Consider the following 72089-nt stretch of genomic DNA (forward strand, 5'->3'; position numbering starts at 1 on the left):
TAATCATAATGTAAAATACCATATAGTTATTTCCAATATACATTTAATGCACTGCTCGCCCTAAATTAGTGATAAAATAGTCACTCTTTTTGCACAGTGTTTATAATTGTGAGAGCTAGGAATATGACATGGCTTAAAGCAGTCATATCTATATGCAAAGATTATTTAAAATGTCTGTGGAACATGTAGTGACAGGAGCATATTAACATCACAAAAGATTTATGATATTTCTTTTTTGTCTTTCCCCCAGCCTGTTTTTCTCTATTTTATTCCCTTTGATTACATATGAATAATAATTCCTGTTGCATCATTACTACCAGCACAGGGAGCTAGACTGACTACAACAGCTTGGACCACCATCCATCCACAGATGGCTGTGGCAGCATCACCACCAGCAGCACAGGCACCCAGCACTTTTAGGTCATAACCTGGTAGTGTTGCCTCCACAACACCTGCACTACCTGTACCGGTTTACTATTGTTTATTCAAACGGAAAAGCATTTTCCATTCAAATAAACGAATAGTAATACCGAAAGTAAAAAAAAACTAACATTGACAATGTCGAATCAAATGCTCGACGCATTTGACTCAACATTGTTGCCGAATCCACCATGTGATAGCTGTATAGGAGCTGATGTAAATTAAACTCCTATACAACAAATCAAGTTTTTGCAGGGGTCAAGCCCCCCTGCACCCCACACCACCCTACTTATATATTCTAACTCCAAGATCGCACTACATTGGGGATATGGATGAATTTCTACTCCCCACTGTACTGCCATCTCCATGCAAATAGTCAACTTACACTTATTTGAATGCAGTGCTGCATTCACATAAGTGGAGTCGACTATCTGGTGCACAAATGTTTGTGCATTCGTCATTCTTATTTTCGGCACATCCTATTCCAGAGTCTGGGGAGACTCTGAGTCAGGAACCTATCCCTCCAGCATGTTTTGTTTATTGTGATGACAAGGTTTAGATCCCCAGAGTGTGTGGCTCTGTGGGATTGGGATTTCTTTAAGTGTAGCATGCCCAACAGGTCTGGGTTTGACATGGCCTTGTATGTTAAGCCAAGATCGTCTCTGAGTAGACGATATGTGACAGAGTATAGCTGGAGTTTTTTAAGGCAGTCAGTGTAGGGCATCTGCTTTAGGCCTGTGATTCTTTTAGTGAGATATTTCTGCGGCCATTCCAGTTGTTGCAGATATCTCAAGAGGTACATACCAAATGGGGTGCTGTATTCTACAATGGGTCTAATGAGGGATGAGTACAGTGGGACAATGACCTCCTTTTTTTGGATGAAAAGCCCTTAGTGATGAGGTGTGCCACATAGAAGGATTTCCTGACTGTTTTGGCGATGTGGTTATCGAAGGTGAGACCACTGTCCACCTGTGTCCCTAAGTCTCTTATCACACTTTTGGTGTTTAGTGTACTGCCACCTATGTGGTAATTCATGGGTACATGTTTTTTCCCAAAGGAGATAACTATAAATTTCTTGGCATTGAGCTTGAGCCCATGGCTCTGGCACCAAGCATCTGTTTCTGTAAGGCCCTTTTGTAGAGTATCAACATAATCTGGGGATTCAGTAATGGCTCCCAGTTTGCATTCATCTGCGAACTTTGTTAACCAGAGTCCCTTAGTGTTGGCCTGTACTTCAGAGAAGTAGATGCCAAACAAGAGCGTTCCCAGAACTGAAACCTGAGGTACTCCACTTGTCACTTGTCTGGAGCTGGATTTGTAGTTGGCTACTTTTACAGTGTGGGTTCTGTCAGTAAGCCAGCTGGCAACCCACCGAGTGACATAGGGATTAATGCCCAGCTTAGTAAGTTTATCTATGATTCCAGAGTGGGGGATTGTGTCAAAGGCCTTGGAGAGGTCCATATAGGCTGTGTGGACCACCTTACACTTGTTTACAGCTCTGGAGACTGATTAGAAGAAGTCAATCAGGTTCAGGAGACAAGATTGGCCCTTCACAAACCCAAACTGGGTGGGGTCCAATGTTTGAAGGTTGGCAATGTCTTTGTTTATAAGTTCCATGATAATATGTTCCATGGTCTTGCAGATCAGGCTTGTCAGACTGATGGGGCAGTAGTTCCCGGGATCCAAGGTGGATCCCCACTTGTGGAGTGCGATAACTGTAGCTGTGTGCCACTCAGTTGGCACGAAGCCTATGGTGATGCTATGATTAAACATGACACTTAGGTGAGGTGCCAGTTCTTTTTATAGTTCATGTAGTACACAGCCTGGGATGTCATCTGGTCCCATAGATGCTGTATTCTTAGCTTTGGAGAGTGTGTTGTTTACCTATGTGGCCATTATTACTGGAATTTGGCAATCTTCTGGTATTGAAATTGGCCATTTATCGGGTGAGAGGGAGGTGAAGTTGGCACTGAATCAATCTGCCAGGATATTGGCAATATCCTTGGGATCAGTATATTTAATGTCATTCTGTTGTAGCTCAGAGCAGATCTGAGCATTGTCATTTAGATTCTTGACATACTTATAGAATGCCTTGCGGTTGTCTTTGAAATCTTTGGCAATTTTACTTTCGTAATTAGCTTTGGAGGATTTTATGAGGGATTTAGCTTCTTAATGAGGCTGGTAAGGGAGTTTTTTGCATCCTGGGATTTTCCTCTTTTCTGCAACAGTTTCTTCATTTTGTTGTAAAGTTTGTTTATGGCAGGGGACCACCAGATTGGCTACCTTTTTTTGGAGGAGAGTATCTTGGTTCTATTTTGGATGGCACGATTCATGCATGAGTGGATGTGCTCGTGCAGTGCCTTAGTGTAGGATTCAGCAGTCGAATTTTCAGTTCCTGTTTGCATGTGTGTCATGAAGGTTGCCACTTCTGACTTGAGTAGCATGAAGTTGGCTTTGGAGAAGTTTTTTATGGAGGTTTCCTTACTGGGTGGTGGGGTGGGATGTGAATGTTAAGGGTGATTAGCCTATGGTCAGACCTGACCAACGAGGGGGTGACCATAGGTGTGGAGCATCGATTTCCCATATTGGTAATGATCAGGTCTAGGATATTGGTGCCCCTGGTGGGACTATGGATTAGTTTATCCAGGGCATTGGAATTTATGAATTCCAAAAAACGTTGGGCAAAGGTGTTGGTACACGAGTAGTTTTTCCAGTTAATGGCAGAGTAGTTGAAATCACCCAGTATTAGGGTGCTTGGTTGTATCTTAATAGTGTCCAGTATGTTTAGAAAGGTGTAGTGAGAATCTTGGGGCATGGTGGGGGATCTGTAGCAAGCTACAATTTGGATTGCAGTCTTACCTAGTGTTAGTTGCACCTGGAGAATTTCAGATGCATTATGTTGGGCAACTAGCCTGGTGGTGTGAATATCCTTGGTGAATATGGACACTACACTCCTCCACCTTTAGTGTTTCGGTCCTGGTTTGGTGGTCGAAAAGTGTGGTAAGAGTTTAGCCTGGTATTGCAGGGGTGCTCTCTGGAGCCTTGAACCAGGTCTCAGTTACTGCACAGATATTGATGTTCTCCATTTTTAGGAGTGCCTGGAGAGAGTGCATTTTGAGGTTTAGACTTCTAGCATTGAATAGCATTACCTTCAGATTTTGCATGCTTGTACCTGTTATGGTGGGGGTTTTGTCCTTTGAACTTTGCCTAAAAAAGACACTATAGGGGTGGCAAGAGCTGTAGCCAATAACCTGAATCCCAGGTGTGACAGCTGCAGACCATCTCTGGCAAAGCATCATGGTCTGTCGATCATGTCATCCCAGGCAGACAGATACTGGATCCCCCATTGAATAACACCAGAAGCTTAGCCAATTGTTGAAGTAATTAATTTCGTCCTTATATTGTGGTATCATTCCCGGCGAAGGCAGGATGCCACTCAGGCAAGGGTCATACCTGCCTGGGCCCCATCATCCGAGAGCTCTTCCATGTCTCTTTTCATGCAGTCCAGGGAGGTACGTCTCAAGCCATTCACTCCAACATGGAAAATGACAGAGTCACATTTGTACTTGTTGTGGAGTGACTTGAGTGCATGCATTATGTGGCGGATCCTGGCACCTGACAGGCAGCTGCCTGTAATTTTCTCCTTGTTCATCCTGGTGAGTGGGACATCAGTGTGCCTGACTATAGAGTCAACAATGACTAAAGTGTTAGGAATGTTGTCTTGCCTTAGGGCCTTTTGCTGGGTGGCATGCTGGTGTTGTGAGCTATGTGACACTTTGGTTGTGATTGGTGTTTGTTTGCATTTCAGCTTTGGAGGTATTTGTTGCTTGGGCAGGTTACAGTTAAGGGCCTCTGCATATGTGGATTTAGTGTTGCTATATGTGGGTGTTGGTGGTGTGGGTTTAGAAGGGCTACGTGTTGCTTCAGGTGTAGTGTGGTTGGTAACCTTCTCCTCTTGACTGTCTAGCACAATCTTGGATGGAGAGAGCTTTACTTCCAGTTTGGCTATGTAAGTGCATCTCTCATAGGTTGTAGTGTTGGGTGGTAGGAGGATAGGGTTGTCTTGTTACATGAGGCAATTGCTACATTGCCCCAGTATGCCCAGGTTCACCAGGTGGATAGTAGAAATCACCGGAAGCTGACCCTTGGACATGCCTGGTTTGGTGCTTTTTTTGTAAAGTACAGGAGCTGTTTTCCCTTACCTTGGCAAGGTACTTTGCAATTATAGGCTGTTTAGTACCTATGATTAATTTCTCCTTATTAACAAGGAGAGTTGAGTGCTTGTATCAGTTTAAGGCTACCTCCAGCAGGTATTAGAGCAAGTGCTAGTCACAGGGATGCCTAAAGGTAAAATGAAAAAAATGGTTTATCCTAAACACTACAGTGTGCACTAGAGAAGTTAGATGTGAAAGTTGGCAACTTAAGTTTTACCTGTCTAAAAAGCTAAGTTTTAGTGGAGACTCACTATTTTTAAAACAGCAAGACAGATTGAAAGGGGGTGGTCAGTTTTGTATTCTGGTACTATGAAATACAGTAGGATGGCCAATAAATTTAAATAGTTGAAGGGGAGTGATTTCACAAAATGATAATTTTGTGCTTACTCACACAAGCCAGTAAAAGCAGAGAGGAAATGAGATATATGGTCAAATTAACATAAGAGGCAGGCAACTAGAAAGACAATGGTATTTCAGAACATGACAGTAACAGGGTGGGGAAAAATTTCTACCTGACTCACAAGAGACAGTGCTGTGGTCTCTTTTGAAGTTTTAATATGAAGTTAAAAGCAGAATACAAGTAAAACACAAGTTGAAAAAAAACAAATCACAGTATTCAAAATATAAAAAGTCAATAAAGTAATACAAAATACAACAAATAAAAAGCAAACTAACCTTTCCTTCACAGCAAAGTGTAGCAGAGTCTGGGTGAGCCTTTCTAGTAAAGCTCTGAAATGTTTTAATTTACTCCTTAAATAGAAGGTTTAGTTCCTAGCTCCACTCTCTCAGTGCACAAATGACTGACCTTAAGTGACCTCTTCTATTTTATGTATGAGTCCTTAATTGATCAGTTCTAACTTCTGCCTGACTCACAAGAGACAAAGCTGTGGTCTCTTTTAAAGTTTTAATATGCAGTTAAAAGCAGAATACAAGTAAAACACAAGGTAAAGAAAACAAATCACAGTATTCAAAATATAAAAAAGCAATAAAGTAATAAAAATACAACAAATAAAAAGCAGACTAACCTTTCCTTCACAGCAAAATGTAACAGAGTTTGGGTGAGCCTTTCTAGTAAAGCTAGTGGATGAGATTATGGAGAGACACCTTGGGGTCTGCGTCGACTATATAGAAAGGATCTTACAGTGAATTGCCAAATCCTTGCCCATCCAGAACTGCCAAGGTATCATCAACAGGAGACAGTGGTGACTGTTCTGAGGGTGAGAACTAGATTCCCACTGTATTCACCCTGGATAGGGATGTACCTCTGAGGTTCTATACCTAACCCCAGACATGGTGTTTGCAGCCTTCTTGTGTCCATCACAATCCCTATCTGCCTTGTATGTCCTGTATATCTATGCCTGTTACCTAACCACCTACCCTACATGCCTATCCCTATTATTCCTTGATATCTTTAACAGAAAAACAAGCTTCAATAAACTAACAACTGACAAAAATAAAAAAGTGGAATGGACACTTTGCAATGAACTTGCGTGCACTTCAATAAATTTTAATGTAATAAAACCACAGACTGAGCACTTTCATCTTACAAACATGAAGACTTCATCAAATTTACTGTCTGCCATTAAAAAAACATTTAAATACAAACAATTCATTCAATCAAATTTGAATTAGAAGAATAAATTATGATGTCACTCAACAGCCAAGTGCAATTTCTTAAAGAGCCAGAGCTGAAACATCTAGTTGTGTTACATAGGCTAAGTAATGAAATGCAGCTAAATAAATCACGCCCACAGTTGTACACTGAAAATGTGTTGAAACTGAAATAAAAAAAAAAAAATCACACTAAATCTGTTTTCATCTTTAAAATGCTAGAAAGAGAAAATGCATAATTAATGCCTAGAGCAGCAGCTGCATTAAGTCTGAGTTGCTAAATTAATTCTTTGAACTCAAGTTGTGTATCTAAGTCCCCACTAAGGTTTGTTACAATTATCCTGCATATAATGAAGAACAAGATTTTTTTGTATTTTGGGTAATCCAAAGTATGTCTAAAATAAGGCATTGATGGTTTTCCTTTTCTTTATGTCATACATATGTTCACGGATCCTGCCCTTAAATTTTCTAATAGTTTTCCCTATGTAAAAGGAGTCACAGGAGCTGCAGGTAGCCAAGTATATTATGTGTATAGTGCTGCAGTTGCATCTCTCTGGACACGGGATAGAGCTGTTAATTTTTTTAACTGCAACATATGGACCCTCATGTATACATCTGCACATTTTGCAGGACCAACGTTTAAGCAAGGAACCATTAGTCACCACAGATTTTATACCACTAGTGGATAATTTTAACAGAGTATTAATGTTCTTTCCTTTAGAATACACTATCACTGGGGCATTTCCTAGAATCATTTTTGTACCTCCTCAGAAAAAACAATGTCCCATTTCAACCTCACTATGCTATTGTAGCCAAAAACATCTTTGCTGAACAGTAGAGAAAAAAATGGGGGATGAATGAATCAAACATACCCTTACTCATCCTGTCTGCAGTAGTCTCTCCTCACATTGTTTGTTTTGCTTGATTTAATCCTTAAAATAGGTGCAAATCTACAAATCTACCATAACACTGATGAACCACATCAGCTCAAATGTTCCTGAGTAAATAGATGATCAAGGAACATTGCAAACAATTGGTGTATCTCTTTTTCAAAAGTGCTATCATCAGAAATTAAATGGGAAAGCCTCGCCATTTGTCCTTTTATTACTAACTTCTTTTAGTGGAAACGGTGGAAGCTGTCAAAATGGAGATATGTGTTGGAGAATGTGTCCTTCCTGTATACTATGGAAACAAAACACTGATTTACTAGGTCCCTTGTCCAACCTAATGTCAAAATAGTTAATACTATTCAAACCAATAGTGTATGTGAACCTAAAAGAAAGGGGTAGAGTTTTGCCACAAAGCATGAAAGGATTACCGTTGTTCAATACATTCTTTCCACAATATGAGCATGTCATCCAGGAACCTGTAATACCTGTGAACTAAAGAAAGAAACTGAGGGATGAATACTCTCTTTTTCTCCCATATAATTAGTATGATGTTCACTTATTCGGCTGCACATGTGGCCCCTAAAGTGACGCCTGAAGCCTGATGGTAATATTCCCCCTCAAAAAATATATAGTTGCTATTCAATGTTAAATCAGGTATGGTAGTTACTACACATATTTCATGGGTTGTTAAAGTGGAATAATCAGATAGGAACTTGTTAAACTACTCAATGCCTGTATCATGGGGGATTACAGAAAACAAGTCCACCATATCAACTGTCATGAAAATGATATTCTCATCAAAATCCAATAGATTAAAGTTCTCTAAGTGATCTCATGAATCCTTTAAAATGTGTCTTGCAGATTGCAAAACTATCTTTCATTTAAAATCTACACATTTTGCCAGTGATTCAGTTTTGGCTCCTTTCGCTATGACAACTGGTCTTAAACAGGGGTCTGTTCTACACTTCTGTATTTTGTGGACACCGAATATTGATGCTATTTGTGGTTTGTTAACATTTAGGTATTCCCACTGGTCATGTTCAATTTCCCCTTGTAAAACCATATCCATCAACAAAAAGTCTAACTTGTCATAAGCAATGTTAATCTTGTTGAAGAGATATATGCACCCTCATTCGACAGCAGCAAAAGCATTTTGTGTGTGTGTGTGTGTGTGTGTGTGTGTGTGTGTGTGTGTGTGTGTGTATTTATATATATATATATATATATATATATATATATATATATATATATATATATATATCTTTACGTATCTATCTATCTGCACAATTCATCAAAGACCTCAAGTTCATAAAAATAACAAGGTTTTATTAAATTAAAAAAAGTTAACTGAAATGCAATGTTGGGGGAGACTGTTCTCTGACATAAAGTACTAGTTTTGTTAAAGTCCGAAAAATATACAGTATTTTTGCAACTTCTAGCATAGAACAATATACTCCCTCTTCTAAACTCCTTACAGGAAGAAGTCTAGGCTTCTTCAAGGTATTGTGGAATATCGTACCTTTAAGAGTGTTATCAGCTATGAACTCAACAGAAGCACATAGGTGATTCTTTGACACATGGACTTTATTTTAAGGACTTTGCTCATTGTTCTCAGTGAACCAACACTATTTGTTGCAGTGCAGATCTGTATGATATTTACAATAGAAAGAGCACCATTAGCTAATTGAGAAATCAACAGAAATGCATAGGTACTAGAAAAGGCTGTCCCTAGCTTATGCAGCACAGTTCGAGATTATTTGCCTAACCTGTATTTCATATAACAGCTGATCCAATTATTCCTTATTGCTATAAGAGCTGAACATTCTAGCAAAGATACTCATCCTTCCCTTCTCTTAGCAAGCTAAAAAGGACAGCTTACCCATCCCTTATTCATTAGTCAATTTTTTTATCCCAGTGGTTTGACATAAAATAGTTGACCATCTGCCCTCTCAGCTGAATATAGTACAGTATTCATATTGAGAGCATGCTTAATTAACTTATTGAGATCTGCTTCTCATCAGGAATGTAGCCCAGCTCTGTGCTGCTGTTGGCTTCAGCACTCATTGCACATGTGCAAGCTGTTTGACTACCGTAGCATGCCTGATTGAGTGTGATCCACTCGCTTCCTAACCAACATTCTCAAGCCGACTCCAATATCCTTAACTTTATGCTGTCACAATTCTACACCAACTTATAACCTCTCCTTCCACTGAGTACCTAATACTCAACACAACACAGAAGAGATGATATTACCTTCTTCAATATTTCTCTGTTCATTACCATCTAAAACTGATCTCTCATATCTTCTTCTTAATAAGCAAAATCAAAATGGTATGTACCATCTTAACTTCCTTCTTTGCATTGTTATTACAACCATTTGCCATAAGTCAACAAATAGTTATCCTGAATATTCCAGCAACACAAAAATATACAAATGCTGAAAACGTCTATGATAAATCTGGGCATCTTGAGGCAATGTAGCAATTGCCTCATGTACACAGACAACTCTCTCCTCCTATCACCTAACACCACAACCTGTGAGAGATTAACTTATTTAGCCAAACTGGAGGTAAAGCTCTCTCCAACCAAGACTGAACTTGACAGTCAAGAGGAGAAGGTGAACACTTGCACCACACCACACTCATCACATAGTCCCACTAAACCTACACCACCAAAATCCACACATAGAAACACAAAAACATTTGCAGAGGCTCTCAATAATAATCTGCTCAAGCAACAGAGACCTCCAAAGCAGAAGCGCAAGCAATCTTCACCCCCAACACAACCCAAATGACACATAGTCCACAGACTCAGTATGCCAATAAACCATAGCCCATAAGGCAAACCAACGTACCCAACACACTAATCATAGGTGACTCTATAGTCAGGCACACCGATGTCCCACTCACCAGGCTAAACAAGGAGAAGGTTACTGTCAGCTGCCTGTTGGTTGCCAAGATCTGCCACATAACCCACGCACTCAGGTCACTCCACAACAAGTACAAATATGACTCTGTCATTGTCCATGCTGGTGTGAACGACCTGAGATGAACCTCCCTGGACTACATGGAAGAGCTCTCTGATCTTGTAGCCCAGGCAGGTATGACCCTATCCCTGCGTAGTATCCTGCCATCGCCCAGAATGATGCCGCAGTAGAACGACAAAATGATTGACTTCAACAATTGGCTAAGCTTCTGGTGTCATTCTAAGGGGGATCCAGTATCTGTCTGCCTGGGATGACATGGTCGAGAGACCATGATGCTTTGCCAGAGATGGCCTGCATCTGTCGCCCCTGGGATTCTGGATACTGGCTAAGGCTATTTCCGCTGCTATAGTGCCTTTTTTAGGCAAGTTTCAAATGACAAATTCACCACTGTAACAGGAACAAGCAAGCAAAAACTGAGGGTAATGCTACTCAATGCTAGAAGTTTAAATCTCAAAATGCACTCACTCGAGACACTCCTTAAAACGGAGAACATCGATATCTGTGCAGTGACTGAGACCTAGTTTAAGGCTCTAGAGAGCACCCCTGCATTACCAGGCTTTAACTCATACCACACTTTTTGGCCATCTAATCTGGACCAGAACACCAAAGGCAGAGGTGTGTCCATATTCACTAAGGATATCCACACCTCCAGGCTAGTTGCGCGACATAATGCTTCCAAGGTTATCCAAGTGCAACTAACTCTGGGCAAAACTGCAATCCAAATTGTAGCTTGCTACAGATCCCCCACCATGCCCCAGGATTCCCACTCCTTTTTTCTTGATATACTGGAAAATATTAGGGTTTAACCAAACACCCTAATAATGGGCAATTTCAACTACCCCACCATTAACTGGGAAAACTACTCATGTACCAACTCCTTTGCTCAATGCTTTCTGGAATTCATAAATTCCAATGCCCTGGATCAACTTATCCACACCCCCACCAGGGGCAACAATATCCTAGACCTAGTCATTAACAACATGAGTGACCGGTGTTTCACACCTGAAATAAACACCTCGTTGGTCAGATCCGACCATAAGTTAATCACCCTAGATATACGCATCCTGCCTCCACCCACTTTTAAGGAAACAATGGTAAAAAACTTCTCCAAAGCCAACTTCATGCTTCTTAAGACAGAAGTGGTGAACTTCATGACACCCATGCAGATGGACAATACAGTTATGACTGCTGAATCCTGCACAAATGCATTCTATAAGCACTTACACAAATGCATGGATCGTGCTATCCCAAACAGAACCAAGATGCTATCCTCCAAAAAAAGGAAGCCAATCTGGTGGTCCCCTGCCATAAACAAACTGTATAACAGAAGGAAGAAACTGTTGCAAAAGAGAGTAAAATCCCATGAGTGGAGGAGCTCCCTGGTCAGCCTCAGTATGAAGCTTAGATCCCTTATAAGATCCTCCAAAGCTAGCTACAAACACAAAATCACCACTGATTCTAAGGGCAACCACAAAGCATTCTATAGCTCTGTCACGAATCTCAATGACAACACCCAGATCTGCTATGAGTTGCAGCACAATGCCATGAAAATTACAGAACCAACTGATATTGCCAACATCCTGGCAGATAGATTCAGTGCTAACGTTACCCCCCTCTCACCCCCTAAAGGGCCCATATCTATAAAGGAAGAATGCAGAGTCCCTGTAATCACATCTATGCAGGTAAAAGCTGCACTCTCTAAAACCAAAAACACAGCATTCATGGGACCGGACAAAATCCCAGGCTGCGTTTTACATGAACTTCAGAACGAAATGGCTCCCCACCTAAGCACTATGTTCAATCATAGTCTCACATCAGGTTTTGTGCCCACTGAATGGTGCACAGCAACAGTTATACCACTCCACAAAGGGAGAACCACCACTGATCCTGGGAACTATCGCCCTATTAGCCTGACGAGCCTGGTCTGCAAGGCCATGGAACATATCATCATGGAACTCTTAAACAAAGACATTGGTAACCTCCATACTCTGAACTTCACCCAGTTTGGGTTTGTGAAAGGCAGATCATGCCTTCTGAATCTGATCAACTTCTTTGAGACAATCACCAAAGCTGTAGACGAGGGTAAGATGGTTCACACAGCCTATCTTGACCTCGCCAAGGCTTTCAACACCATCCCCCATTCTGAAATTATAGCTAAACTCACTAAACTAGGTATAAATCCCTACGTCATAAGATGGGTTGCCAACTGGCTCACTGATAAAACCCACACTGTAAAAGTTGCAAACTCCAAATCTGACTTCAAACCAGTTACAAGTGAAGTACCATAGGGCACAGTCCTGGGGCCTCTCCTGTTTGCTATCTACTTCTCTGAAGTACAGGCTAACACAGAAGGCCTCTGGCTAACGAAGTTCGCAGATGACTGCAAACTAGGAGCCATAGTCGAGTCTCCAAATGATGTGGACATCCTACAGAAGGGCCTCAATGAGACAGATTCCTGGTGTCAGAGTTATGGTCTTAAGTACAATGCCAAAAAGTGCATTGTCATTCCCTTTGGTAAAAACTCTGCACCCATGAACTACCACATAAATGGCAGTCTACTTAATGCTGAATGTGTGATGAGACCTTGGGACCCAGGGGGACAGTAGTCTGTCCTTTGATAATCACATCGCCACAGTAGTCAGGAAATCCTTCTATGTGGCACACCTCATCACAAAAGGGTTCTCATCCAGGAAAAAAGAGGTCATTGTTCCTCTCTACTCGGCACTCATTAGACCCATTATAGAGTACAGCGCCCCTTTTGGAATGTACCTCACAAGACATCTGCAGCAGCTGGAAAGGCCAGAAAAGTACCTCACAAAGAGGATTACTGGCCTCAAACAGATGCCCTACACTGACCATCTCAAAAAACTCCAGCTTCACTCTGCAGCATATCACCTACTCTGAGGAGATCTCTGCCTAATATATAAAGCTATGTTAAACCCGGAGTTGTTGGACATGCTACACCTAAAGAAATCCCAATCCCTCCGAGCTACACGCTCTAGGGACCTAAACCTTGTCATCACAATAAACAGGACATGCTGTAGAGATAGATTCCTGTCCCAGAGACTTCCTATACTCTGGAACAAGCTACCCATCTATGTCAAGCAAAGTTCCTCATTAGCACTCAGAAGAAAAATCTTGATGAGTGGATGGGAAATAGGAAATAAACCCCGAGGATCACTTCTGTGGCTCTGCTTGACAGGGGTACAGGAAATTAACTTTCTTGGGTGGCATAAGCCAGGGAACCTTGTCGGCTAGACTTACTTAGACCCTTGGGCTGATAGCCTAGTACCTACCTATGAACCTATGAACCTATGACTGACATAACACAGTCCAAAAATCACAATATGCTTCTCCTTGTCTATTCAAAATCAGCAAAAAGATTACTTCCACTTATCTCCACCATTTTCCATTCACCAGTACCAAAACCATCATACTTCAAACTCACCCATCTTCAAATTCTGTAATATATTTACATACCTTATCAGAAATTTACTGCTATGTAGCTTTACTTACCCTAATACAGGAAGTCCTCAACCTCTGGCAATATACAACCCCAAAATACCAACTGAACCACATAAAACTGCCAAAAATAATGTTCCTGCTCAACACAGGTAGCATGCTCAACAAATTAGAACAGCTTGAAAGATTCCTTATTACCTATAACCAAGACATATTTGGAATTATGGACTCATTAGTTAAAACCACAACACCAAACCTAAGGGACCATTTCTCCAATTACAAATACCTGTTTAACTCCAGGACAGTTACTAGAGTTCATAGTAGCATCCTGATATTAATGAAAAACAATATTATAATCATACTATTGTGAAACAATTTCACTAATGACCATGACCCTAACTTGACTGAAACTAAACTACATAACAAATCCAGACCATTGACATTTCCTCTTGGCTCTTTATCACCACCAAACAGCACTACTAAATGCAAACCACTATCTGAATGCACTTCACAATTAACAAAATATAAAAACCTCTTTATCCTAGGGGACTTCAAATTAAATTTCCAAGGCTTCCTATAATAAAACATTAGAAACATCCTTTGAAACCTTGGGCTAACACAGTTCATTACAGAACCTACTAGACATTATTACACACCAGGAAACAACTCCATCTTTGACCTCCTCAAAACTACCATCCTCATCACTATCTCAAAAATACATTCCCCACCACCATCAGCATCAGTGACCACTGCTCCATTCAGTTTACTCTAACCAATGCACATTCACAGTCCAAAGGCATACCCATTCTGACCTCATTTAGATCAAAAGTACAAAACAGCATCATAGTAGAACTATTAAAAACAACCAACACCCTTTCTGTTATAAAACATAAAAGAATCCAATCATCTTAGTTAGCCTCATTAACAAACAAACATATGCAACTGCAGAACAAATACTTTATACCGATCACAAGACTGCTATAAAATTAAAAAGAAAAAAAACCTCACTCTAGAACTCAAAACACTTCACAAACGTAGTGATACAGCATGGACAACATGGACTTAATCAATCCAGACAACCTCCTCAGTTTATAACAACCAAGGAACATAGCAAACAAGGAAAAAGAAGACGCATATCTCAATCTTACAAAATTTGTCCAACTCCCTAAAATAACCAGAAATAATTCTGAATCCTCTAGAACCACTTCTCTGGATGCTAAAAAACAAAAGACCCTGCTACACTGGTTTACAATTCAGTGCAAAGACTACATTATCTACCATCATTGACATCTGGACAATACCTGCCTCTACAAGAACTGTATGCCAGACAAACCAATACCAAACCTACCACAAACAAAATACCGCAAATATTTCAGGCCAATTTGAATAAAGAGTTTTGAGTTGATCACCTAAAAAAAATCTGACCCTGTATTTGGCCTCGTACAGACTGATGGGAGATGATCTGTGCCCGGCCTACAAAGCACCCACTGATCCCACTCTGAGGGATCTGTTGTACAGTTTCTAAACAAATATTATCAGAATTACCAGCTCTAGGTTCCCAAACCTCATCTGCAACATAAATAAGACATAGTGGAGGGTCAGGGAAATGTAGCAGAGTTCTTCTCTTACCCAATTCAAGAGTAATTTGGACCAGTGGATGGGGAATAGGAAATGTACCCCTAAACTAGCACCTAAGTCTCTGGAATACAGGGGAATTCTTTAAATGCTTGACAACCTATGCCATAGCCTTTAACCCTTAAATAACCACAGGATAGCAAAACTACTCAGATATTTTGGAAAATATGTCTAAACTTAAAAAATCCCCCCTAGAGGTGTTAGGCTATTAATCATCTATTAACCTGTGTACATATAAGAATTCAAGGAAAATTATATAATTAATGGACTATAAAAATCAATGAATCAGTCAATCAATCTGTCATCCTATCCTTTGACAGCATAGTTTTTGGCCAGGATATAACACCTTGTCTGTCCTTCACATATTAATGTATGATACATACATGTATAAATATACATATATGCGTATATATATATATATATATATATATATATATATATATATATATATATATACACACACACACACATACATGTGTGGGGTGTGTGTGTGTGTGTGTGTGTGTGTGTGTGTGTGTGTGTGTGTGTGTGTGTGTGTGTGCGTGTGTGCATGTGTGCGTGCGTGTGTGTGCGTGTGTGTGTGTGTGTGTGTGTGTGTGTGTGTGTGTGTGTGTGTGTACATATCTCGACTCTTAGGGGTGTATTATCAACATGATTATTAGCCTACTAACAGCCTATAAATCTATGAATCTATAAAATATGAATAAAAGCTTATTCACTGTAACAGTATTTCTAGAACTCACCAAGACCTTTGACCTAGCTGACCAAAAACTTCCTCCTACAGTCATTAATTAGAGCAGAAACTGTCACCTTGTTGAAAAGTGTACTTTTCATAAATTTTTTAAAGTACAAATAGGCAAAACCAAACTCTAACCAGATGTGTACCACAAGAAGCTGCACTTTCACTAGTTCTGTGCTCTCAGAAACCATTCTTTCTCTATGCAAATGGCGTGGTCATCTATAGAACTAGCTCATCCCATTAGATCATTAAAACGACTTGGAAAATCACCTTAACAATCCTTCATAATGCTTCTCAACACCATCAAAACAAAAGCTATTGGCACCAGTAGAACAAAATGTCCTCAGTCCCATAGCAGTAAACATGCTCCACTACAAAAAGAACACATAGAAAAAACACAATATTACAAATGTTTTGCGGTTTGGTTAGACCAAACTCTAAGCTTCTAGTATGATATCAATCAAAACTAATTTATATATTACATTATTTATTTTATTCATTTTTATTTTACATTTGTTAACCGGGTTAGTCTAACTGGATATATTTCCATTTTCAGTAGAGGCCCGGGGAGAAAAGCTCCATTAGTAGCAAATAGAAATTAAAGCCAATATTGTTACATAGTAAATGAAAGGATTTCAATAAAAATTACAACAAGTAGTAAAATAGGTATTTACACTAGAAAAGTGACATACAATATAAGAGAAATTATTATATAGTATGATACATGAGGAATTTTAATACAGCAACAGGATAGAATACACACAGTATGTTGATTTGAGTTTACTAGTTACAGCCCTGCTTCCAAGGGGTAAGCAGTAAAGTTTTAGTAAATAAAGTGGGAAAAGGAGATATAAGTAGTGAAAGCAGAAGATTAGTCAGGGTTGCTGCAGGGGCATAACCAGTGTGTTTTGAGGTTTTGTTTAAAGAGAGGCAAGGAAGAAAGTAAAGTTAGTTCATTTGGTAGTGGTTCCAGTTTTTTCCCACTGTGTTAGAGAACAGGGAATCTCCTGTCAAGTTGTTAGACTTGCTTATGCTAGCTAGAAGTTTGCTAGAAGAGCGTAGTGAATTTAGATTTTTGTAGGGGATTATGAGGTTGGAGAGTATAGGAGTGCTGTTAGGTTGGTAGAATATCTTGTGGGCAATGGTGAGTTTGGAAAATATCAGATGGTTTTGTAGTTCAAGCCAATCTAGCTGCAGTAGATTCAGACAGTGGTGAGTTTTAAAGGGATTGCCAGTGGCAAATCTGGCAATGTTACTATAGGAATTAGCTAGTTTGATAAGATTATTTTTCTTTAGGTTAGTATATATGGGTGAGGCGTACAGAAGAGTTGAGATTAAATGGGAGTGAGCAATCTTGGTTCTGGCTGTTGGAGTTAAGAAAGGTTTGATTCTGAATACGGACCCTATTTTTCTGTTGACTGTTTTTATTGTGTTTTTTATATGGCTATCAAAATTAAGGTTATTGTCAATAGTAATTCCTAACAGTTTAGTGGTAGAGTCGGGGGGATATAAGGGTGCCATTATTGGAGCTGACTGAGAAATCTATGGGGGAGGACTTACTGGTGGGTGTAAAGAGTAGGAGCTTAGTTTTTTAGCATTGAGAAGGAGGCAACGTTTTGAGAACCATGTCTCTACTATGTTAAATACCTTCTGAGTTAGAGAATGTAGTCCTGATGGGGAATTTGCTGAACATATTAGCGTAGAATTGTCTGCATATTGAATGCAGGTGGCTTGAGGAATTGCTACATGGAGGTCATTGATAAATAGTAAGAAAAGAAGAGGTCCTAGAATAGAGCCCTGAGGGACTCCAAGGGTGACTGGCAGGAGGGATGATATATTATTTTCCCAGAGAACTGCCTGTTGCCTATTGCTAAGGTAGGACCTGAACCATTGAACAACCTGAGAGTCAAGGGAAAGAGATTCAAGATTGTTTATAAGAAGGGCGTGGTTTACCATGTCAAAAGCTTTTGAGAAGTCAATAAAGAGTGCAGATAAGAGGTTGTTTTTATTGCGATTTCTATTGATGGCTTCTGTAAAGGATAATAAGGCAGTTGTGGTACTATGTGATGGCCTAAAGCCATGCTGGCAGTCAGCTATTATGTTATGTTGAGATAAATGGTTTAATAATTGACAGTGAATACATTTCTCCATAATTTTTGCTAAGGGTGATAAAAGAACTATCGGCCGGTAGTTGAGTTACCACCTTTTTCTAGGGGGATAATATGGGAGATTTTCCAGATGTCAGGAATGGTTCCCTCCTTAATTGTTCTATTTATGAGGATGGATATAGGATAGGCAATTACTTTGGCTGCTTTTTGCAGGTATTCAGATGGTAGCTGGTCAGCAGAAGGAGTGCAAGGCTTAAGTTGTTGGACAAATTTGTAGATGAGAGTGGTAGAGATGGGTTGCAAATGGAATGTTGTTAGATAGCCAGGTATGGTGGTAGGAAGACTTGAGTTATCTGGGGTTAGCTGACTGGCTAGCGATTGTATGGTCTCTGAAGAAAGTATTGAAGGCATTGGCAGCTTGATGGGGGTATTAAGATCGGCCCCTAGTGGGGTAGGTGTACGAGAGTGCCCTGGGAGAAGGAGTTTATTGATACTTGACCAGAAATTCTGAGAATTATTTTGGTGAGTTTGCTGTAGTTTACAGTAGTAGTTCTTTTTGTCTGTAAGTATTGGCTTTTTTGTACTATTTCTCAACTGCCTACAATTTTGTTGCAACTGCCTAAAATTATATAAGATAGTTGTATTATTATTTATTCCCACAAACTTCATCATAGGTTTCTAGTATGAACACCTATGTGCAGCTCCTATACAGGCATGCAGGGCACTCCTTACACCCATGGATCCATGATGTTCTTCTATCTTCATAATTATATATTCGAGACATTATTTCAGCAAAATACTGTGCATTTTTGGCATTCATTTTCACATTTTGTCATGCTATGTGGCAGTAATGGCAGTTATTTACTTGCAGTCCTTAAATGTAGCTTATTGCTTCAGGTAAAGTTAAAGTATAAATCTTAGTTCTGAGCTTTTTCTCTAGCTCACTTATTCATGTATTTATTTGTGTTTGTTTTTCTGTTTGTATTAATTGGCTAGCTATGTTGGTCCAAAACTGCAGCAAAACAGATCAAAGGGCAAAAGTAATTAAATGAAAAAATGTTGGTAGCCTACAGACTGCTACGATGTGACCTGTATCTGGCATACAAAGCGTGATCCGGCCTATTGCTAATTGATTTACTATTGATCAGCAAGTCAAATGGTATCAGAAATATACAGTGTAGGGATCTAAAACTCTTCAACAACACCAAAAGAATATTTTGGAGGGACAGGTATATCTTGCAGAGGATACCTCTGCTCAGGAACAAACTTCCCATTTACATACAAAAAAAATGCTGAAAACTCCCATGACTGACATAACACACTCCCTGACTGTCGCTTGTCCTTCTCAAACATAGATGACAAGCAGGCGGAGTATTTCATTTAGATGCTTTAATACATAGAAACACATCAGGATGGACAGCAGTATCATAAAATATAAATGAACTGGTTTGCAGACAGACATTACATACATACATGCTTACATCTCAACAGCTAATTATAAAATGGCAGTCAGGCTCGCATGTACTCAGTATTTATACACTTGTGCAAGCTGTTGCATAGCTTCTTAAAGGTGTATACACATACATTGCTCTACAGCCTCCCTCTTAAAAAGAATTCCCTTTGTAAAAAATGAGTTAGATATGCATTACTATGGACGATTTGCTATCAAAATGTCATAAATTAGTTACATGACCTTGGAAGGGTGAAAGGCACTTGACTGAGGTGTCATAACATTGATTTTTAAAATGACAGCTCCACAAAGGTGAATGTTACTGTGCATTCGCTCTTGTGGATTTGTTATTTTGTATGGAGATCGCACTATAGTGGGGATGGGAAAATCTACCCTTTCCTTCACTGTAGTGTGATCTCGGAGTTTGTATATTTAAGTAGCAGGGGGTGTAGGGGCATAGCCCCCCACATGGGAGGTGCAGTGGGGTTTGCTCCTCTGCAAAATGTTCATAGCACATAACCAGAAGTCTAGGTATTTTTGGTGAAATCGACATTCCTGAGTTGTTGACTTTCCTTAATTCTCAGTTTTGGTTATGTGAATGATCGGTTATTGGATTTTATGACATTTCAAGTAACATATATGAACACTCGCACAAGTCAGCTCCAAGATTTTGACAGTAAACCACTATAGACATTAGAAACAAAACACAGTGTTCATGTTCAAGCTGCCTTGTATCTGTTACAGGTTTAGAGATAATGACTATATCTCGTAACATAACAATCTGAACCAAATTTAGCAACAGGGATAGTCTTCGTTGAACAATTCACATCATGAAATTCTGGATTTGTCACAGGAATGGGAATGTTCTCTGGAACTTCCTCTGGAATTGGAACACCGGACAACTCATTCTGAGATAAAAAGTCTTTCTCACAGGCTATGTGCTGTTGTATAGGCTTGGACACTGGTAATAAATGCTTCCGATTCTGCCTGAGGTCTTCTCCTTGTGATTCTACAATGTATGATCTCGACTCTGGGCAAATACTCTTCACGACGTCAATCCGATCATAACCTTTGGATGTTTGAATCCTTATCACTTCTCCTTCTTGCAATGGATTGAAATGTTTGCTGGTTTTATCATAGTAGGACTTCTGGGATAAACGCTTCTTCAACAGATTGGTTTTCACTGACCTGCTGTTCTTGACACATGGAACCAACAATTGACTACTGATTGGTAATGTGGTTCTGGTTTGTCTCGACAGAAGTCTCTGAGCTGGTGAACCAAGATGTTTATCACAAGGAATGTTCCTGAGATTCAAGAGATTCAGGAAAACTTCACTATTATCTCATTTTGATTTCTCTAGTAACTATTTTGCACTTTGAACTGACATTCTGCCAAACCATTTGACTATGGGTAGTTCTGGAATCTGGTTTAGCTGAAGTGGTTCCTTCTGCTGATGTGGCTTAGTACTATTACTCACGGAACAAGATGAAAGTGCTCTCTCAATGTCTACTGGCATAGAAGGCCAAAATACTAGCTCTCTTGCCCTTCTTTTGGCAGAGTTGACTCCTGGGTGACAACGATGCAAGATAGTAATGTACTCTTGTTGAAAGGTCTTTGGAACAATTAGTTTTGGACCTTTCATAACGATATCTTAGTCAGACCAAATCTCATCTCTGTATTATGGAAAATAAGGTTGTACTTCTTGAGGTAAATCAGATTGCTTTGATGACCATCCTTGATTAAGTAGCTGAGCCTTTGTAAAACTAGGTTTATGGCTGTGTGAGCTCTAACCTCCTCAAGACATGTGGAGGAAAAATTTCTTACTTCCATGAATTCAAAATCAAGATTCTCATTCTCATGCTGTTCAGTGGTGTTTCTGGGCAATCTGGATAATGTATCCGCAAGATAAAGAAGTTTGCCTTTCTTGTAGACAAGATTGAACTTATACTTTTGTAATGTCGGTATCATACATTGCAATCTGGCTGGAGCTGAATGCATAGGCTTTCTCAAGATAGTGACTAGAGGTCAGTGGTCTGTTTTGATATGGATAGGTCTACCATAAACATAATCATGGAACTTCAAACATGCAAACACAATTGCCAAAAGCTCTTTCTCAATCTGGGCATACTGAATTTTGGTTTGGGTAAGAGTTCTTGATGCATAGGCAACAGGTTGATCCTCTTGTAGAATGACTGCACCAAGACCAAATTTTGAAGCATCACAGGAAAGTGTAACTGGCTTTTGAACATCATAATATCTGAGAGTTGGTGGACTAGCAATTCTCTGTTTCAGGACATCAAATGCTCTCTGATGTTGCTCTAACCAAGACCATGCTCATCTTTACATGTCATCTCTCTAAGCAGTGCTGAAAGTTAGCTCAAGTCTGGAATAATCTTGCCTAGGTAGCTAACCATGCCAAGAAAACATTGCAGGGTATGAAAATTGTCGGACTCTGGCATCTCAGGAATGGCTGTTTGCTTAGAAGGGTCTGGTTGTAGGCCTGTACTAGTAAATAAATGACCAACATAAGTAACCTCTTGTAGCCTGAATTTGCATTTCTATGGATTGAACTTAATATTCACTTGATGTGCCCTTTGTAGAACCTTTCTGAGGTTTCTGTCTTGTTCATCTTCACCACTACCTCCTACTGCTACGTTATCTACTATAATAGCACAAGGATACCCAGTGAAAGTTGCCAAAATGACCTCTTTGCATCTAAGACAGAAAAAGCAATAGCATTTGCCATCAAGGTTGAGACATTTTCGACTCTGCGCCTTAGATGATGAGGTCTTTTTAGTGCTTTGCTCAAATCTCATGGATCAATACATACTCTGATATCATCTAAGCTTTTCTTATGAGCTACCACCATGGATGATACCCACTCATTTGGAGCTGCAACTGGACAAATCACGCCTTGTTGCACCATTTTATTTAGATCGGCTTTGACTCTGTCCTGCATGGCTATTGGAACTTTATGTGCTGACCTGATAACTGGACTGACCCCTAGATCTAACTTCATGGAGTACACAAAAAGATCAGCAAACAGAAAGAATGTACTGGGTGAAATTAGAGTAGTGATCTTTTAAGCTAACATGGTGGACTTTCTTATTAAATGAAAGCAGTCCCATTTTCAAACTGTCTCTGAACCCTATTAATGACTGGACATACCTCTTGACCAATAGAATAACAAGTCATAGCTTCTTCTAGCAGAGTAACATGAAAGCACTACTGAGCCTTCAGTTTGAATTTCTTCACTTCCATAAGCAACAAGCTTCACAGCAAGTCTTACATCTTTACAGTCTCTGGCAAATGTTTCTGCTGACATAACATTGCATCTGGAACACGTGTCAACTTTGAGCTCTATAGGTTTGCCATTTATCAGTACAAAATACTTAATTAATTGCCCTTAAACCTACTGCATTAACTGTTTCATGAAGCACTGACACACCATCAACATAAATAGTAGGGTTGCAGCTTTCTAATTGATTGACTAGTTTCTTAAAATGTTCCCTCTTAAGAAAAGAATTAGGGACTTTTCAATTACAATATCTTTTGAAATTATTCCATTTATTGCATTTGTGGCATTGCTGACCAAAATCTAAACATTTTTCCTGTTTAGATTCATGACTTCCACCACAATTACGATAGTTGGCAATGAAACTAGGTTGGGACCCATGCTTTGATTTTGCTGACTCACTCTTATACTTCAATGAGGCTGTGCAAACTCTGGAATTTGCTGGAAAGTTCTGGGTTTACCAGTGAGTGCTGCAGGAGCTACAGTTGCTACCATGTGCTTGGGCCTGTTTCTTTTAACCACATGCTGCATAATATCAACATGAGCTTTATTACTGTGCCTTCTAGAGCTATTCTCATTTGTAAGCATATCTGCTTTTCTGTTAACTCGCATATCTGATAAATCTCAATGGCCTTATTCAAAGTTAAATCACTGTCACAAAGCAAACCCTTTCTCACAGCATCATCTTTTATACCACACATAATTCTGTCTTTTATCAACTCATCCTTTAAATTACTAAATCTGCATGTTTTAGCCTTATTTCTCAGGTCAGTTATATATGCTGCAAGAGTTTCACCTGGCTTTTGAACCCTTGCATAAAATAAGTGCCCTTCCATTGTAACATTTATCTGAGAGTTACACATTTCACAAAATTTACAACTTAAGCACCCTGGATCCTCCCTTGATTCAGCCGGTACAACGATATGATGGATTTCCTCCTCTCCTTTATAGATAGCAGGTGTGTACACAAATGAACATTCCCTTTCTATGGCTTCTACCCAGCTAAATTAAGTAGAATAAATGCCTTTGTACTGTCATCTTTATCAGATAGTGCAGCCTGTATGAAAATGCTGTACTCTTGTTCAAACACTCTCCAGTTCTCAGCAATATTACTGTCAAACATAAGTTCACTGGTTTTTCAAAATCCATCTGCCATGCCCGCAAAGTATGCACAAACACACTGAAAATATGGACCTGTAATTATGTATGAAGCAGCAGTTCTGTGAGCTTGTAATAACATACAAATGCACAGTAAACTCTTTGAAATCCAGGCTAATACAGCTGGTCTCTGGCTAATGAAGTCCGCAGACGACTGCAAACTAGGAGCCATAATAGATTCACCTAAATATGTAGACATTCTACAAAGAGGCCTCACTGAGACTGATGCTTGGTGTCAAAGGCATGGCCTAAAGCTCAATGCCAAGAAGTGCATTGTCATCCCCTTTGGGAAAAACATGTACCCATGAACTACCACATAGGTGGTAACCTACTAAACACCAAAAGTGTGATAAGAGACCTTGGGACACAGGTGGACAGTAGTCTCTCCTTTGATAATCACATTGCCACAGTAGTCAGGAAATCCTTCTATGTGGCACACCTAATCACAAAGGGGTTCTCCTCCAGAAAAAGAGAGGTTATCATTCCTCTCTACTCATCCCTCATCAGACCCATTATAGAGTACAACACCCTGTTTGGCATGTTCCTCGCAAGACATCTACAACAACTAGAAAGACCACAGAAATACCTTACTAAGAGGATTACCGGCCTCAAACAGATGCCATATGTAGACCATCTCAAAAAAATCCAGCTCTACTCTGTCTCATATTGCCTACTCAGAGGCAACCTTTGCCTAACATACAAACCTATGTCTAACTCAGATCTGATGGACATGCTACACTTAAAAAAATCCCAATCTCTCCAGGCCACACGCTCCAGGGTCTTAAACCTTGTCACCACAATAAACGGAGCATGCTGGAGGGATAAATTCCTGTCCCAGTAACGTCCCATGCTCTGGAATAGACTACCCATTCATGTCAAACAAAGCTCCTCATTAGCCCTCTTTAAGAGAAATCTTGACAATTGGATGGGAAACAGGAAATTCACCTTGGGAATCACTTCTGTGGCTCTGCTCGACAGGGGCACAGGAAAATCATTTTCTTGGGTGGTGAAAGCCAGGGAACCTCTTTTGGCTAGGCTTATACAGGCCCTAGGGCTGATAGCCTAGTCCTTACCTATGAATCTATGAACCTACTGTACTTTGTGAAATATGCTCTGTAATCGCTGTATTTTGTGAAATAACTTTACTGTAACACTGCACAAACCTGCAAACACTTTATACACTTCTGATGACTCAAATATCTTTGATTAATATGAAAAACATGGACTTACTATGCACGTACTGAAAAATGCAGTCATTTCCCTTTAATTTATTAAATGTATGCAATTCTGACTTTATTTCAAACATTTTCCATAGTAATTTGAATATTTTTATCAATATTGTACATATCGGTTTATGCGAATATCATTTAGAACATTCAGTATGCTTTGTTTCATATTTTGCAAATAAGAAATAGTGCTGAGCAAGTTTTAATATTTGAAATTCGTTTCTGACCTGCTTTGCAAAGTATGCATACAGTAGGGATCATTTCCTCCACTATATTCCACCAGTTACAACCAAGTATCTTAAGTCACTTTAGCCATGCTGCCTACAACAACGTGTCCTTTAGACATCCCACTTCTGGCACCATGTCACTCATCCTTCTCTAACATAGATGATAAGCAGGTTGGGTATTTCATTTAGATGCTTTATTACATAGAAACACATCAGGTTGGATAGCAGCATCATAAAATATAAACAAACTGGTTAACAAACAGACCTTATATAAATACATGCTTACCTCTCAACAGCTAACTAGAAAATGGCAGTCAGGCTCACAGATGCTCAGTATTTATACACTTGTGCAAGCCCTTGGATAGTTTCTTAAAGGTACATACACACACATTGATCTACACAAACCATATTCACTAGCAAATTAGATCTATAGATGAGAAACAGAAAATTTGTACACCTAATAGAAATTGATAAGTTGCCTGTAGATTCAGAAATTTATTCTTAAGCAATAGATTTATATATATATATATATATATATATATATATATATATATATATATATGGATCTACTTCAGTAGATTGAACTTTTACACGTTCGAACCACATATGACCGAGACCATATTTTCAAACTCGTAAAAGTTTGGACATTGAAGTAAAAACAAATAAAAAAAAGCAAAACACAAAACTAAACATCTATAGCAGGGGGGCTATACCCCCCTGCACCCCTCACACCCCTTACATAAATATACCAACTACGAGATCGCACTACATTGAGGAAATGGGAAATCTTCCCTTTCCACACTGAATGATCTCCATTCAGTCCGATCGAACGTTTACAATTTCGAACATATGGTCTCGGCCATATGTGGTTCGAACTTGTAAACATTCGATCTACTGAAGGGGACTCGTGTGTGTGTGTGTGTGTGTGTGTGTGTGTGTGTGTGTGTGTGTGTGTCTGTATGTGTGTATATAGACATATATATATATATATATATATATATATATATATATATATATATATATATAGATATACATATATGGGTCTACTTTTAAATTTTGAAATCCCCAAATCTCAAACCTCTAAGTCCCAACGTTCAGAAGTTTGAGGGGTTGGAATCTCAAAATGAAAAATAAAAAAACACCTTAGAAAAGAAAACCTCATACATCATGTTTTTACAGGGGGCAAGTCCCCCTGCACCTCTCAAAACCCCAACAACTTAAATATACTAACTCCAAGATTGCACTATAGTGAAGAGAACGGTAAAGTTTCCATTCCGTACTATACAGCGATCTTCATTGATACATTTTGAGATTCAAAAACTTCGAACTTCTGAATGTTGGGATTTAGAGGTTCAAGGTTTTGGGATTTCAAAATTTAAAAGTGAACCTATATATATAGATATATATATATATATATATATATATATATATATATATATATATATATATATATTTATTATTTATTTTATTTTACATTTGTTAACCGGGAAAGTCCGACTAGATACATGTCCATTTTCAGCGGAGGCCAGAGGTGAAAAGCTCCATGTTATCAAAGCATTTAGTAACAACAGCATAACAGTGTTGATATTTAGTAACAAATAATAATGTAGGTTACAAGAAGTTTAAAATGTAGCAATACAGCTATTTATAAAGTTTTAGTTAAATTAAGGAGAGGAAAATGCAGTTTGTAACGTGTTTAGGAAGTTAACAATAGGTCAAAGATAAAAGCCATCTGTAGGTTACTAATAGGTGAGAAATAGAAAACAATTTCTTTGAAGCAATGAATTCAGAGAAAACTTTCTTTTAGAAGGGGTGTGTCTGATACTTAAGCATATTCAGATAGAAAGCAAGGAAGATAAGAAAGAAAAGGGTATTTAGGGTAGGATTTGTTTAGTATGGGCTGAAAAATAGGTTGTAGAGGGAGGAGTTGGAAGACACATCTGTGAGTTAAGACTAATAGTTAGTTATTATGTTCTTGGGTTGGTTGGGGTTTTGATAGGATTAATAAGTTAGTTACTATGTTTTTGGGTTAGTTGGGGTTTTGATAGGAGCACACCTAATTTTACTGGCTCAGTGTCATTTTTGTTTAGTTTAGTCGGGGTTTAGACATGGACATAGCCAGAGTTTGTGCATGTGTGTCTTTAGAGCTTTTTTGAATTGAGGCAAGGAGCTGTTAGAGGTTATATGTGGAGGAAGGGAGTTCCATTTTTTCCCAGTAGAGTTGGAGAACAAAGAATCTCCAGCTGAGATGTTTGCTTTGGTTGTTTGTACTAGCATTCTGCTGGATGAGCGGAGGGATGTTAGGTTGTTATAGGGGGTGATAATTTTAGTTAGAATTGGGGTACTAGTAGGTTGGTAGAGGATTTTATGAACAACTATGAGTTCATTATAGTATATTTGATTGGGTAGTTCTAGCCAACCTAGGTTATGAAGATTATTACAATGATGGGTTCTGTATGTGGAGCCGGTGGCGAATCTAGCTATATTGTTATAGCAGCTGGTGATTTTGTTAAGGTTTGATTTAGATAGATTAGTAAGGATGGGTGAGGCATAGAGAAGGGAGGAGAGAAGATGTGTGCGAGCTATGGTGGTTCTGGTAGTTGGGGTTAGAAATTTCCTTATCCTATACATGGATACTATTTTTTTATTTACTGTTTTTATGGTTTTGTCTATATGGACATTGTAATTCAGATTGTTGTCAATAATTATGCCTAGTAGTTTGGTGTTCGGTTCCAGAGAAATTGTGATTCCATTGTTTGAAGAGCCTGTAAATATTGGTGGTGTTTGCTTTTGGGTGAGGGAGAAAAGTAATAGTTTGGTTTTATTTGGGTTCAGTAGGAGTAAACGATTATTAAGCCAGTTTTCTACTTTGTTAAAGGTAGACTGGGTTAGAGATTGTAATTTTGCTGGAGTAGAGGCAGTGCAGATTAGTGTGGAATCGTCTGCGTACTGTATGGAGGTAGCCTGTGGTATAATTTTGGGCAGATCATTGATGAATATAGAGAAAAGAAGGGGACCTAGAATGGAGCCTTGGGGAACGCCGAGAGTCACAGGTAGAAGGGGGGATAGATTATCTTTCCACAAGACAGCTTGTTGCGACCGTTTAGGTATGAGTGGAACCAGTTACATACTGATTTATCTATGGACAGTGAGTTGAGGGAGTCTAAGAGTAAGCTGTGATTTACCATGTCTAATGCTTTGCTTTAGATAGATCAAAGAAGAGGGCAGAGGAGAGCAGATTTTGATTACAGTTGTGATTTATTGTGTGAGAGAAGGAGAGAAGGGCAGTGGTTGTACTGTGGGCTGGTCTAAAACCATGCTGGGATGAGGCTAGGAGAGAGTTGTGGGTGAGGTGGGCTAATAGTTGTTTCTGTATGCATTTCTCCATTATTTTGGCTAGGGGAGATAGAATTACAATAGGTCTGTAATTTGAGAGTTCTATGTAGTTCTCTCCTTTGTGAAGTGGAAGAATGTGTGAGATTTTCCAGATGGAGGGGATGTAGGATTCTTGGATAGTACGATTGATTAAGATGGAGATAGGGTATGCTATTACTTTAGCGGCCTTTTGTAGGAATTCTGCAGGAAGATGGTCGGCTGCAAGGGTGGTAGGTTTTAATTTTACAAGTGAAGATTTGATATAGTCTGTGGAGATAGGCTCTAGTTTTAAGGGAGAGGGGATCATATGAGTAGGTGAGGTAGTGGAAGAAGAGGAGGAAGATAGATTATTGGCTAGGGATTTGACGGTTTCAGTGAAAAAAGTGTTAAAGGTATTTGCTACTGATTCAGGGGGTAGATTTAAGGTTGATGAGGGGGTGGGGGTAGAAGATTTACCTGGGTGGAGTAGTTTGTTCAGATCTGACTAGAATTTCTGAGGCTGATTTTGGTGTTTTTGCTGTAAGTTGAAATAGTAGTTTTGCTTGTCTAACATAATAGATCTTTTAGCTTCATTTCTAATCTGTTTGTATGTTATGTGGGCTTGTGGGGATTTGGTGGCTCTCCATGAGGTCCATGCTCTATTTCTAGAAGTAAGTTTTTGTCTGGTAGTATAGGTTAGCCATGGTGCTGTTTTATTTTTGGTTCTAAATCTACGTTTGGGAGCGTAATTGTCTAAGATGGCTAGGAAGATGGTGTTGAATTCTGCAACTGCTTGGTCAAGGGGTAGTGTTTTAAGTTTGGCCCATCTGCATAGGCTTAGATCAGATTGGAAACTGTTTAGGTTAAAGTTCTTTGTATACCTGCGGGTTATAAAGGTGGTTTGGTGGGGTATGTCTTCTTTTTTTCTCAATATGTAGGTTAGGAGGTGGTCGCTCATATCCTCGGGTAGGGTACCTGCTTTGTACAACTGAGGATTGTTATTTATTAGGATCCAGTCTATAATGCTATCCTTTTTGTTAGATTTGTTGAGTCTGGTAGGGGTAGTAATAGTTTGGGAGAAACCATATAAGTTGATATGGGTGGTTGGGAAAAGTGCTGAACAAGTTGTTCAGTCGATGTTGAAGTCTCCAAGTATGATTGTTTCTTGGGGGTGAGAGGAGGGTAACCATTGGAGTGTGCTTTCTAAGGTGTTTATGTTATTACCTGGAGGAATATAACTACATACTATATTTATAGCTTTGTTTTTGTTGAGTTGAATTCTTAAGATTATTGTTTTGGTGTTGGTAGTTACTTGGTCGGGGGGGTGTTAATTGTAGTTAACTCTAGAGAGGATTTGTATAGGATGGCTACTCCACCTCCTTTTCTCACTTTATGGTCAAGTCTTATTATATTGTAGTGGGGGGGTAATATTTCATTGTCAGTGATAGTGGGTTTAAGCCAGGTTTCTGTGAGGCAGAAAACATCAGGTGAATGTATATCTATGAGTGCATGCAGGTCATGGAGTTTGTTATTTATACTTCTGATATTTAGGTGACAGACTAGAAATGATTTTGGGGCATTATGTGAGCTTCTTATGTTGGTAGGAGTTACATCTAAGGGGTTATTGATGGTTGGTGAGTTTGGGCCTGGGTTAGGATGGATGTCACCATCGGCTATGAGATTACGTAAACTTTGTATGAGTTTGGTGAACTTTAGTAGAAGTTGGTAATAGTATTTAGTCTTTGGGTTTAAGTATGTTGATTGTAATGGATGAGCGGTTTTGGAGCTGGACTATTGAAGAAGTGGGGTTGTGTTGAGGGAGTAGTGTGTGTATGGTAGTAGATTGTTGAACTTGATGTAGAGTATTGAAAATTAGGCAGGCAGTGGAATTCATAGGCAGTGAGGAGATGAAGTATAATGAGTGGGGGTATAAGGTAGTACAATGGTTTAAGTTTAGGAGATGAGGAGGGAGTTGGTGGATACATGGTAGATATGGTAGTAGGTAAGTTTAAGAGAAGTGAGGGAGGGGTTTTATATATATATATATATATATATATATATATATATATTTTTATATATATATATATATATATATATATATATAGAGAGAGAGAGAGACAGAAAGAGAAGGAGGGACATTTGCAAGATATTATGCAAAATTGTTTGCTTCTGTTTGGCTCCGAAGAGGAGGTCATAAATTTCGCTAGTAACATCCAAATAATTTTCAGATGCTGAAATTAAATTAGACTATATCGAAAAAGATCTATACATAGTGTACCCCAAAAATGCACAGGAGGAGTCAGGATTACTAATAATGACATAAGAACTTGTCAGCATGAATTTCCAGTACAGTTACTATTAGTTGTATTCCCCATCCACATAAAACAAAGTTATCTCCTATCCATACTGGCCTACAAGGGCAGCTAGCCTAGTACTTAACTATGAACCTATAAACAACAGAATATTGAGTAAGAATCTAATACATCAATATAGAATCACAAATGATGGTTTGCAACTGTTAAGTAAAAGAGAGAGAACAAATGACATTTTCAGAATCTAGGTGTAATGCGCCTAGTACATTGGCTCTACTGTACACTGCACCGTAGCATTTTCATATAACTCTGTTTCTTTAAGCTGAAATTTTATATTTTTGTTGCTCTGTTTCATATATTTGTTCATTCAGAAATGTGTAACAGGGGAAATAGTAATCATATAAATCTTGCCAACTATAACCTTCATAGAACTGTTGTGAAGAAAAGTTAAAAATGTTATATGAAGCCAGCTTAACCCTACTTAAAATGGCATATGAACATACTTTATACTTTAGAATGTCTTCTGTCAATAAATAAACAGTCACAGCACAGCAGAATGGAAAAAGTTAACTGGACATATAGAAAAACTACTTTAAAGTTAATATATTCACATAGATGACTTAAATGTCATGCAGAACATCAGTCTACAAAGTAGCAATGCTATCATTTCTGAAGTATTTGTTGTTTACATTTTTTAATGAAACTCATTGATGACCAAGCACCCTAAAATAGCAACATACTTCTGTTTCTCATCCACTAAATTTTCTAAGCAGTACAACCAGTATTTCTCAGCCAAATTCTACTTTCTGACCATGGATTTCTGCAAGCACATACTATCCACAATCCCTACATCCCTTCATCAACATAACTGCAAGATAATACAATTAAAAACAATATGCTTGGATCTACGTGAGAGATGGCATCAGTGCTTTTCACCTGAATATTTCTTAGTTAGCAAAATGATTACTCCCCATTAATTCTGTTTAGAGTCTTGAGATTCATCCGTAATGTAGGGATGTACATTAACAGCTGCTGGGGGTTTGTGGTTGCAGCCCATAACTGCTGTTGCAGGTGACGAGTTCTGAGCCTGTCACATCTAGAGAGCACTATACCTTTAAAGGCATAAAAGAACAGGCAGGGAAGACTTAATAAACAACCATAGCATTTGAAAAATATGAGACAGAGAAATAGCAAACAATTAGATTCCGCTTTTCCTGACTTCTGCTCTGAGAAAGGATTGTGTCAGAGATGCTTCATTAATGGTAAGTCTGAAAGGTAAAAATAGAGCCAGACTGTTAGACATGTTTGAGTTTAAACTTTGGATGATATTCAAGAAAGCTGAACAAGGTAATTAGCAGTTGAGTGGAAATTATCCAAACCTGTCAACACTGAAAATGATTAAATGACGGTACGTAATAGTTTTCTTTAACTATCCTTTATGAATGATTGATTCAAGGATGAGGTGTATTTGTTGATGTTTTGTAAAGAACTGGTCTTCTGTTCTAAATACTTGATTTTTTCAAATTGTTATCCCTGTTTACTACAAGGATGTTTTTTCTTGTTCAATATAAACAGCCTATTTTAACTTCTGAAAAAGCAGTTTCAGAGCCAATATGATTAAATGCTACTGGACATAAAGATGAAATCCATTCATTGACAGTATAATCAATTTTTTCAGTGTACTTAGTTTTTACTGAAAGTTGCCTTAATCATCACAAACCATACACATGTTGTTGAAGTAGAAATATACAAGATTACCATATAAGAATATAATAAAACCTGCCCAGTTGTGTGCATTTGAATGGGTACAGTGGTGTTTATATTCACATATACATGTGTAATTTTGTGTGTGTGTGTGTGTGTGTGTGTGTGTGTGTGTGTGTGTGTGCGTGCGTGCGTGCGTGCTTGCATGCGTGTGTGTGTGCGTGCGTGCGTGCGTACGTGCATGCGTGTGTGTGTGTGTGTGTGTGTGCCTGTATGTGTGTGTGTTTGTATACTTTAACAGTATATGTTCACATGTTGATTTTAAATGTACACATTTGATTAGAAATATACATAAGTAAAAATGAATTTGATTAGCTGAATTAATGAATTAGTCTAATCAATAAAATATAGAAAAACATAGATCATTTTCTTAATAAATTTGACATAACTCCTTTCAATTATGTATAGATGTATATGTATACATGCATACATCTAAAGCTGATACATTTCTTGCAAATATTCTACTCCCTTCAATTGAGATAACAGAACTTAACTGAGGCATCATCTCATTTTGATCCAGTATCTTTCTGCCTGGGATGACATGATTGACAGACCTCGATGCTTTGCCAGAGATGGCCTGCATCTGTCACGCCTGGGCTTCTGGATACTGGTCAAGGCTCTTGACACTCCTATAGTGCATTTTTCTAATTGGTGTTCCAAAGACCAAATTACCACCGTAACACCTACAAACAAATGCAATCTGGGGGTCATGCTGCTCAATGCTAGAAGTCTAAATCTCAAACTGCACTCACTCGAAGCACTCCTTAAAATGGAAAACATCAACATTTGTGCTGTAACAGAGACCTGGTTCAAGGCAGCAGAAAGCACCCCTGCATTACCAGGCTATAACTCATTCCACATCTTTTGGCCCCAGAACTTGGACCAAAGCTCCAAAGGTGGTGGTGTTTCCATATTCATAAAGGATGCGCATACCACCAGGCTGGTAGCCCAACATAACACATCAGAGATACTTCAGTTGCAGCTAACATTGGGTAGGACAGTGATTCAGGTCATAGCCTGTTATAGGTTCCCCAACCATGTCCCAAGACTCACACTACACTTTCCTAAGCACCCTGGAGAATATTGGGTTCAACCTAACACTCTCATATTGGGCGACGGTAACTACCCCTCCATTAACTGGGAAAACTACTCATGTACCAATACACTTGCCCAACGTTTCCTGGAATTTATTAATTCCAATGCGCTGGACCAGATCGTTCCTACCCCCACTAGAGGTAGCAACATCCTTGACTTGGTCATTACTAACATGGGCGACCGTTGCTCTACACCAATAGTAAACTCCTCCCTGGTTAGATCTGACCACAAACTAATCCCCTTGGAAATCCATATCCCTCCCACCACCACTGCAAAGGTAACCACCATGAAAAACTTCTCCTAAAAACAGAGGTGGCTAACTTCATGGCACCCATGCAAATGGAGAATAGTTGCATGACCGCCGAATCATACACCAATGCACTGCACAAACATGTACACAAATGCATGGATCTCACCATACCAAATAGAACCAAGACGCCCTCCTCCAAAAAAAGGAAGCTAATCTGGTTTTCCCCTGCCACAAACAAACTCTACAATAGAAGGAAGAAACTGATGTGGAATAAGGTGAAGTCCCAAGACTGGAAAAACTCCCTTATCAGCTGCAACAAAAAGTTGAGATCCCTCATCAAATCCTCTAATGCTAGCTATGAAAACAGAATTGCAGCAGATAGTAAAGACAACCACAAGGCCTTCTATAGTTATGTAAAGGATCTCCATGGCAATATCCAGATTTGCTCTGAGCTACTGCACAATGATATCTCCTATACCGAGCCAACAGATGCTGCCAATATACTGGCTGACAGATTCAGTGCCAACATTACCACTTTCATCCCCGCAAAGGACCAATCACAATACCAGTAGATTGCCAGGTACCCAGTATTACTGCTGCACAGGTTAAAATAGTACTGTCCAAGGCCAATAATACAGCTTCTATGGGACCTGACAATATCCTTGCTGTGTTCTACATGAACTACAGAGTGAACTGGCACTTCACCTGTGTGCCCTGTTCAATCACAGCCTCACCTCAGTCTTTGTCCCTACCAAATGGCACAGTGCTATAGTCATCCCTCTCCACAATGGAAGAGTGACTACAGACCCTGGAAGCTATTGCCCCATTAGCCTGACAAGTCTGATATGCAAAGCTATGGAACGCATCATCATGGACCAAATAAACAAGGATATAGGGAATTTCCAAACTCTGGATCCCACACAGTTTGTTTTTGTGAAGGCAGATCATGTCTGCTCAACTTGGTCGACTTCTCTGAGTCAGTCACCAGAGCTGTGGATGAAGGCAAGATGGTTCATACAGCCTACCTTGATCTGGCCAAGGCCTTTGATACCATTCCCCACTCAGGAATCATAGAAAAACTCACTAAGCAAGGCATCAACCCCTATATCACTAGGTGGGTTGCAAACCGGCTCACAGATAGAACCCACAGTGTGAAAGCAGCTGACTCCATGTCAGATTGCTGACCAGTCACGAGTGGTGTCCCACAGAGATTGGTCCTGGGTCCTCTCCTGTTTGGTATCTACTTCTCAGAAGTCCAAGCCAACAAGAAAGGACTCTGGCTGACAAAGTTTGCAGAGGATTGCAAGTTGGGAGCCATTATTAACAACCCAAGTGATGTTGATCTCCTACAGAAGGGCCTTACTGAGACCAACGACTGGTGTCAGAACCGTGGCCTTAAACTCAATGCCAAAAAATGTGTCATCATCCCCTTTGAGAAAACCCCAGTTCCCATGAATTACCACATCGATGGTAGTCCACTGAACATAGAAGGTGTTATAAGAGATCTGGGAACACAGGTTGACAGCAACTTCCATTTTGACCACAACATTGCCACTGTGGTCAGAAAGTCCTTCTATGTGGCACATCTCATTACTGAGGGTTTTCATCCAGGAAGAAAGAGGTCATTGTCTCCCTCTACTCTCCCCTCATTAGGCCAATCATTGAGTACAATGCCCCATTTGGCATGTACCTCACTAGACACCTGCAACAACTGGAGAGGCCACAAAAGTACCTCACAAAGACGTTCCTAGGCTTTAAACATTTGTCCTGTATGGACAGACTCAAAAAACTCCAACTATTCTCTGTCTCATATTGCCTACTTAGAGGCGATCTCTGCTTGACTTACAAAGCCATGTCTGTCCCAGCTCTGTTAGAAATGCTGCATCTAAAGAAATCCCAATTCCTCTGCACCACATGCTCCAGAGACCTCAACCTCATTACCACAATCAACAGAACTTGCTGGAGGGACAGGTTCATAACCCAGAGACTGCCCATGCTATGGAATAGACTTCCCATACATGTCAAACAGAGCAGCTCACTGGCCCTCTTCAAGAGAAATCTTGATGAGTGGATGGGAAATAGAAAGTTCACCCCTGGGATCACTCTAGTGGCTCTACTCGACAGAGGCACTGGGAACTAAGCTCAGGTGGCAATATGCCAGGTTAATCCTCTGGGCTAAGCTTGTAAAGGCTCCAGGGCCATTAGCCTAGTACACACCTATGAACCTATTTCATGTAAAAGGTTAGTGAAATCAGAACAGTAGAGCTGCTAGGCAGGGGGTAAGAATATAAATTAGGACTGCCTTGCCTGTGTTCAATTATTCCGTTTGTGCAGCAGGCATTCTTTTGGCATCAGTACCCCTAGACATTCACTGATGATTTTTGTACAGTGTTATTTTTTTCTGTCCATCCAGCAGAATAAATATACTGATATTACCTGTGCAATTCATCTAGAAAACAAGGGTTTCCATTTGCAAAAAGGTAAAGATGAGACAAAAAGATGGCAGCTGAGTTTAAATTAAATATATTTTCTTACACAGATGAATAGTTTGCAACATCATTCAAAGTACTTGGTTAATAAAAATAAAAAAAATCTATGTTCACAGAGGTATATATGTTTCTACTTCCATATCAGTAACAATGTACCTCTTTCTTAATAACTGTTCACTGTATCAGACAACTCTCACCTGTCTTTCATCCTCTTACCTTGCCGCTTCCCCACTATTTTCCCTTACTTGACTCCACACTATAAGTAAGCACTCCCTACTTACTAGTCGTTTCTTGTCTCCTATTTCTTATCATACAACTACATCACTTATATGTTATTTTAAGATTACTAAATGTACCTTTTTTAAGGAATGTTAAAAACAAATAAAATTCTCTTTTTATGTTATTGTTTTTATCTGTATTAATTTTCTAACTAATTGTAATCTTTGTATCTGGAGCTTTGCTCCTCGGGTCCCTGATGAAAAAGGGCATCTGCCCAGCCAAACTAATCCAGTTAACAAATGGCAAATAAATAAATAAATAAATATAGAAATATAGAAATATTACAGTCCTAGAAATACAAACATTGACTAAAAAGAAAATGGTATATTTATTTTATTTTTTTTTAATTGCAATAAAGTATTAATGGTTTTTGCAACAAAATAGGACTGTTCTTCATATCAAGTTTCTGTTAAGATGTGTATAATTTTAGCATTTCAATACACATATAGATGGAGCATCATATGATTTACATGAAGGCATTTATTTGTGGTCATTATTTGTCAATAAATGTTAAGTTCAGTACGTATTGTAAATATCACAATTGAATTGCATTTGGCTTTTACATCTGGCTGCTTGTGATCCAGTTTACTGGTGTGCAGATGTCTTATCTTCACTGCTGGATACTGCCCCCACACTCTTTGCATTCCATGCGGCCCTGTAGTCCTTGTGAGGTTCTGATGATGCATTTTTTAAAAAATGATGTGAGCAATGGCTATCCTCATTCATCTAGTATTGCATCATCTTATCATCTAGTGATCTGTGTTTTAAATCAATTCACATAACATAAGAATGATTTAGGAAAAGGTAAAAATCAAACAAAAATATTTAGCTCTTCTATGACTACGTGTTTGCATGGTATCTACTTTATTAACGCAAACTGCTTGAGTTTCTTTAATATACTGTTGATTCAAGTTAGTTAAAGTATATTAATGATCAGCAGTGAGTTTAAAAAATATTTATATATTTTTTATACCTCCAACATGGTATCTCTGGGGATGTGCAAACTCAGAGAAGGCATATTGACAGTTACAGTCAGTCTATGTAAACTCACTCCTACAAAAATATGATTGTGAAATACTTGAAAATTTGAAATGGTTCCCTGACAGATAAACAAAGAGCTGACCTCTTGCTTATATGTAAATTATTAAAATTCTTCTGTGCAATCTTTTTCTCTCACTTAGGTTCAAAGATAACTATGACATTACTATCCTATAATGTAAGCAGTCATGTCTATTGTGGTCCTCTTCTACAATCCACCATAACAAAACTTCAGTGTACCGACCACAGGCTTTCTGAACTCTGGATTTAAATTCCTCTGCACGTGAAAGACATTACTTTCTGACCTAAATTCTGATCTCAGCTAAAAGCTCACCTTCTCAAACATGCCAAATGCACCTGCCATCCAACAGGACTAGTAACCAACCATTACTTTTTATCAGGTTGTACTTAAACACTTCTCTTCCATATCATACTAATATTAACCAGAATTTACTACAATGTCTTCTTTGTTCCTATCTGTTTGGAATTAAACATTCCAAAATGACAATGTATATTTTTATTGATTAGGCTGTGCTTGAAATTGTCAAATTAAGATTATAAATTAGAGATCTACTCCTTCTTCTTCTTCTTCTTCCAGCTTTTTCCAGTTAAGGGTCGCCACAGTGGATCACCTGTCCACTCATGATTGGCAGTGGAGTTTTACGGTGTCAAGTTGCCAGCCCAGCACCCAACCTTCCACAGAAGGCACACACATGCACACACTCACACCCAGGACCAATTTAGAGTGTCCAATCCCCCTACAGCATGTCTTTGGGATGTGGGAGGAAACTGGAGCACCCGGAGGAAACCCACGTGACCACAGGGAGGACATACAGACTCCGCACAGAAGGCACCCCAGCAGAGGATTGAACCAGAGAACCTCTTGCTGTGAGGCAGTAATGCTATAAAATTCAAATAAAGCAATAAATGAATGCATCAATAAATAAACAAACATGAGTGTTTTGTAATCAAATAAACATATTATTGAACAACTGTGAGCAAATTGCCAGAAAGCAGCCGAAGCTGAGTCACGTAAAAGCTAAGTGTATACATTTGCAAATCCAGATTGTTTCATTTATACTTGAAAATGGCCCATTCATTTCCAAACTATACTAACAGGATCAAAGTAATAAACAAAATAGATGGTATAAGAAGGTTCAAAGCCCCTCGAAAGCAAATAACATAGACTCCTATGCAGTGGTGTACACATGCCCTGTACATATCTCTGAACCTCTTAGAGCTAGAAATCTGGACAAAGCCAAAAATGATGGGGAGACAAAGGCCCAAAATTTTGGACAATTTTAAAATATTACTCGTACAAACTTAGAAAGATGATAGAATAACAACATTTGCTTTAGCATTGATTTTCTGAAGACTATGAAGTTTGAATCTCAAATGTATGTCATTATTTTCTGATTTCAGTCCTCAGTGATTTCCCAGTGATTTGCCAGAAAGCCACAATTTCATGAGAAACAGACCAAAACTATGAGGCAAAAATCTAGACGTCCTTCGAAAATCTATATATTTGAGAGGTATGGCCATGTATAACCACTTAAGCAGTTGTATAGAACTGGCTATACCTAACCGGATTAAAACATCTCTTGCTAAATAAACAACCCACCCTGTTGGACCCTAGTATAAGCAGGCTATACTGCAACAGCAATGAACTAATGTCCAAGAACAAGAAGGAACTGGCTCAGCAGAGGAATAAATCCCTCTCCAGCTTAAACAAACAAATTAGAGATCTTGACAAGTCCTCCAAAGCTAATTATGAAGCAGAAATAGCATCCCTAGCTAAGAATAATCACAGGGCATTCTTTAACTACATCTGCAATCTAAAAGGGAATACCCAGCTATGTGCTGAACTGGTTGTGGATGCACCACCCATAATCAACCAAAGGTAATAGCCAACCTTCTAGCTGACAGATTTGGAGGAAACGTCACCCCCTGTCTCCTCCAGTCATCCCCTAAAGTATATCTACCTCCATTCCTCAGCCTATTATCTCAATAGAGCAGGTCATATTTGCACTCTCCAATGCCAAAAACATGGCATCAATAAGACCAGACAACACCCATGGTTGCTTTTTAAACAACTTAAAACATGACCTAGTAGACCCACTTGAATCCCTGTTTAACCACAGCCTGCAAACTGGCTATGTGCTGGAGGAATGGAGAATAGTAACAGTAATCCCTCTGCACAAAGGGGGACTGTCAACCAACCCTGGGAATTCTGATGAAGTTCCTTAATGGGAAGAAAGCACTCAAAAACTGTGGATATTTGTTATTAACATTTTCAGCTATATTTCCTCATAGTGGCTCACTTAATTTCTTTCTTTTTTTTTTTTTTTTACTTAAATGTTTTATTGATTTTACAAAATGAATGCAATTTCATAACTTTGCAATATAAAACATAATTTGCACAGGTTAACTTTACACAGTCAACAACTATAAAATCTAAACAAACTGTTTACAAAGATGTCTAAGTTTAAAAGATATTACACATTTTTACATTGAAAACTGCATTTCATGAGGTATTGCAGTCATGGCTCTCCATTGTTTTGTTCACTTTCTTCCATGAGTTGTAATAAAATATGGCTCTTTCTGTTCTCATTCTAATGGTTCTCATTTCCATTTATGATACATTCAATATAATGTCTCTGTATTCTTTAAATGTGGGTGATGTCTCACTTTTCCAATTTTGTAGTAATTATTTTGTATGCTATAGCTGGTAGTATCCATAAAAGTGAAAGCTTTGTTCTAGCAACACATTAGGGTATGGGAGCATTAAACAAAATCCAAGATTTAGACAAATGGAAATTATCATTAAAAACTATTTGCAAGAAAAAATTAACTTTATCCCAAAATGGTTTAAATAAATGACGATCGTAAAAAATATGCCTCCAATCTGCTGCCTTCAGTCTGCTCTCTTGCTCCTTTTACATCTCCAACATCCGACATTTTGTTTAAACATTATTTCTATGTTATGTGGTATTAGGAGTTTGAACTGGATGTGGCAGAGTTAAAGATGTTAAGATTTGCACTGGGTGTGACAAGGGTGGACAGGATTAGGAATAAGTATATTAGAGGGTCAGCCCAGGTTGGAAAGTTTGGAGACAAAGTCAGAGAGGCAAGATTACGTTGGTTTGGACATGTGCTGAGGAGGGATGCTGAGTATATTGGGAAAAAGATGCTAAGGATGAAGCTACCAGGTAACAGGAAAAGAGGAAGGCCTAAGATAAGGTTTATGGATGTGGTGAGAGAGGACATGCAGGTGGTTGGTGAGACAGAGCAAGATGCAGAGGACAGGAAGAAATGGAAACAGGTGATCCTCTGTGGTGACCCCTAATGGGAACAGACGAAAGAAGATGATGATGATTATAAAGGACCTATGAATAAATTTCCATGTGAACAGTTTCCATTGCAATGAAAAAGATGTTTGCTTTATGGGGAGAAGTATTAATTTCTTGTCATTATCATTTGATAGTTGATTATTTATTGTTTTATAGTAGTCCCAAGATTATCTCTATGATATAACTTTGTTTTCTTAATTATTTTATAGATGTTTGCTAAGTATCCTTTTCCATGAACAGCTTGTATTGTTGAAAAGAATGATTGTTCTATAAATTTAGGAATATTTTGTCTGATTGTTAATTACATTGTCTCTATTCTGATTAAGATGTACTGTCTTATATCCTATATGCTTAGCCATAGAGCATTACCTAAATCAAATTTGTTTCTTATTTGTTCCATTTGTTAAAACATTTCCAGAGTCTAGTAGCTGATGACAGTAAGTCAGTTCATGCTTTCTAAGAGTCTTGATTACATCTATATAAAAAGTTTTAATGTTATTTTGTGTGCATCCAATAGGATATAACAAGAATGACCAAGCTTTTATGTCAGGATTCCTGTTCATAAGGGTTGTATATCCTTTTAATACATTTTTTATAAACTTATGTGCTTCTGTTTGTTTTCTATAAAATATTCTCTCATCATCCAAAGAAAATTATTTATACCAAATCAGTATATTGTGGTGGCAATGTAAGACCTTATTTTAGCCATATATTTTCATGTATGTGTTTCCATCTAGCAGAATAAGCATTATTTACCCATAATGATATTGTTTTTATATTAGATAACAGTGCATATACTTCTATATCTGGAAGACTGATTCCTCCTGTTTCCCTGTAATTTAAGTGATGATTCAAAGCTATTCTGGGCTTATTGAGATACCATAAGAAGTTTAGCATTAGTTTATTAAATTGTTTGATGTAAGATTTAATAGGATGTATAGAAAAGGCTTGCATGAAGTATAATATTTTTGGAAAAATAATAATTTTAATTATATAATGCATGCCCTCAATTGTAAAAAAGTATTTATTCCATTTTTAAATGAGTATTTTAATGTTACTTGGAATATTAGAGTATTTTATTTTTGTATTATCTAGTTCATCTGTTAATGTAACCCCTAAGTATTTTATTTTATTGTCAGCTGCTATATATTTAGAAAAATCAATGATATTTAGAAAAATCCTTATCTATGTCTTTCTTATCAGAGTTTATAAATAATATCTGTGTCTTATTTTCATTACATTTAAGGCCAGAGAGTTTATGAAATTGATGAATTAAATTTAATAGAGTATTCAGGGTGGTATTATCATCCTTTAAGATTAACAAAATATCATCTGCCAACAACTGAATCTTCATTTCCAGACTATTGTCAATTTGTATACCCTTAATATTCTTATCCATTCAAATATAATTTGCAAAAGGTTCAATTACTAAGGCAATAATAATGGAGACAAGGGGCATCCCAGTTATATACCTTAAGTAATTTCTAAAGATTTAGAAAAGCATGATCCAGTCTTTATATATGCTACGGAATTTTCATAAAGTGATTTAATTAATATTGTGAATTTTTGAAAAAGTTCATAGTCTTCTAGAACTGACCATAGATAATCCAAATGGGCAGAATCAAAGGCACTATTTATGTCTAAACTAACTATATTCATGTTATTTTTTGTATGATTAATGTAATCAATTATATATATATATATATATATATATATATATATATATATATATATATATATATTAATGTTATCCTATGTGTTCTGCCATTTATAAAGCTAGTTTGATTTTGATCTATTAATAATGGAAGTAGTTGTTTGATCCTAGCTGCATGTATTATAAATATTTTATAATCAACATTTGATAAAGATATAGGTCTGTAAGAAGAGCATTCCTTTGCATTTTATCTGGTTTCAAAATAAGTGATATTATTGTATATTCCCAAGAAGAAGGAATAGTTTTGCTTTCCTTTACTAATGTAAAAACTTTTAATAGTAATGCCAAAGCCTCTTTGATTAATAGTTTGAACATTTCTGGGGTCATATTATCTATGCCAGGTGTTTTGTTTGTCTTTAAATTTTTAATTTGGTATAAAAGTTCAGTCATAGTTGTTTGTCTATTAATTTTATATGATCATCTGTTAGTTTGGTTTTGAAATGTTTTAATGTGGTTTGAGGTTCTATGATTTCCTTTGTGGTATTAACTTTATGAAAGTATAATTTAAATGTTTCTAGTATCCCTTCTAAATCTGATACTTTCTTTCTGGTATCCAGAATGTATACTTCCTTTATTTGGTTAGCTTTTAGGATATTTTTATGTCTAGTTGATATTGTTTTCTGATTTCTGGGGTTCATCATATAAGAACATAGTGTAATCTCCTCGTATTGTCTTATAATGTAGTGTCTCTAAATATTTTTTATTCACGTCAACTAATTAACTTATTAAATTCATCTTTCCCTTCGGAAGGCCTAACTTTAGTGTACAGATTCTTGCTTGGAATTCCAGTAAGTCTTTGTCCCATTGCCTTTTTTTGTTTTTGAACCATGTTAATGCTTTACCATATAAATATGACTTCAAAGAGTCCCAAATATATATCTCTGACATATCTTCAGTAAGATTTGTCTAAAAATGTTTGTATCTCTTTAACACAAAATTTATTAAATTTCCTTAAGTTTGCTATATATGAAGGAATTCTAGTTACAGTTATTCTATTTGTTGTATTTAAATCAAAATCAAAAGTAATTGCATTATGGTCTGACAATGTACAAGTGACTATTTTGACTTTATCCAACTTTGTAGTTAGATCTTTTTATATGCACACTCTCTATGCTTGGATGTGTGGCATGTCAATGATAGTAATGTGTAAAGAATAATGTATTAGGATCAGCATGCTCATTAATGCCTATGATATTTAACGTTTCACTAAAATCAGATAGGACCTTAGAAATTGCTGTTTTCTTTTGTGTGTTTCTAGCATCAGTGTTGCCTTCATTCACTATACAATTAAAGTCTCCTGCTATGATTATTTCCCCTTTTAAATGGTGTACAATGTCTTCGAAATGCTGCTTGGCTACTTTTGCACCTAATCCAGCTATCCAATAAATGTTTACTAGAGTATATATCTTCACATTTATGGATATCATTACTAAATAGGGCATACCTGTTTGTCATAATATGCATTTACAATTTTTGGCATTAAGAATGAGTTTTTCCACATGACCTCTACTCATCTTCTCTTTTGTTTATAATGTGAACTTACTAAAACTGTATATTTATTTGTGTTAATTTTATTTATGTCTTCTTGTATAAGGTGTGTTTCTTGCAAAAAATAACCTGCGAATTAAACATCTTCGAATATTTTAATATACTTCCCCTTTTACAACTATTATTCAGATCATTTACATTAATGGAAATACATTTCATAGTTAAATTATTACCATTCAAACTGCTAGCCATGTGTGTATATATTTTAACTAATAAGCACACAGACTCAGTAAACAGAATAACTTATTTTTGTTTAATGTAGCAAAGTAATTACAACTCAAAGACACCAAATAAAAAATAATTAAACAATAAAACCTTTTAGATTGAGACAAAAAAAAAAAAACAAACTAAGCCTCCTGTGGGGAAACAAACCCCAGCTTTGAATAGACTAGGCATTCAAGTGTACCCTCTAACACCCCTTGCAACAATCATTTCTCATTCCAATTATCTAAACATTTGACTAACAGAAATAACCTTGCCATGTCTTACATTCTATTCATATAAAACATTTTTCATAAACTTTGATCTTAAATCTAAGAAAATAATTAACATAACCATATTACTATATTAAGTATGTTAATTTGATATTTAAATAATACAAGTTATAATGACGTTTTGTGTTTGCTTATAATTTACAGCGGTTGTCCATTAGTCAAACTCCTTTTAATAAGAATGGATTAATATTTGTCATTCAGTTTAATCTAACTAATCAGTAAAACAGTTCAGATTTATAAAATTGCATAACAAGGTTCCATCACTCTAATTAAACCCAGTGAAGCTGCTGTTATATTGTGTAGTAGTAGCATAGTCTGTTTCACATCAGTCTCTATATTGTATATGATCTAATTACAACAATTTCATGTCTGTTTGCATTACAATCAAATATACTGTGTCTCAATAATAAGGTCACTAAATTACTTGTTAATAAATGTCTTACTCCTTTTACTGTTATTTAAATTGTACAGTTTTGTGTGTTATTAGGTAAATATCCCTTTAAGAAGCTGAGAAATTCAAACAGCTCATTGTTAACCTTTAACCTGATTGCTTACATCATGCATGAGCCTTATAATTTCATTTTCAAGCATTCACATGGTCGCAAAGGGATTTTTGTTTTCTAAATATGGTAATAATGGAAAGCACCATCTTGGGGACACGAAAACAAGCCTTTTAGCTCATGAACTAGACAGGAAGCCAAGAAACAAGTAAGTTACCAGTCTGAGTACTTCAAAACATGCCCATGCTCAAGGAATGCTTGAGAGCTTTCCCTCCTTCTAAATCACTGTTTGAAAAGGCCAAACATGTCTGTGTAGCTAAAATCAAGTTTACATTTACCTGACACAAGTTTTATTTTAACTGCAGTAAGCCTTGTTCATTCCACATGAAAAAGAATGAAAAAAAACATTTATTTTCCCATATAGGCATGTACTAATCATTAAATCATTTAAGCCACAGAACATTCATAGACAAACATTTAAAAAACAGGCACATATCTTCTTTTTCTTAAAGTTTAGAACTTAAGAAATCTGTCCCTGGGATTCAGTAAGGTTCCCTGCAGGACTAGCTTATTCCTGCACGGAAGCAGTTGTTTAGGAGAAGCATGGCAGCACGCCATGCATAATAATGACGGCTCGCTGCTTCTGCTCCTAAATGGACATGGAGCATGGACAATTGCAGGGGGTGTGTCTGAGAGCAGAGCTCTCACAATACACATGCCCCTGCACTCAGGAAGTGCCGTTCGGCAATAACAATGCGCGAGAATGCTCATAGGAGGTTGCATACCTCCCAACTGTACAAATCATTGCATAACATCCACACATTTGCTGCCCATACAGTTGGCCTGTACCCCAGTTGTACCCTGAAATCATGGGATGATGTCAGGAATGATATTGTGAAATAATGGCATACATATGAGTGTCATACACCAAAAATCCATCAGAAAATGTATATTAAAACCAGTCCTGTTACTCTAGCAACTGTCTCAAGTTTATAAGAGCAAAAATTAAAATATGTCCATAGTTGGACCTCATGTTGTCAAGCTTTGTCCAGATAATGTGCATTAAGAGGTTGAAAGGTATGGAGGCTGTTAGGATGTCTGCCAAATGTGCAGATGCATGCAGGAATCCACAGCAATAAGTGAAACCTGTCCCTTCCAAGATAAAATAGCAGCAGAATATTTTTTTTATCAAACAGATTAAATTTAACCGTAGGTGCACGGGTTTGCCCATTGCTTATCTATGCATACTGTAGCTTAAATGGCAAAAGAAGATAAATATCAAGATACATGCAAATGAAGCAGTACTGTAATAGTGTAGTGGTCAGAGCATTCGCCTTGTGAGCAGTTATTCCTGGTTTGATTCTCACTGCAGAAATTTCCATTTTCCATGTCAAATCACTTTATGAACAATTTTGTTTTGCTGTATAACCTAATAAAGAACATATATTTATGAACTGGAGTACTGCATTAAATGTAGATGTGAGGTGTCATAGTAATAATGATGTAAAATCCACAGATAAACCCAAATGCTCCATACAGTAAATGTACACATGAATAAGGGATACAAATCAAAGGTATAATGTGTAATGAATGATAAATCCATAGAGTGTCCAAATCCATCACCTTCCCAAGAGCCATGTTACATTTCTGTCTAAATTAGTGAGGGGGTCAGTGGTAGTAAGCACTTGTAAGCAGTAGTAAGTGGGTTTAAGCCCATTTGCATGGGGGTAAGCAATGTGCATACAGGTTCAGCAATACTGAAGTTAACTCCCTGTAAGCATATTTAACCGGAAGTTAGCAATGCTTACCATCACGCAAACCCATGCAAACCAACTTACAATTGCTTAAAAGTGCCTTAATCACTCAGTATCCAATAGCTGCTGTTCTGCCCAGCAACAAATCAAGCAGCCCTTGCAAATGTTGAACCTAGGACCCTGTACACTATAGTCACAGTAGTTAACCAGTAAACTATCAGAGCAGTAAACAAGACTGAGGTATCACCAAACAGATCCTCACTATAGGAAAATCAAAATTTACATGTGAAAGGAATCTATATACAGTTTTATGTTGTATAACCTACTACATAACATAAATATGTCAACTGGAATTCTGCATTAAGTCCTGATGTGAGGTGTCATTGTAATAAAGTGTTGCAATCCCCCAATAAACACAAGGACCCCAAAACGTGTACGTACACATGAGTCATGGATACCAAACACATATATAACATGTAATGAATGATAAATCAATGCCAAACACCAAATAGTGTGCAAATTAAAAATTAAACAACACTAAGCATTGCACACCCCTGCTTACTAGGTGTAAGCAATGTGGAGGCCAGCTAACTCAGTTTACCCATTGGTATACCCCTTTAAGCAATGCCAACCTTAGGTTAGCAGGTTTGCCCATAGCTTAGCATTTTCAAAACCATCCAATCATGGCAAAGTGTGGGAAATTTGCACTGTTTAAACCCCAGAGGTGGGAATATATCTCATAACTGGTTGCAGCTTCCTCCTGTAGGCACTATGGCTGGTGTGGGTGAAGTATCGCACTTCCAGGTGTAGCTCTAGGGCATCCAGGAGTCCAAAGTCATGGCAGGACTCCTTCTTAAAGACCATGACCAGAGACTGCTGCAGGGCCAGTACCAGGGTTCCCAATATAAAGCGGAAGCCTGGAACCGTCTTGCCCATGACCTCATCAGTGCCACTGGCATCTCTCAAACTGGAGAGCAGGTCAGGCATCACTATGCTGACCTGAAATGGAGAAAGAGGGAGCTCTTGGATCAGTGAATCCAAGAGCTTAGGCAGACGGGTGATGTTCCAGTTGTGTATCAGTCTACTACCTGTTTAATAATTACCAGCTCATGTATATTATGGATAGGTATGACTAAATATTCCTCTTATGTCTTTGACAGTGGCAGATGAGTGGGCTGTGAATCAGGACACCTGTGCCTGTAGACTGCAGAGCTTGCGTCACAAGGCAGGTTAGCAATAATCTTGTATGTATTGTCATAAGAAATACATCTAAAAGTAGTAGAAAAATACATCTAAAAGTAGTAGAAAGTTAATTGCCAGTATAAAACCTGTATTGTGTATGGCATTACTGAATAAACCAGACAATATGGCAGGAAAAGTTTCATATAGGTTGTATGTAAATAAAAGGTTAACACACTGACAATAAAGGTCTAACTCCTGGACTACTTGTGTTTACTCTGGTATCATATGGTAATGTAGTGTTGCAATTCTTAATAGTACTGTTGTATTAAGAACTGTTACCCACACTGTGCTACAGAAATAAAATGTGTAGGAATATCGGTATATGACTGTTGTAATCACAAGGTCATATTATACAACTGAGAGAGACTTAGACAGAAAACAGTGAAAAGGTAGACAACATAATCCAAATAGCACAATCAACTGAGACATGAACGTTTATATTTTTGGCACACACGGCCATGGTTCGAATCCTGAGAGTGGTAGTAAGCTGTATGCAGAATCATACCCCACAACTGTACAGATATTGTCAGAAAGTCCAGATAATTGGTGTAAGTCCTCTGCCTTTCACCCTGGCAAATCAGTGGGATGATCCCAGAAGTTTAGGCAGCAAATATTGACATACAACTGATTGTCAGACATCATAACTGTCAGAAATAAATCCATAAGAACAAACCTGTCACTCTAGCAACTCACCAAAGTGTTATGAGAGTAATAAGCAAAGTAAGTCCCAACTCCACCCCCATGTTGTGAAGCTATGACCAGAGTGTGTGCAGTAACAGAGTGAGACGTATGTGCATAATGATAATGTGGAATCTGGTAATATGTGTGACAACATCCAGGTAGTGTTAACAAACATTCCCCCCACAGGTCTGTCAGATATGAAAACTGTGTCTAGAAATAAACAATTTAAATCCTAGACTGGTACTGTTTAGTCTGGTATTGTATGGCAGTGTTAGTGTTGCAGTATATCTGTCTAATAAGATATTACTCATCACTGTTATCCACACAGTGCTAGATAATAAAACTGTCTAGGAAACCCTGTATAAGAGTGTTGTAATTACAAGGTCAGATTGTAAAACCACAGGAGACTTATAGACATAATTCAGAAAAAATATACACAGCAATATCTATATAGCACACACAACTGTGATGTACACTGTTTTATTTTAGCACACACAGCCATGGTTTGAATCCTGGGAGTGGTAGTAATCTGTATGCAGAATCATGCCTCTCGACTGTACAGATCTGTCCAGAATGTCTAGATAAATGGCCCATATCTGCTGGCTGTTACCCTGTCCCCCTGGCATATCAGTGTGCTAATCTCTGACATTTAGGCAGTATTTAATGTCACATAACTGACTGTCAGGCCTGTAAATATTTGGAAAATGTCTATGGAAACAAACCTGTCATTGTACAACTAATCAAAGGTTTATGAGGACAATAGTCAAGATATGTCCCAGTTTCACCTGCATGTTGTGAAGACATGCCCAGAGTGTGTGCAATAAGAGATGGAGAGGTATGTGCATAACATCAACCTGGAATCTGGGAATATGCATAAAAGCAGTCAGGTAGTGTTAACAAACAATACCTCCACAGCTATACCAGGTAAGAGGTGTATACTGCAGGTAAAACACAGTTCATGTATATAGTTGTCTACATCCATACCACTGTCCAAACTAAGGCTATAGGGTAGTGTAATAATACGTGTAAGGTACAAATCACAACACTGACTACGAAGGTAATGACATCTACAGGGATATACAAGTTGTTAATTGACATCTTTCTCTACTCCCACCATATCTGCAACAATAAACTAAATACACAACTCAATCGGTATGTGTACAATTAAATCAACTCTTTGGACATATGTCCTATTGTTTGATAAATATTGAAATTTGTTTCTATGCATGTGCCATGTTGAAATACTCCCAAATTGGTGGCATGCTGCCATCAATGTACCCTCATGCTGTTGTAATGGCCACTGTGGTTCCATATATTCATGTGTTCTGTTTGCTATGCAACTGTTCCATATCTGGTGTTTTGGGTTAATGGGAATATCTATGCATGCTGTTAAACCTAATCCTGGAATGTGTTGACTACTACTAACCCACATATGCTTTAAAATTGAAACACAATAGCACATTTCTGAAGGCCAGTCCCAGTGGACCCACCTCTTCCACCTTATCTGGCCATGGCCCCGGCCACCAGCACCTCTGGGGCCCAACCTGGGACCTCCTCGTCTGCTGGTCCTGCACCACCTTTGGGTGGAACTGCCTCAGGCAATGTGACTCGCCTGCCCCGAGGAGCGGTCACTGATACTGTCACCCGTCGTCAGGTCCAAGGTCTGGTGCCTAGGGAGCTCCACAGGGAGTTTGAGGCTCAGCTACATCAGCTTGAGGGCTGTGTGGTGCAACTAGAGGGTCAGTCTGCCCCTCCTACTCAGCCCCCAACACAGCCACCTTCGGGGCCATGAAGGTGCAGTGATGACTGCCCATGGGTGGGGACCTCAGTCCCACTGTTTCCACTAGGGGGCTCATGGGCTTCCGACTTCCAAACACCCCTTCCCATCCAAGATGTTTACACCCCACATGTGTCATATACCACCCCTGTATGCTGTCTTGTCTGTTACTCTACGCAGCCTACCTCCCCAAGTATACTTACTATCTCTCCCCAACATCACACTCTCAACTTAAAAATAAAAGGCAATCTGTTCCCCCCAAAAAATCTCACCCCATACATAGCTGTCCATTTTGCACATGTGTCCACTGGACACATGTAATTTGGTCTAATTGGCTTCACAACATATTATTGTTGTCTTCACCCCTCTCTCAGGGGTATGAGTCTCCACATCTACCTCCAAATCAGTGTATATGCACAGCTGTTGCTGTAGAAGAAATGGGAAGCTATGGACCTTCCCGACACCTGTCCTGCACATCCCTAGCTATTTTCCCTACTGTCTTTTCCTCTTTGTGCCCCTTTTTCACCACACTTTCCTATCAACCCTTTTTCTTTTCTTTTAAAGAAATTAGTGCAGGGGTAAGTCAGAGTAAGCACTTTTAAGCAGCAGTAAGCAGGTTAAGCCTGTTTGCATGGAGTTAAGTAATGTCTATACAGGTTAACCAATTTAGAAGCTGAGTATGAGAAACTGTAACTGGAAGTTAGCATTGCTAACCTTCGTGCAAACCCGCTTACAACTGCTTAAAAGTGCCTTAATCACTCTGTATCCAACGGCCCCTGTTCTGCCCAGCAATAAAACAAACAGCTTTTACAAGCCTCAAACCCAGACCCAGGACCCTGCACACCATAGCCAAAGTGATTTTCCACTAAGCCATTTCAGATATACATAACTCTGATATTTTCATCAATATATCATCCAGCACAGTCATTCAACAGTACAAGAAATGTATGTATACATGTAGATGTATGTGTGTGTGTGTGTGTGTGTATATATATATATATATATATATATATATATATATATATATATATATACACATATGCATATGCATACATCTATAGATATGTATGTCTCCATATATATGTATATATATATATATATATATATATATATATATATATATATATATGTATATATATATATATATATATATATATATATATATATATATATATATATATATATGTCTATATATAGCTATATATATATATGTAAACAGATATGTATATATATATGTATATACAGATATATATATATATATATATCTATATATATATATATATATATACATATATATATATATATATATATATAAGAGAACATAACAAATACATATATGACCAAAGGCACAGTTAATGGGGGTGAGGGGGCCCAAGCTAAGTACTTCTTGTAAGCATTGATATCACCCCCTCCCCCACAGCCAAACAGATCTGCCCTGCAACAAAATACCAACACTTGCAAGTCCCATACCCAGGACCCTACACAACATAGCCACTAGAAGTTAACAGTAATCCATCCCACCTGTATGATGTCAGGATGGTATCGATAACATATCATGCAGTACAGTCTGGCTGCCTTAGGGAATGTACAATGTGGAAGCAATAAACATACCAAAGATACATATACGCACACACACACACACATATATGCAGATATATATATACACACACACACACACACACACACACACACACACACGTATATATATATATATATATATATATATATATATATATATATATATATATATATATAGATATGTATATATACAGAGAGAGAGAGAGAGAGAGAAATACACATACACACATAGATATGTATAGGAAGATACATATTTAGAGGGTGCACAGCATATTCAATAGTCAGTATTCCTACAGTTGCCACCTTTTAAAATGGACAGTGTATGATTCACTCATACAAAAGGCAATTTTTGCATGAAACATATACCCACAGAGAAGTCAAAGGATATTGCACCATACACAGGTTTGCATACATAAGAAATGTTTATTTGTGTACTATTACAGTTGTATATGCCATGTCATATAGCTGTTAGGTCTTTGAAATACATATTAACTGAGTAATGCAACTCTCAAGCAGATCATTTTATACAGTAAACCAAAAGCATAACATATGTTGCTGTCCAGGCCAAGGCCTTCAAGTAGTACAACAGTAAAGAAAGACTGGGCCAGAGGATAACAATCAATCATCATTAAGTAATGCAGATGTGTAGTTCAGCAGCCTCCAATTACACTCTGTACTCAACCCCTAAGGGGAAAATAATTAACTTGCCACAATGAGGATGTGTCTGTTGCATAACAATGCTTAACAGAAAACATCACTATCACACTTACAAACACAACAGTCTGTATGACAGTAAGCACTAGGTCACCAATGTTCAAAGGTGAAATGTATGAAAATATACAGCCATATACCTTAAGGAATATTACTACTGATATCCCTTACATGTTGTAACAGCCTAGGTTACATATGGTGCATACCTCTCCCCCATAGAGTGACTTACAGGGGCATATAACACTGTTACATACACTGACCTCTGGACTGCAGAAGGCCACACATGTTTTGTTCAGATGAAGCCCACATATATATGGACCCTACCCCACAATATGTGTGGGGGCCACAACAGCACTGGAATGATGGCAGGAATGGCAGCATGACATAATCACAGGCCACTACATAACAACCTCTTACTGCATGTCATATGGACAAAGCCTGGTATATAGGTGGAGGACAGAGGCCGGAACACAGGGTCATATTCGAAATAGTGTTGTTATACATTGAGAAAGTTGCTGGTGTTACAAGATAGTCTGCAACATACCCTTAGTCATGAATATGAAGTCAGAAACACAAATGGACATAGCCATGTACTGATAGCACTCAAATGACACAATGCCAGTGATATTTCTGACACAAGACCTGTGTGGTGGACAGACAAAACATAACAGGCAATCCACTGGCCATTATGTGGATAGGCCCACAGTTGAGAGCTATGCAGACATACTGACTTCCATACTAAACTAGTATGTATGCACACATCCTGTAACACTGTTGGTATACAATGCATATAACAACACTACTCACACTGTCTGTAGGTCTGGAACCTTATACAAATATGTAGTTGGCCTGAGTCTGCAAGTCCTCTTGTAAGAGGTATTGCTACCAGCTGTCTGTAACACTGCTGCCCACACACAGGAAGGATGTCCTCCATACAGGAAAGGTAAAGGGACCATGCCCACATGATGTAGAAATTTATAGTAGTGGGTTGCCATGACACTGGTAATTGGGAGTACTACACAGCATGCTGCATGCAGGTAGCAAGTGGTGGACACTGATTGGTGCAGAGGCCATCACCTGATCATGTGCATCACCTACAAAATCCATGCTGCAATATATTCAAAGCAGCTCAATCTATTTAGTGGATAGAGATTGAGATAGAGAGAGATAGAGAGTGAGTGAAAGAAAAAAAAGAGCAAATACAACAAACAAACAAACAAAAAAATCACATCCATCCAGCTATCCACACAGCTATCCAAAAGAGACATCATTCCCACAACAAATATGTGAAGTATATATACATGTAAATGAATGTAGTACTTGGTTCATAATAATGGGATAGATGATGTGGAATGATTTATATGTGCCATCAAGTGTTGTTGTTGTAATGATGTCCAGCTGAACAACTGCTATGGACAATAGTGTCTGTCCCTGTGTGCAGTGGGCCATACCTGTCAAAGTGCAGATCACACTGATTGACAAGATGTAAGCCATCATAGTGTGTGTTGTGTAATGCAAAACATGTATATTAGTATGGCCGATAGCTGGTGGTGGAAGTAATTCTGTTATGATGAACATGTGGGTTCCAGAGCCCACCACTTGCAGGACAGTCATATTAATGAGTAATGTAGCATGCACAAATGCCATAGGTGTGTAATAGGCTTACCTGCAATCTGTCCCTATATATACCTCCTAATGTTCAGCTGTGTCCACATGTGGCTCCTGTCTGTGTTGTAGCAAGGAAGAACAAGAAGGAGAGTTAGAGAGTGTGGACCTGATATCTGACTGCACCCCATATATATATATATATATATACATATATATATATATATATATATATATATATATATATGTATATATATATATATATATATATAGGTATATATATATATATATATATATATATCTATATATATATATATATATATATATATGTATATATATATATATATATATATATATATGAGTGTGTGTGTGTGTGTGTGTGTGTGTGTATATATATATATATATATACAGGTATATACACATGTATGTCTACAGATATACAGGCACCTATATAAACTCATAATATATATCTACATAAATATATATATATATGTGTGTGTGTGTGTGTGTGTGTGTGTGTGTGTGTGTGTGTGTGTGTGTGTGTGTGTGTGTATGTCTACATATATATATATATATATATATATATATATATATATATATATATATATACAAACACACACATATGTCCCTTACTTTTGTATGACAGTGCTGCATGATATGTGTGAGGGAACATCACACATATCAATATACATTCACACACACACACACACACACACACACACATATATATATATATCTATATATATCTATCTATATATATATATATATATATATATATATATATATATATATATACAGCAGTAAGTGCGTGCAAAATGAATGGTTATGTCAGGTGTGAACCCCGTGTTGGGAACACATTGCTGTTTTGTTTGTGAAGATGGGATTGGTAATTTGAGGAAGCATAGCAGGTATATTTGTGGAGGTGGGTTGGGTTGGAAGATAGAGAATACAGCCTACAGGGGCGCTATATGACACATGTGGTGGATAAACACCCTGGATGGGTAGTGTCATCTGTGATGTGGAAGCCCATGAGCCCCCATATAGAAACAATGGGACCAAGGTCCCCACCCATGGGCAGTCACAACATTTGCTTCACAGCCTTGAAGGTGCCTGGGCTGGAGGCTGAGCAGAAGGAGCATGCGGGCCCTGTGAGTGTGTACTGAGGGCCTCAAGGTGCTGTAGCACATCCCACAAGTTTCTGTGGAGCTCCCTATGCACCAGACCCTGGACCTGACCTTGTGTGACTATCTTGTCTGTGTGTGCTCCCGGGGGGGGGTGAACAACATCCCCAGAGGTGGTTCCACCTGAAGGTAGTGCAGGACCAGTAGATGAGGAGGACCCAGGGTTGGTCCTATATGTGATGTGGCCTGGTAACATGGCCAGATGAGGTTGGAGAGGTTGTTCTGCTAGCAACTGTTCCCCAAACATGCTATTGTGTCACTGTTATAGAACATATGTGGGTAGTAATAGTCCACACATTCCCGAATCATGTCCAACAGCATGCATAAATATCCCCAATAACACAAAACAACAGATGTGCAGCAATCACATAACAAACAGAACACATGCGTATATGGAACCACAGTGGTCCTTGCAATGGCATGTATGTGACATTGTCCGTAACAAGCCACTAATGATAGTGTCCCCACAGGAACAGGACTACAAACACATAGCACAAAGTGTTGCACAATACGATATATGTCCAAATGTTAGGTATTCTGTAGACATACCTGTTGAGTTATGTGATCAGATGTTGTGGGGTGGAGACAGAGATGTGTATTAACAACTATGATAACCTTGCTGTATGAGTCCTCAGACCTGTTTCCATCTTTATGTCTTTCAGGCAAGAAGTCCAGGGAGAGGCTGACTATTTATACAGCAGAGGAGAATGATGGCATCATCTCACACCTGATGCAGCACTACCAGTTGTAGTTTGGCCGAACAGCCCATGAATAGCAGGAGCAGACCATACTGTGGAACAATCTTGTCCACAGGGTAAATGATGTCGGCCTGAATGGCCGCAGTTATGAGCAAGTCCGGCATCAATGCACAGACCTACTTCATCATGCCCATCAGTGTGCTGCTGCACTCAGGGGGGACCCCCTGACACATGTTGAGGAGCTCCTTGCCAGCTTCGGGGCACTTGCCCACCCGCACACACAACACCTGGCGGAGAGCATAGTGGAGGTGGGTGCTACCCACTCAATGGCAGAGGATCATGCAGGTAAGGCCACAGGGCACATCAGTAGACCATTGTTGCATATACATCTGCATCTGTACAGTTAGATCATGCATATGTGAGATGAAATATATGTAGTCTGTTGCTGCGTAGTAGTAATAAACAGATGTGCATAACCTGTAGCATTGCGGGCTTGTACTGTTGATGTACTGTAATGCTGCACCCACCCTGTACCAATGCCACATCTGTGACTACTGACATCACATCTCTCACACACTTATATAGGTCCTTCTGGTATGCAGCCAGGGCAGCAGCCTGTAGCTGGTGAGTATGGTGTTTGTTTAGGTTTGCCAATACCCTGGTCATGCTATGGCCATGGTATATTCCATGTACACATTTAACACACCTACCCATAATGCATGCTGTACATGTTCATGTATTGTTGCTGTTAACTGCACTGCATCACAGTGGTCACCATGATAGTGTATCTGAAGGGTATGTCAGACTCCTGCAATATAACTAACATCCTGTCATTGCAAAATGTGTACACAGACATGAACATAATGATGGGACAAATGACTTACAGTAGGGATATGTGTCAAACATCACCCTTATACAGTGCTACAGCAGTGTATATACCAGTATTACAATGGCAACTGTTACAGATCTACACTACGGCATATCACAATACTGCAGTCCACAGATCTTACAACCTGCAATGTGGTCCTAACATGAGCAATGAGTGTGTAATATGGAATCGTATATCAGGACAGCAAATATGGGGAATACATACCTTCACAAACACTGGAAGCATACGTGTGCATACACTCCAGATAAAATAAAGTGGAAGCAGCTGTTGTGGTATTGACAGCATGCATTCTTCATGTGAATGCACCTTCCAGCAAGTACACATTCCCAATGTTACACCAAGAAATGGTCTACTGTCCAAGATGTTTGGCCATCAAATGTGCCTACTTACCTGCAACAGAGGCAGCCATGGCTTGCACACATCTTACATGCCATTGGGTGGACCCCATACCCAACAGGTAGCACCCAGGAGCTGGACATGTAGCCATACTTCACCATTGCATATACCATGGCAAACAGTGCAGACAATCATGTATGAAGCGAAGATGTATGGGACAGGAATAATGTAGGAAATAAACAGACGGCCATCCAAGACAGATAACATCACATGTAGCAAACCGATCATGCAGGATGCCTAGTAACATGCCACAACACTGAGGGAGTTGCAGAAATGTCTAGCAAGTACTAGCTGTGCAGTACCCGTGTCAGCAATTGCCTTGACTCTGCATATATGTGGCCCATGGGTTAGGGTAATCAGATGGGAGAGTTGTACTACAGGAAACATCAGCCAGGCCTCTCTACAGGTAGCATATGAATAACAGAAAAGGTCCCCAAAAGGCATGCATTGCAGTGTGTACTGGTGTACCAAGACCACGTTGGAAACCTACAGACAGTATCAAGTAACATACATGTCCTGCACAACCAACACCTCACCCCACCTCAGGCCCACCATCCCTATCTGTACCTTGCCAGTGCCGGTGTACACCTGTATGTTTGCCATTCATTAGCTGTGACTAGGCTGGTACACATGGTGTTCAGTGTTTGGGACACTGCAAAATGGCATACATGTGTAGGTCATAGTTGTCAAGCATCTGCAAAAAGGCTGAAGGTGGGGAGGGGTGTCATCATGACACAACAGTGCACGGCAGCAGGGATCTAAAGGAAGCTACAAATGGCTGTATCTGCACACAGTCACAGTCAGGAACTGTGGCAGACATAACCCTGACTCCACAGCAATAGTGATGGCAGTGTGTTAACTCCAAGGGATGTGCGCATGAGTTGACCTTGCAGTCATGCAGAGCTGGGAGACATGTGTAGGACAGACTGACAAAATACTGGCAAATGCAGATGGCCCATGCTAGTAAACACCTGCCAGGAATAGTGACTGCTATAGTACACATAACAGTAGGTGCAACAAACCATCATGATAAGGGCATGCACACATATTCACCCACAAAATGTATGCATCTCAATCAGCAACAACTAACACATTTGTTTGACACTGCATTTGATTATACAGGTCATATGTCACATATCAGGTTCATGTAATGTTAACATTTGCAGTAATGTGGCCCCATAGCATATCAAGGAAGAGGGCGTCATATCAATAAGGGTGTGTACACTCCCCATAGCCATAGTAAGGTTTGACGGTTGACAGTGTAATTGTATCATATTGGCCATACATGCACCGCTGATGATGACATCTGTAACTCAGACATCAGGCATTCACAAATGACATCTTTCCACATATTATCCCAGTGTCGGACAAACACATAGGGGCTGTGAGAAGCAGAGCAGACATAACTGACACAGTAATACACATTCAGCAATGGTGTGTACACCTGTGAGATATGGTGGACAGTACATGCCAGGGTGCCGAACAGATACACAGCAATAGTGTGTACATGGGTGCAGTGTATTCCAGCAGTAGGGCTTCACTACTAACTGTTGCTAGTATGGATTGACTATAGCTGCACTGCATGCTGGTGAGTACCATATGTCATGCATGTTGACAGATTGGTAATGGGAGGTCTGTGTGTAATATCACCTGTAAGTGTATGTGTGTGTGTGTGTGTGTGGGGGGGTTATTTTCTCTGTAAGTGCAATCTGGTGGACTGGGGTTGATGTATGTAGGATTTGTGTGTGTATGTGTGTGTGTGTGTGTGTTTGTGTGTTTGTCCACGTATACACATGTGTGGTTGTGGGGTTGTTCATACCTCTTGACTTCCCTTTGAAATTGTGCAGTACATGGACATGGACAGACACATGATACACCAGAAATACTTGTCTGATGTAATATCAGGACAGCTGATAGTATAATAAGGTTTGTAGCATTGAACATGCATTGGGATGGAAACTAGACACCAGGCATACTGTTATAATTGCATTCAGCAGACAGATGAAAGAATACCCATGTATGCAGCACTACAGCTGCATTTGGGAATTACTAGACAACACCAGTGAGTGTTTCCAAATATTACTGTTGTCCACATAATAAGTTAATAGAGCAACAGATCTTGCATCTACTGAGCAATAGTTATGTATGACACTCCAGTGTGTGACATTATCGAGTGGCTGTAGTAGTCAATAACATATGGGGGCCATGCTCACGATGTCTGGACAAACCCAGTGTGAACACTGGATAACAGCTGTGAGTCTCTGTAAAACCAACTCCAATCAAGTCAAAGAGATAATAGAGTAGCAGGTCATGTTTTGTGATCACTTGTCTAGGCAATTAGAAGAATGATATGTTAATGATTGGTATTAGTGAGTGTAAGTTTCCAAGTGTGATGCAGGATGAGGAACTTAAGAGAATAAACTTAGGACAGTCTATAAACTCAGGGACAGATAAGTATTATGGTGGAATGTCAGGGTGTATGTGTGTGTGTGTGTGTGTGTGTGTGTGTGTGTGTGTGTGTGTGTGTGTGTGCATGTGTGTGTGTGTGCGTGTGTGTGTGCGTGCGTGCGTGTGTGTGTGTGTGTGTGTGTGTGTGTGTGTGTGTGTGTGTGTGTGTATGTGTGTACTGTTTAGCAATGATGTACAGGTCTTAAAGTCCAATTCTTGTTTTCCCCTCACAGGTGGTGAGGTGGGTCAGGGTTCCTCCTGCAGGCAATCTGATGTTGGTGTCCATACAGACACTGAAAATGATGATAGGTGTATTGAGGCACAAGCAGAGTTGTCAAAGGCAGAAACTGCACCATCGTTTGACATCCCCCTGTTATCCACCCCATCCCCGCATACAGTCACAGTGTTTATAAATACCCATCACCAGTGGCCATAGGAGAGGGACAGCTGGCAGCTGGTGGCAGTGCATGGGACAATATGGTATCTATGGCTGCTGTGCCTGGACCCAGCAGCCATAGCCAGATGTCCGGTAGGGTACCACATAGACAGATGTACAGGGTTGCTCATTGGAGGGCTGCTGGTCATTGTGCCCCTGGTGCCACATTTGGTACCACCAGACGCATGTTTCAGGCTGTCATGGAGGCACAGGCATGTATGGAAAGGTGCACCATATAGGGTCTGAGGCTGCAGAGGGCTACTATTTCAGCTGTAACTGACATCATCTGTGATCTTGCAGGTGCTCTCCATTATTTTGCAGAGGTCATGGATAGACAGTGGGGTGAGATGGTGGGACTCATCGGCCGTGGATTGCCCATGCTAGAGCATGTGGTGGGAGTGGTGTGACAGCCACGTGGATGTAGGCCAGCAACACCAACAGCTGGAGGTCGACGTGGACATGCAAGGACACCAAGTTGCTCCTGTAGTGGCAGTACCAGCCCCAGCACTTCAGGGGGGGTGCTGTCCATACTACACCACAGCAGGCCATGTGCACGTGGCCCTGGCCAGTCCCAGGAGGGACCTGGTTCCAGCAGACATATGTCATCAACAGGGGAGAGTACCATATTGTGGCATGTACCTGGCCATGCCTGTGGAATCCCAGACAGGCACAGTTTTCATGTCCATGGCCATAGGTGGTGAACAGCTCACCCTGCCAGGTATGGTCTGCAGCTGTCCAACAAACACCTGTATAGGGCAGCCACATGGCAGAACTGTGTGCATACATACTCAGACACAATACAAACACACATGGGGCAACCTCATACCTAAACACACCACATCGCCACTGCTATATCAGTAATTGAAACCTCTCACTCACACATATGGTATCAAATGTATGGCTCAGCCTAGGTCTCTGGCAAAATAACAACACACTCTGTGCATATGATGATACATGTGCCACATCCCTATCATCCATAACATCTATGCAGGGACAGGCTAATATGGTTCTGATGCACACGGTGACTATACTACAGTGTACCAATGTACTGCTGTGTAACATGTTGTCAGCAGTAAAGTTTAATGCTTACATGTCAGGAAGTGTAACTGTCCAGCCATGATGCATTATAGCTGTTATTAACACTGAGTGATTGTGGTCTCCATAACGTTATCCATTTGTGTTGTAGGTGTCCATGTGTCAGCAGGAGGATGGTCTGCTGTCATATCTCACAAGGGGTATGGCACTGTGGTGACACCTTGGCTGTGCCATATCCTGGGTACAGGTGAACACATGTCACAGGTCTGTATAACAGTTACTGCCTGTGCCACATAGCTGATAGGTCTGGGGGTGGTGTATACAGGTGAGTGCATGGTGGCTGCTGTTAGCAGCCCGTCTATAGTGGACAATGGTAGTTGTTCTGGGTAGTACATACTGCATGTTTGTGTATAACACACACAGAGGCTTTGTTGTTGATGCACTACACAGAGAATACTATACACATGGATGCATGTACCTGTGCAAGGAACCCAATGTAGCCTATGTAATTCCACCAAGCCAGACTACACAGAACAACACATTGTGGAATAAGCAGTATGCTAGTTTAATGTCATTGACAATGGTATTGGCAGGGTATATGTCCCCTTCCCCAATGTAGTGCAATCCTCAACTCGGTAAACATATTGTGTGCTGGTGGTTTTACTCCCACAAGGAGTGGAGGTTGCCGTACTAAGAATGTCCTTTTTGGCGAAGATACTATGAACCTGTTATCAGTTTGCCATCCATTTCCTATTGCAATATTACTAGCTTATCATTTTTTAATGTGATATAGGCAATTTATTCCTCAGGGGCAACAGACACTATTTTTCGATGAAACCATGAAATATAAAGTTGTTTGCTAGCAGCAACCTCTTCGTTAATTACAGATCTCTTTAATGTGGAATTATTAAGATGACTTACTTCTGCAGAGCTTGTGCATATTTACTGATACTGAAAAGCCATAATAAGGCTACTCACTCCACATGGTAGTTAGCTCCAAGATGGTCCATTTAGCGGGTATTATATATCCCCTTTCTTGTAGTTGCTTGTATGCAAGCACTACATATGTATCCCAGGTCCTTCTTTAAATAAAAACAAATTTTTAATTCTGTTCAGTTAAAAACGACAAATTGCCTACTTCAAAGTACTAGTTCAAACACTAATAACACTTAACTCGGAGCAAATTTCTTGTTATAGAAACTTGGCTCAATATGATAAGCAATTACTCATTCATTGGAAGTCACTTCCAGCTACCTTTCTTCCTTGAATGCAAACCTCCATTCAATGACAACTATATGCTCCGCTTCCTCAGTAGGTACTTCCAATGTTCTAAGTCAATAAATTGCCTGTATGCAAAGCACTGGAGCAAGTTGCAAAAAGTTCCTTACTTGGAAGCCAACCTGTAACCTGCATACAGCCTGTGTGTAAAATGTGGGGGGGGGGGGGGACAAGTCCCAAAGCTCTTCCTTCTTCTAAAGCCAATTGGTTCCAATAGGCATCCCATGTTCAAGGTCACCGGAATGAATTTCCAAAGTCTAAGACCAACTTCAAATCGGCGTGCTGCCTGTGCACTTAAATTTATTTATTTTATTTTATTTTTATTTTACATTTGTTAACCGGGAAAGTCCGACTGGATACATATCCATTTTCAGCGGTGGCCCGGGGAGAAAATCTCCAATATTATCAAAAGCATTTAGTAACAAAAACATGTAAGAATAGATGTTAAATAGAAATAATAGTGTAGGTAATAAGATGTTTAAAATATAGGAATGTATTATTTAATACAGATAAAAATATAGGTAACAAGATGTTTAAAATATAGAAATAGAGCTGTTACAAGGTTTAGATAACAAATTGAGGGGGGGGAAGCATATTGAAAAGAGTTCTGAAAGTTAGCAATGGGTCAGAGATAGAAGACGGTTATAGGTTACTAAAAGAGAGGACATATTTTACGGCATCTAAGAGATATCAACAAGATAGAAGCTAATGCCTTGTATAAGCATATAAATCATAATCCAGGGCATAGCTTTAAATTTATGATATTAACTCATGTTTCAGTTGCAGCATGAGGTGGAGATTTATTCAACAGAACTGAAAAAATAGAAATGGAGTGGATTATGAACTTGCATGCCAGTCAAAGTCCTGGCCTTAACGCAGTAGTCCCCTTAAAACCAGTATTAAAACAAAGGAGGCTTAGGGGCGATAATAAACTTCTATCATAAAACCACTAAGAAATAGGACTGAGTAACATGACAGTAAAGCTATACAACCAGCTGCTAAAGAACATATGAGAATGGACTGCTCCCAAGAGGACAGAATAACCAGTGACATACTTGTAGGAACTCAGGAAGTTAAACTGATTTGGCAGTGTATATAAAAAGACAGATTGGATACAAGTAGCAAGTGTAACCAATGAATAATGAAGGCAGAGAGTCTTATTTGCATATAATATCTCATTGGTCAATACCTAGAATACACACAGTATAAAATGAAGAGCAAAGCAGATAAACATAGGATCTGAAGAAGGTTTACAATTGAAAGCGTTTATCCGTTCCTGAGTCTGTTTTTGAACACAAGCAGCATGTTTATTTAAAGTTGGCTTCAGAACTAGGAATATTTTGGAACCTGCTCCAGAGACTTTGCAAACAGGCAGTTTGCTGATTCCAGTTGGCTTCAGAGAAAGGAAGAATTGTTTATCCTGGAATTCATTTAAGTGCACAGGCAGCATGCCGATTTGAAGTTGGTCTTGGACTTTGGAAATTCATTCTGGTAACCTTGAACACAGGATGCCTATTGGAACCAATTGGCTTTAGAAGAAGGAAGAGCTTTGGGACTTGTCCCCCCCCCCCCACATTTTACACACAGGCTGTATGCAGGTTACAGGTTGGCTTCCAAGTAAGGAACTTTTTGCAACTTGCTCCTGTGCTTTGCATACAGGCAATTTATTGACTTAGAACATTGAAAGTACCTACTGAGGAAGCGGAGCATATAGTTGTCAATGAATGGAGGTTTGCATTCAATGAAGAAAGGTAGCTGGAAGTGACTTCCAATGAATGAGTAATTTCTTATCATACTGAGCCAAGTTTCTATAACAAGAAATTTGCTCCGAGGAAAGTGTTATTAATGTTTGAACTAGTACTTTGAAGTAGGCAATTTGTCGTTTTTAACTGAACAGAATTAAAAATTTGTTTTTATTTAAGGAAGGACCTGGGATACATATGTAGTGCTTGCATACCAGCAACTACAAGAAAGGGATATATAATACCCGCCAAATGGACCATCAGAGCTAACTACCACGTGGAGGGAGTAGCCTTATTGTGGCTTTTCATTTTCATATGGTGAAGGTGTACTCCCTATGCTAGAGCTTGTTTACTTTATCTTTTCATATTTACTGATACTGGTGGATTGTATAAGTTTGAGTAGACTTTTTTATAATGGAAATGTTCTCAGTTGGGCAGTTTTGTCATTATTGGTGCATGCATTTTGTTTCATTGTTTACTGGAAAAATGTTCAAAACAATACATTTAAAACACCCTCTAACAACTGTACTGTATTATAAAAGTAATATAATTTAATACAGTCCGGGAAGGTGTATCACACAACACATGTATGTTTTGTGTGCAAGGGGCCTATCATTTGAAAACAGCCCAAAGTTAATCTTTATACTGCCCAAATGTATTTTCTTTAAATGTGGATTTCACTGCTGTTTCAATGAATGTGAGTTTCAAGGGCAGAGTTTTAATTCTAAGTCTATATTCATTGTGAGACTACATTGCTTTGTTTAGCAGATGTTTTAGTGTTTGTGCTGTAAAATACAAAATAAAACTTTCAAGTGAAATACAAATCATTGTAGAAGTAAAGCAGTATGCACATTGCAGTGTTTATGGTAAATGGGGCAAAATAGCCAAGTAATGGGACATTGGAATGGCTACAGAGGGTGGCTCCATTCAACCATGATTTTTTGAGGGGGCAAGGATGGCAAACTCAGACAGCCCCGGCTCAGCTGAACTATACCTCTCAACTGTCCATATTTTCACAGAATGAATAGATTTTTGCTTCTTCTTTTTGGTTTGTTCCTCATAAAATTTGTGGTTTTCTGGCCAGTCTTTTAGGAATTATGCCACTAAATAATGACAGACATTGAGTTTCAGACTTCATAACCTTCAGAAAAATGCATGCTAAAGTAAGACCTGTTTTATCAGCTACGTTTATACAAGAGCAATTTTTAGTACTGTTTGTATATTCTCCCAATATATTTGGCCTTGTCCAGATTTCCTGCGTTAACAGGTTGAGAGGTACGTGCAAAATGCTTTATAGAATTGGGTATATCCAACCTCTCAACTGTCCCTGATTTTGGCTCAAAATGTTGCTCTCCCTCTAATCCCTACACAAAATGTTAATTTTGGAAGAAAACATGATAAACAGAGTTATAGATTACTTTTATTTCAGAAATGCATGTAGATTTGTTTATTTTGTCAGCTACTCAAGCTAACAGTGCTAATATTAAAAAGTGTCCCTTCTTTGACAGTTTCTCAGCTGTATTGTGTGGCTATTTTATATTTTTACAACACATTTGTGGTCCATTTTTCATAAAATTGTGGTTTTCTGGCAAATTAGTGGCAAATCATTAAAGATTGAAGTAAGAAAATAACGACAGACATTTCAGTTTCAGATTTCATAGCCTTCAGAAAATTCATACTAATGCAAGACCTACTATTTTATTAGAAAGTTTATAAGAACAATATTTAAATATCATCCTTAATTTTGGGCCTGACTTTGTCCAGATTTCTTGCTCTATGGTTGAGAGGTATGACAAATGTGTCAGGTCCTTTACAGTCAGCCAGAGACATTTCAAGTTGTGACATACTTGTTGCACCCCACTCCCCCATGTAGTGACTCTGGATGTGTCCAAGCAAGGCAAAGAACAGTTATGCAGTGTAAGCGTGCAGAGTACCCCCCCCATCCAAGGTACACAAGTACTACATTGGCTTTTCATCTGTCTTGCTTGATTTTGCAGAATGTTTTGGTTATGTCATATTTTTATACTGTTGATTATGCTTCTTATTCAGAAAGTGCCTGCTGCTCTATGTTTAAGTCACAATGATTTCATGACCATCAGGTAAGCTTGTCTGAGATTGTAAGATGCAAGTAAGCTTACTGTTAAAGAATTACCAACATTGAAAGCCTTTTTGTTGTTGCCATGCAGAGAATACTTGCATAACTAGATAACATATAAGCCTTGGGTATTGAAATGCATATGACAGTATTTGTAATAAAGGACAGGATTACAGTATTTTAAGAAGCTCATTACCTTTGTTGGAGCCTTGCAGTCATCTTTGCAGGCTTTACCCATAAACTAAACAGAATTCCAATCTATCATGTGTAGTCCATAACATGTGCAGTAATCCTTTAAGCAATTTATTTTGAGCGTGTTTCTTGTTTGCTGTTCATTTTTTACTTTGATCGTGTTTTCCCAATGAAACAAGTAGATACTTATCAGGCAGCAGGTCTTTTTTGGATAAGAAACATTTTTACAAGTGGGGGGTATCATTGCTACTTTCAGTATGTTACTTGGTACTTTTTATAAAGCTGAATATAAATTATAATTAGAACTGCAGTGCAACGAGAAGTGGTTTGAGATGAGTGCTGCTTGTTTTCTTGTACTTGATTTTGACTGGCATTCCAGTAATATATTTAAAAAGTATTTTTTTTTCATGCCTCACAACCTTTTTGTTTCCATCTAGATATTAAGTAAGCTGTCATGCAGCCAATGCATTGAAATATTTTTTTTCTTCTACACTTCATTTTGTCTTGATTGGAGTCTCATAATGATGGTTTGGCACCCAGGGCAGCATATTTAATTAAAGTTCCAATTTTTGTGGTTTTGAGCATAGCCCCTCCCCTTTCTAGTTTGCTGCACCCCTTCTCATTGGCCCCACCCATTCATCTGTCTGCTGCAGCCCCCCTTCGATGTGAATGCATGCCACAGGTATAGTAGGGTGATGCAGTGTCATGCCACTCCTACAGTCAGCAACATCACTATCCCTAATACTGTGTGGCAATGCGTATTGTAATAGGAGTATTTGGCCTCGGAATGCTGTACCCTACATATACACACAAATGCACACATACACACACTTGCCAGAACTCAGTGGGTATCCCATACCTATCAACTCATTTGTACAACAGTGTTGTGCTGGTACTGCAAGGCCCAGGTAGCCCTTAGGAGGAAGAGCGTTACAAGGTACATGTAATGTCCAGTACAGCAGCAGCCACATCTAACTATGGCAATGGATGGTGCGGTGCATGTACAGGGCCTCAGGCTATTCCCAACTACAGGTTTGCAAACACACAGACACTGATATTCTCAGTAATGCACATGTATACATTTGTCAGTACTGGGGTGCATCAGTGCAAATGTTCATAGGTGTGTACCAGGCTATTGTCCATGGACAGATGGGAAGTGTAGGGGATGTGTGTACAGTGGTATCATGACACCTGCCATGTGCCAGCAGGCCATCTATCAACAGACACCACTGGGTTGATCCTCAGCATAAGCCAATCATCTGGGTACCTCTTACAGAGGGTCAGTGAAGTGCTCCAGTTGACATGTATGCAACATGTATTACATAACATGGTTAGTGTCTGTCTTGGAGACCTGTACCCAAGCATGTTCTGTTGACTGTGGTAGTGTAGTTGAGGTATCCATGGCATGTGGTGTGTACAGGGTGATGAGTCCTATCTGTGGCATTTATAACACAGCTGGGCAGACATGACAGTGTCAGTCAAGCATAGATTGCCTGTAAGTATCCAAGATGGATACCTGACATCTGCACATCTGTACAGAGGACTGACAGACATCAGCTATCCAACTAGCTATGCATTAGGATGAATGTGTTGACAGATAGATGTCTGAAACTGATAGGTATGCCATTACTACATGACGGCAGCCCTCACTGACATGTGCTATACACACAGTAGTCTACAGTTATTTTCCACATGTCAGATCATTATCCAGTAGGAAATATTTAATGAGACACAGCTTACACAGCAGGAACATGACAGTGAGGGCTCAAAGTTCATCTTTGCATGCAGGGGTGTTTGTTTCCAATACTACAATTAGCAATTTACTCTTACTTGGGAAAGCACTGTCAACAGTAGTAAAGTAATGATACACTACATGCCAGTGTGACTGCATATAACCTGGGATACTATCCATGTATGTAACACATTCACATGGATAAGAGTGTTGTACAAGCCATATATACTCTAGTGTCCCAGACAGTAGACTCACACCCCATACTACTGTAATGACAGCACATAGATGCATGTTATGTAGATGGCATTACATACATTTATTAGAGATGTCATTATCCTGCTATGTTATCAGACTGGAATGTGAGCACTGGTTACCAGGACTGAGCAATGCTTAGCAGGTGCCAGCATTGCTGCAATATAACAGCTAAGCACATTTGCACACTGATAAGCGAAGCCTACACAGTGTAAGAGCCCGTACATTTAACAATATGTTAGCACCGTTTAGCCTTACGCAAACATGCTTAAAGCTGCTCAGAACTGCCTTAACCACTCTGTATCCAACAGCCCTTGTTCTGCCCAGCAACAAAATAAACAGCCCTTGAACCCAAGACCATGTACACTATAAGAAAAAAGGCTCGACGGCTAAAAGGCTAAATAGTTTATTAAACTGTGCAGTCCATTCGACTCAGCACCACAGAATGTAATCCACTGGTGAAACAGGAACCACAATAACATGATATTGAACAAAAGTCAAAATTCAAGGTTAAGTGCTTTCTCCTAACAAGATGTCAGGCTTCTTCAGAACCATTCAATGAAGATAAAGTCCCCATTATATATAGATCTTACAATTCAAACCCACCAGTAACATTGTTTACAATTAAACTATCAAAATTAAAGAAATATAAACCAACATTTCAATCTCACAAACACAATATTTACATATTCATTTATAAAATCCTATTTAAATAAGCATAAAAAATGCCTGTAATTCCTGCACAATATTTGATCATTCCAACAATTTGATAATAAAATGTTTGTGTACATAAAAATCAGTAGTGTTACAGCTTCGCTGATCTAAGCTTTAAATCACTACTTCTTCTTCTTCTTTCGGCTTTTTCCCGATTAGGAGTCACCACAGCAGATCACCTGTCCACTCATGACTGGCAGTGGAGTTTTAAAGTGTCGAGTTGCCAGCCCGGTGCCCAACCTTCCACAGAAGGCACACACATACGCACACACACCTAGGGCCAATTTAGAGCGTCCAATCCACCTACAGCATGTCTTTGGGATGTGGGAGGAAATCGGAACACCCGGAGGAAACCCACACGGCCACAGAGAGGACATGCAGACTCCACGCAGAAGGCACCCCAGCTGAGGATCAAACCAGAGACCCTCTTGCTGTGAGGCAGCAACGCTAACCGTTGCACCACCGTGGCACTAATAATACTGATAAAATCATTCAATCCGGGGGGCTTACCAGCTTGTAGTTTAATCTGCCAAAACAGTTCCCTGTATTCTAGTTTGGCCTCCCAGTTGCCCCCCTAGGGTCTACAACTACTTGTTCTATAACCATAAATTTATATTTATAATTAGGACATGTTAATGTATGTTTAAAAACTGCAATAGTATCTCTCTTCCTGCTAATATCGTATATATGTTTGTAGATTCTCTTTCTGAGATTTCTCTCCGTCTTTCCTATATAACAATTCTGACATGTTTTGCACAAAACTAAATATACTACCCCAGTACTTTTACATGTGTAGTATCCATTACTCCTAACCTTGTAATTCCTAGCTGTCAAATTTACCTCCTCCTTTTCAATAATAAATGAACACTGACTACACATCCCACACCTATAACTACCCTTCTTATTGTTTCTTCCATTATTCATGTTAATCATACCCCTTTCAAATCTTTCTTTCAAATTTACACCTCTTTTCCTGATGAATTGTGGTGTTTCAGGTATCAAACTTTTCATGTCCTCGTGTACTCTCAAAATCCCTCAATGTTTTCTAATAATTCCTTCAACATTCATAGCCATGTTGGAATAAGTATAAATAATAAGTATAAATAAAGGCAGTGCCATATTCAACTTGAGTATGTTTCTGTGTTGTTAAAATGACACTGCCCTTCCTCAAAAGTGGACTATACTTAATTTCCCTATCCAAAGTAACTTCTTGTGCTACTTCTTCTATCAAATGTGTAGGATATTCCCTCTGGCCAAACAATCTCTTAATAAAATCTACCTCCTTCTGAAATGCCATGGAATCACTACACATCAGATGGATATGTGGTTTTTGCACATGTTTTTGCACATGTAAATATTCATATAACTTCTTATCAATTGCACACTATAACAAATGATCTTTCAAAAAATACTGTATTTTAGAATAGGCTACATTAATTTCATTTTTAGATGTTGTGCTGTATCTCTCCTCGTCATTGAAAATCCCAAACATTCTTGCTTCATAATCTAACATATACATAAGTACCACCCCCTCCCCCCTTGTCCGGTTTCATAATCCTACAATTATTATGTCTTAATTCCTCTATCAGAGCTTACTCATTTTTACTCAAATTTTTTACCAAATCCTTATTAATATTCAAAGCGATAACATCTCTCTCTACTAAATCCTTAAAAAGTTTCAAAGCCGGATTCAATGGGGGATTGAATGTACTTGATCTAACAAGAGCCTGGTGCTCACTTCTCTTCCCTTTAAACAATAAATTCAAATTCAACTTTCTCAAAAATAATTTCAAGTCCACTAATGTATTCACCACACCCAAGGGTTTATTAGCAACAAACTGAAAACCTTTTGAAAACAAAGAAAAGTATTAATCTGTAATATCACATTCCATGTAATTATATATATTAAAATTGTCTTTAGTGAAAACCTTCCCATTCTCTGTGTTGTTGTTTTCACCAGTGGTGTTGTTAAATTCCACTAAATATTGTTCCTCATGTAACCCCTGTTGCTGTTGTTGTTGTTCCACCCCCCCTGCTCCCCCCC

The sequence above is a fragment of the Protopterus annectens genome, chromosome 2.part2, assembly GCF_019279795.1.
Source record: "Protopterus annectens isolate FY-2018-M chromosome 2.part2, PAN1.0, whole genome shotgun sequence".
Lineage (NCBI taxonomy): Eukaryota > Metazoa > Chordata > Ceratodontiformes > Protopteridae > Protopterus > Protopterus annectens.